Source organism: Danio rerio, chromosome 9, assembly GCF_049306965.1.
Source record: "Danio rerio strain Tuebingen ecotype United States chromosome 9, GRCz12tu, whole genome shotgun sequence".
NCBI lineage: Eukaryota > Metazoa > Chordata > Actinopteri > Cypriniformes > Danionidae > Danio > Danio rerio.
In genome coordinates this window covers 38620718-38692806 of record NC_133184.1, presented here as the reverse complement: position 1 = coordinate 38692806, position 72089 = coordinate 38620718, and the positions used below count along the sequence as shown (strand labels likewise).

The 72089-nt window shown below is 36.3% G+C and overlaps 4 protein-coding genes across 25 annotated transcripts in view; 2 read left to right on the top strand and 2 right to left on the bottom strand.

The window, feature by feature from the left end:
• Positions 1-8017: 8017 nt before the first annotated feature.
• inhbb (inhibin subunit beta B) lies at positions 8018-15602 on the bottom strand. The gene is made up of 2 exons (NM_131068.2): positions 14749-15602; positions 8018-10184 (listed from the first exon to the last, which is right to left on the bottom strand). Exons 1-2 carry the CDS (start codon positions 15146-15148, stop codon positions 9403-9405), a joined length of 1182 nt encoding a protein of 393 aa, NP_571143.2. The 5' UTR covers positions 15149-15602; the 3' UTR covers positions 8018-9402.
• A 5893-nt stretch (positions 15603-21495) lies between these two features.
• klhdc3l (kelch domain containing 3-like) lies at positions 21496-36565 on the bottom strand. 6 transcript variants are annotated; one of them, XR_012385551.1, is made up of 9 exons: positions 36463-36565; positions 34123-34317; positions 33928-34010; positions 32318-32396; positions 31434-31480; positions 31238-31358; positions 26091-26271; positions 23099-23858; positions 21496-22072 (listed from the first exon to the last, which is right to left on the bottom strand). XR_012385551.1 is itself a non-coding variant. In XM_073912908.1 (8 exons), the coding sequence occupies exons 2-8, from the start codon at positions 34155-34157 to the stop codon at positions 23264-23266; spliced, it is 1137 nt and encodes a 378-aa protein (XP_073769009.1). In that variant the 5' UTR covers positions 34158-34317; positions 36463-36565; the 3' UTR covers positions 22398-23263. The 6 variants fall into 6 exon arrangements, 2 of the variants coding, with proteins under 2 accessions (XP_073769009.1, XP_683707.1); XR_012385550.1 differs by having other exon boundaries at positions 23106-23858; XR_012385553.1 differs by having other exon boundaries at positions 34127-34317.
• On the top strand, positions 36331-49281 carry LOC101886505 (uncharacterized). Of its 14 annotated transcripts, XM_073912914.1 has the most exons (10): positions 41035-41085; positions 42187-42271; positions 42629-42692; positions 42769-42896; positions 44094-44175; positions 44257-44371; positions 44507-44563; positions 44676-44774; positions 45008-45106; positions 45471-47815. In XM_073912914.1, the coding sequence occupies exons 2-6, from the start codon at positions 42205-42207 to the stop codon at positions 44273-44275; spliced, it is 360 nt and encodes a 119-aa protein (XP_073769015.1). In that variant the 5' UTR covers positions 41035-41085; positions 42187-42204; the 3' UTR covers positions 44276-44371; positions 44507-44563; positions 44676-44774; positions 45008-45106; positions 45471-47815. The 14 variants fall into 14 exon arrangements, 13 of the variants coding, with proteins under 13 accessions (XP_073769013.1, XP_073769010.1, XP_073769018.1 ...); XM_073912912.1 differs by lacking the exon at positions 41035-41085 and adding an exon at positions 36331-36529 and having other exon boundaries at positions 44094-44371; XM_073912913.1 differs by having other exon boundaries at positions 41037-41085; positions 44094-44371.
• A 9292-nt stretch (positions 49282-58573) lies between these two features.
• ralba (v-ral simian leukemia viral oncogene homolog Ba (ras related)) overlaps positions 58574-72089 on the top strand; it is a 68179-nt gene continuing 54663 nt past the window's right edge. For 3 of the 4 annotated variants that reach the window (XM_073911824.1, XM_073911825.1, XM_021478640.3), the window contains exon 1: positions 58597-58704. The gene's annotated coding sequence lies outside the window, so the exon portion shown is untranslated. 4 annotated transcript variants of the gene reach the window in all.

Genomic DNA, 72089 nt, shown 5'->3' with positions numbered 1-72089 from the left:
ACCGATTGAATAAGTGCATCATCTGGGTATTTAAAGTGCACTTGCTATTTTTAGAGTTTTCAGTGTGAATGCACTACTTACACTATTTATACTACAAAATGGCGTAGAATAGTGCATAAGTATGCAATTCGGGATGCACCTAAAGAGAAACACCCACGGCAGTGATAAAGTAGCACACAGAGTATTTGAGAGCCCAATGCAGGAATGCAATTAAGTAATGCAGTTAGACACCAGCATATTACTTTACCCTCAACCCTAACCCCAAGTGATACCATCAACACACTTTTAGTATTAATCCACACAGTGGCAAAATTGAACTATTTTGAATATTGAATGTGCCACACGTGAAGGAGCAGCTGATGGTGGTGATAGCAGAGACAAACAGCAGAGGATCGCGAGTTCAGAAACGCATTTAAATTGGTAAAGGAAGAAGTATGCGCTGCGTTTTCAACGTGGTTTTGGACGCAATTTGTGAACAGGCCCATGCAGATTTAACCTGAGAGGTACAGTACAGGCACTGATCTATAATAGATAAGTGATTATAAGCTGCGTGGAGCGATTACAAGTTAAAACACACAATTAAAGACATATTTTACAAACTACAGAAAACTAGGCAACAATATTACCGACACGTACATGTTATGATCCGGAGGAAGAAGAAACTGGTCCTTATGAACTGTAACAGTTACTGAAAAAGTATCAATACATAATAGTCTCTGCTGCACCTTCCTTTAATAGCAAACAGACGACGAGTCCTGCACTGCAGCATAGGCTATTGTTTGAATCGTCAGAAAAATAACAGGAACAAACAAAGCACAAGGTTGGCTATACTGTGTTATTGTTGTGAAAATGAACTTTAACCCTTAATTCTCCACAGCTGATTTTCCATTTGTCAGTGATCTACATCTTCAAGTCATGATCAATCTCATGATCCCCTGTGCTCCGGAGGGAAAGGCGCGTTCACTTTTTACCGAATCCGGCACTTCATATTCAGTGATGTACTGTACCGTATCAACGTCCACACGTTCAGGCAAAAGATCTGAACCCAACACGATTCATTTATTCATCTATTTTATTATTAAATAGTTTATAAATCAATAGTTTTAAACACTGTGCACTTTCAGATTTAATCCTGGATGTTTTCATTCAATTACAGCTGCGTTACATCCTGTATGGAAGGTCATTTTTTAAAAACCCATAATAGTGGCTCTTTAACAAAAATATTTATATTTATTTTACGTGGACACAAGTATTGTCGTAGTTTAATAATTATTCTGATTGAACCGATGAAGGCATGTGGTCTGTTTTGCTGAATTTATATTTGCTACCTTTCTGGACCTTTAACAAGTCAGGAACATTGCTGTCAATGGAGGATTAGGGAGCTCTCAGATTTCACCTAAAACATCGCTATTTGTTTTTAAAGATGAACGAAAGTCTCAGAGGTCTGGAATGACAAAAGGCTGTGTAACATCATTTCATTTTTTTAGGTGAACTAACACTTTTAAAATAATCCATCCTTAAGAATACTGCCACAAAGCAATCCCATTTAGCTCAAGCCAAAACCAGCAATAACATAATGTATAGTAAAACACTTCTGGATGCCAGACAGAAGGTAAAGCATTGTGGATTGTGGGCTTTCAGTGTTGTTTAGTTGCCCTTTTCTTGCCATGCACTGTACTATTAGCTCTTTCACAGGGGCGACTCTCTCCTAGGCTCCCTATAGAGGTGACCCTCGTTGATCCCTGATCCCCCAGCCGGTACTAGGTAGAACCATGGCACAAATGGAAGCTTTGTGGGCTTGAATGTACTCTAGTGCTCAAGGAGTCAAGGGGTCAATGTGGAGATGAGGAGGAGGGAGGTGGAGAGTGACAAACCTTGGGTTGTTTCCCTGTGGAGTAAAAGGTGTTTCCTTGGAACATGACTTTTTAAATTACTGTTTTGGGTTTAGATTTGAGCTTTAAATCCAAGTTTTTTGTTTGTTTGTTTGTGTTCGGACATTGGATAATTGTTGGATTAGTGAACTTTCTGCTTATTGGTCCACTAAAGTATGCTTTTATGTTCTCAAGGCTTTTCTCTCGGGCCTGTAATCCCGCTCTGAGAGTTCAAAGGCCTTGTGCAGGTCAACTCTTGGGTCAAAACTTCGACCAGAGTTTAAATGTGACTTGAAAAAATGAGGGAGAGTAATCTGTTTTAGTCTTGTTTAAATTCTCTCAAGCCTGCATATTTGTGTCACGTGCACTTGAAAGTTTAAATGCTGTTCTTTTGGTAATTAGAACTCATAAAGCCGACTTTTTTGTGATAATACGATACGTTTTTTTGTGCTTATAAATTGCTTTTGTTTCTTACATAGTTGAATTAGATTTTTTTATATATATTTGATGGTAAGCATAAGACTTTTGAGTTGATTAATTTGATAAAAAAAACAAGTAAATGCAGTAATAAACAATGACTTTACATGGACATCAGTGGTCAAAGTATTTGCCTTAATCTGAATAAGACAATAGTATGATTAAGGTGTTTACATGTGTTGCTTTTAGAATGTTCCTGTCATGATGTCGTTTTACATGTTGTAGCACATAATTCGATTTTCATGTAATTTCCGGTGTTTCATTTTTAATAATTGCAGTTCGGCACTTTCACTTTCATTCAGAAACATTTCGTGCACGCTCCCTGTACTGCTGGAGGAGTGTTGTTTTAATGGAATTTGACACTGAACGCCGAATAGGAGAAAAAAAACTCTACATTTCATGGTGTATGCTGTTCTCTATCGCGGTGTTGTTCTGTTGTCTTCCACTGACTCGAAAGGTGCAGAGAATAGTGTCAAACAGCGGCAAAATGTGGCAAAAAGTCCTACACAACGTTAATAGTTTGATAAGATGTTTACATTTCTGCACTGCACTTCAATAATGCGACTGAAATTGGCATACTCCACATGTCTAAATCTGATTTCTGTTTAGTTTGATTATGATCTTTATCGGTCCTATTGTCTTAATCATATTAAAATCAGATTATTGGCGTCCATGTAAACGTAATCATTGAGAAAATGTATTTCTGTTCAGAATACTTCTTATATCTCTTTTTCCCCATTAATTTATTATGTATTTTTACACATTTTTATCTGTTTTATCTGTTTTTTTTAGCATTTTATTATTTATTTTATTTTCTTATACTTGTCTCTTTTATTCCTGTTTATGTAAAGCACTTTGAATTACCATATGAAATGTGCCATATAAATAAACTTGCCTTGCCTTGCCTTACTATCTTATAATTTATATAAATCTTCATTTTGAACAGCCATGACTCTTAAGGACTTTTTAATATTAATGGTTACTGTGTTAATATTTTTGTGCAAATCATCATTATTTTTGTTTGACATTCAAAAGATCTACATTAAATTTAATTTATGTAGCAATATAAAATGTTATATTAGGTATATAAATAGATATAATATAGGTCCATTTAATGCAACATTGCTTAATGAAAAAGGTTTAACTTTAAAAATATTCTTATTTAAGCATTTGATGTTTTATTAAATTTTATTTGTATTATCCAATGTAATGTATGTGTGTTTATAGCCCAAAGTAAAGCCTGCGGATCAAAGTTGGCCCATGGTAACCATTGATTTGGCCCACAATAACATCTGAGAATAGAGGGAGAATGATCAGGATGGTTAAGAGATTGTCATTTCAGATTTTATGTAAGTTTTATTTGTTTATTTTATTGTTAACCAATTTTTTCAATCAAAATGCTGTCATTTAGTTAAAATGTGCATACTGTTATCTGATAGATAGAGGACAGTGCAGAGACTTTGGTGAGCGAATCAAGGCAAAGGCAGATTCTGCATGACTAGTGGATTCAGCATTGAACTCCACTGTGTTATAAATGTGACTGTTGGTTTTTATTGCAATAAGTTATCATTTAAAAAGTTATACTGCAATCACTATCATTATTACATTTAGCTAATTTCTGCAGACAACAAAGACTTTAATGTCTGCAGAAATGAGCTCAATTTAATATTGACAGGACTCTGATAGTGCCATTTTAAAAGGCCTATATAGAATCCATTTGATCTTTTTCAATGATTTGTTGGTTTGCTACTTTAAAGCTAAATCAGAAGAACTTTTAAAGCTGAAGGTTTTAAAAACCTGCAGCAAAATATTAGGGCTAAAAGTGCCAGGGTGGCGAGGCAGTGGCGCAGTAGGTAGTGCTGTCACCTCACAGCAAGAAGGTCGCTGGTTCGAACCTCGGCTCAATTGGCGTTTCTGTGTGGAGTTTGCATGTTCTCCCTGCCTTCGCGTGGGTTTCCTCCGGGTGCTCCGGTTTCCCCCACAGTCCAAAGACATGCTGTACAGGTGAATTGGGTTGGCTAAATTGTCCGTAGTGTGTGTGTGTGAATGTGTGTGTGGATGTTTCCCAGAGATGGGTTGCAGCTGGAAGGGCATCCGCTGCGTAAAAACTTGCTAGATAAGTTGGCGGTTCATTCCGCTGTGGCGACCCCGGATTAATAAAGGGACTAAGCCGACAAGAAGTGCCAGGGTTATCCTATTTGTATGAAAGTTAGGTGGTAAAGAAAGACTATCAGATTCAGGCCCATAGCCAGCCTGGTGAACAGGGTGTTTTTTTTTCTAAAAAAGTGGACCTTTTTGCAGTTATACGCCTAATTTTCTATTTATTTCTCAAGTTTAAATACTGCATTTTAATGACATTTTAAGCACTTATTCTTGTTTAAATAGCTTGTTGGCTGGTCATCAGAGCCAACCTTTTTGATGTACCAAAACATTTCCTTAAAGATTTTGAAAAAACATACTTTAAAATACTAATTTATTACATTATCATTAAGAAACAAAATAGTATTAATTAATTTTTTTAATTAAAAACTTCAGCTTATTTTCTTTTATTAGACACAACATTTGAATAAAGAAATAAACAAACAAATAAATAATAATAATAATGTAGAGCTTCACATTTTTTTCTAGATTTTTCTCTTTGCTAAAAAAAGTTACATAAAAAATTAATGGATAACAATAGCCTGTACTATTAATAGTATTAAAATTAACTTTAATATGGGCCGCTTTGGTGCTTCACACCTTTTTATTGATCCTTTTTTGTTTCAGAAATAAGATCCAAGATTTAGAATAAAAGTTTTAAACAACAATTCAGTAGATCAGTAGTAAAAGACGACCTAACTTTCGTCCGATTGAATGTTTTCTTGCACAGATGTTGGAATTGTGTTATTTTCACAATTTATGATGGCATTGCAGTCAAAATAGGACAAATGAGCTCATGTATAGGACAAATTCTGGACCTTTGTCAGTGCAGGGTGGGTCTTTCTCAAGATAGGTGCTATTTTTTAGTGTAAGTAATGTTGTTTATTGTTTGTCTTATGTGTGTGGTGTGATATCTGTGTCGTAAATCTAGTATGCTGCTGAACAAAACTCCCCAAAGAGGGACTATAAAGTTTACAGTAGCTTACTGCATTAGTTAACATGACTTAAAGTGATGTTTTCTATGGATCTCTTAAATAAATTAGAAAAATTACCCATGGCAGCTTTATTGTAAAATAGTTTGGTATATTTATCTTCAGCCCACAGCTCTCAATGATTTTTGGCCCTTCATATAATAAAGTTTGGGCACCCCTGGTTTTTTATAGGTATAAAAAGTTGCGTTCTAAACAAACAGCATATATAATGTTTTGCGATTGAACTATGTAGTGTTATATCTGTGCTTATGAAATTAAAAGCCTTATTACCAATAATACAGTCCACTTTAATGACAAGTATGCGTCTATAGGTTGTTGTACATTCGATTTAGTCCCCATAAATCTTTTGACACCTGTTAACCTCAGTTGGTGTTTACAGATTGTATTGTATGTGTTTTGTCATGTGAGATGGTTTGAGGTGTTTTCTTTCTCATGTGTGTGTGTGTGTGTGGCTTCACGAGTTGCCTGCAGCGTAGCTATGGTGTCATTAACATTCCACGGCGGCACCGTTAACACTCCGCTACATGACGAGACAGCTCTGCCTGTACTTCTTTCTCTCTATATACCGGCTCCACTTTCTCTACAACCTCCCGAACACCCACCAACACAAACAAATACACACACACACACACACAACACAACTCTATTACTAAGAAACGTCTTTAGCTTCGTTCCATGTTGGGTGTCAATTCTGACTATCAATCTAGCCCTGTCACTTCTACAAACATGCCATTTTTCACGCCATGTTACCTGCCTCTTTTGACAGATGGAAGACAGGTACATTTGGGGTAATTATCTACTTGGGTTATGCGGTATGTTTTGGAAAGCGCTTGTTTTGCTGTGTTGTAGGATTTGGACCGTTGGTAGGTGTGCTGGTCTGGCTCTTGCTGTTTGCCTGGGGCGTTTTAGTGCAGTGTGTTTTGCTTCTGTGCCTCGAGGGCTCAGAAAAGGCAGTTTGTGTTGATTGTGCTTCCAGGGGACCCGCTCTGAGGTAATCAGTCTCTGTGCCTACATGTTGTGCAGTGTGAACCCTCTTGCCTCTGAGCCAAGAATGTACCAAGAATGACAAATATTGAAACCATGGAGCGCTGTCATTATGTTTAAATGTGAAGTGTTAACTGGTGTGTGTGTGTATATATATATAAATCTATATTCTGATTCAATCTCAATTTGTTGATCGATATCTCAGTTTGAGGTCACAAGCCGAGCCCTTGTGTTTCTCTTTTGCACTCTTGCAGACTTTGCAGAATCGCACTAGTTTCAAGTCAGCTTCCTCTGTATTGTGTTCTCATAGACCATTTTAATGTGGGCATGTCATTGGTCTATGAACATTTCCTGCTTATCAAACTATTTCATAATTGTAACATGAGGCAATTCAATCATAACAATGTTAAAACAATCACAATATTATCTTTGAATATGTGTTTTTTTTGGATTATCTAAAACAATAGAAGTTTAATATGTAAAGCAGGAAATACGTTGGGACCATTGTTTTTGTTTACATCGCTCAACATGGTCAATAGTGTATATGCACAGCTAGTGTTTCTTCTTATACCGATACACTTCCGGTGAACGGTTAATGCGTCTTTTATTTTCAATTTTATACACTGTAAAACCCAATAAGTTAAGGCAACTCAAACCATTTGAGAAAACCGATTGCAACAAACCACTTAAGTTCAAAGACTAATTCAAATGAGTACTGTGAACTTAATCCATTTAAGTGAACAAAGCAGTTTGAGCACAGTAAAGCTCAGTAAATGATGAGAGCTCAAACCAACCAAGTACTGTAAAACCCAAGTTAAGGCAACTCAAACTGTTTGAGGAAAATAATTGCAACAAACCATTTGAGTTAAACTTATTTATGAGTACTGTGAACTCACTTCATTTAAGTTAAAATTAATGAGGTCTTTAATTAACTCATTTTCTTCAACACTGAGTGTAAAACTCTTTTCAAATGAGTAGAGTTAACTTTCAGTCAATTTTGAGTTAACTACACTCGACACATTTGATAAAATTGACTGTTGGGTTTTACAGAGAATGGTTCCTTTTACAGCATCGATGTTGTAATATATTTAAAATACAATAAGTTGAATAGACTTGAGATTTCATTTAGTTGTTCAAGTGCAAACTGAGATGAAAACCCATTTACACGCACACACGCCTGTCAGGATCACCATTGAAACTCCATTGAAAATAATGGGGTGAAAGAAATATTCATATTTTAAAGACAGGTCGCGGGAAAGTTTAACTTAATGCAGCGTTTCTTGTACATTCTGAGACCCGCTTTATATCGTAAATCAATCAGGCAGCGAAGATCGTTGATTTTAAAGAAAACAGAACATATACGTGCCGTTTTTGTATTGCATACAGTTCAACAGAAAGTGCTTGACCCAGGTTACTGCAAAATTAAAAGTACATACTAATGCATATACCCAATACAGACTAGCTTTGAAAAGACACATTTTATGAAAGCAACTTGTTCACAAGGATGCAAAGTAAGAATTTATTTTAAAGTTACAAAATATTTAAGAAAGAATATTTTATTTTACATAATCTGTACAGAGATGACATCCGTTGAACTAAATGACAACAGCTAAGAAATAACTTTTATTAAATAGAAGACTGGAAAATTAAAGACAAGGAAAAGATTGTGTTTCATCGGTTTTCTGTACATGGCATACAAAAATTAGACAGAGCTATAAATGGAATCCATTATGTTGTACCCTGATTATTAGGCCTCTTGAGAAGGATCAACAATTATTTTACAAATATTGGAATGGCCTTGCCACCTTATTACAATAGCTAAAATATTGGCCTCTTTGGTACAATTAATTTTTTTTTTGTTGTTTACAAATATTCAGTTTTACTACAAAAATAACATTTTCAATGGCAGATTTATTTTTTTGTCTTTTAACTAATCCCGCAACTTTTCAGTGCAAACATCGTAACAATCATCCGCTTTGGAAAGCAAGCGAAAGATCACATTTCAAGTATTGATACAGAGTTAAAGACAAGCAGAAAGAAGATTTCAGTTTGTTTGACATTGTTCAGGATTACTATACATTGCATAGTTCGTGCGGCACTTTATATTAAAAGGACTATGGGCAAGGGTAGGTCCACCTCGTTGTACCCTTTTGAAGGCTTTGCAATATGCAAGTGCTTTAAATTGTGCATTTCGAGAGTTTTCGCAAGTGCTGTACTCCCTGTAAACCAGCTGGACAGAGTAAAAGAGGCTCTGTGGAACGCACATCGCTGCAAGCGTTTGTCAGCCACTGAAGTGTGCAGGTGAACTTTGCGCTGTACCGGTTAGACCTCAAGATCTTGTTATGCAGTCAGCCACAGTTAAGTTAAGTGGAACGATGGAAGTGGTTTTAGTTTCAAGATGATCTTGGCCAAAGGTGCTTGCAGTCTGGGTTGAAGCCTCACTATTTATTTGACAATAGCGCAGACAGCTGGAGTCATTGCTGTGGGAAAGCCTCTGAGAAGGACTGGGATGATGCGCACTGATTTAGAAATCTCTACATCAGCTGGAATGATTTGTCATATTGCCTTATATGAGCTGTTGGAAGTGCTGGTGTTCTGAAGTAGGAGGGACATTGAGATATGTCAGTGCTTGTACAACAGTCTCTAAGTACTCATGTCAAAGCATGACACCAGTTCGCTGTTAGAAAGTTTGAGCCATTTTTTTTAAGTCTAGAAATGGCAAACTAGAGTTCAACCATTTGGTGTTTCCTTTCCCTTATCATCCCTAGCCTTTATATCCACCTGTCTGATGATCTACTGCTTGATGCACACACACACACACACATACAGACGTGTGTGATTGTACTTTGTGAGTGCACAAATATTAACGCAATCTATATGCATGTGGTTCAGAAAGACCATAAATATGACTGTCACTGCTGTCCTAACATGGATTTTGTTCAGGCACAGCCGCACTCCTCCACGATCATGTTAGGCACGTCACGTTTGACGATGTTGTACTCGTCATCGAAGTAGAGCATTGACATGGTGCTGAGTTTAGTGGGTATGCAGCAGGAGTTAACAGATCCGGGACTCATGCCTCTCATGCGGTACTGGTTGACCACTGCTGTGTGAAATGACGAGGCAGAGCCTGGAACACCTGCCATATAAGCAGGGCAGCTGCCCTCACAGTAGTTCCCATAGTACCCTGCTGGCGCAATGATCCAGTCGTTCCACCCAATGAGCCGGAAGTCGATGTAAAACTGCTGTCGGCAGCACAAACCTCCGTTGTTGCCGTCACACTCCAAGCCTCGCTTTCGGATGCGGTGTTTTCCATCTGCCTGCTGTGCCCGGACTACCAGGAAGGGTCGGTGAGAGGGGTCACTTGGGTCCACCAAGATGGGCAGAACATTGGCGGCCTCGCAACCCTCGCAGTGGATGTCGAGGTCTTGTCGGCGACCTCCTTTAGCCAACATTTCCCGTATGGCCTCAGACACAGGGAAGGTGTGCCAGCCGCTACGTTTCAATTCAACACGTTTCTCCATCATGGGCCAGTGCACGTTCTGCCCACCAGGCTCATAGGAGTGCACCCTCACTGTCACCTTTCGCCGCAGGCCCTTCTCCAGAGTACCTGGCATCAGCTTAAAATACAGCCACAGATTTGCCTGCAACACGTAGAGGTTCTGATTCCCCTCGTTGGAGATCAGAAAGTAGAGGCTGGACTTGGATGGAGTTACATCATCTGTAAGAAACCAAAGATGTTTGTTAGTTCACAAATAATATTTCTTTCTTCCAAAATAGCCTTGTCTTTTCTCAGATTTAAAACAGCACAAACAATTCTGCTGACGACTACCTCTCCTCAGCCACATTCACTGACATAAACCACCCAACTTGTCTAGATAGACTTGTTGATGTCACAGTTCTGGGCCAAAGTCCAATTGGCCTCATGGTTTGGGCTGAAGATGTTGGGTCGGGTGCAAGAGTGGGGGGTGGTCTGTCAGACATGGGCCTTGCCCCAGGGGGTTCATTAAGTTCATAGGGAGCACTGTGAAAACCCAGAGCTACTGGAGCCTCTGAGACTGACAACACAATGCACTGTGAAAGGTATTAGACGACGCTGTGGCACAGCCTACCATTGAGCGTGTGCCCTTCAAACAAGATGCATGATGAGGTATTTACATTGCTTTGGCCACTAACTGTGTCTTGATTTGTGCCGTCCAAGTTTTTCCTTTTTAATTGTAAAGATTCTTTTGACCCGCTTAGATAATTAGAGAAATTCACTCTGTGCAGAAAGCTTCACATAAATCATGTTCTCTGTAATCCTGAATTGAATGCCAGAGCTGTTTAACATTGGCTCATTTTGAAATAGTAAAACGACCATGTTTGCCAACAGATTAGTTTGGTCTAATGTCAACAAGTTGCCACAATGGGTGGCTTCTTCATTTGACAGCCTGGCCTCACATACAGTAGCAGTGGCTTTCCTTGCTTTTCTGAATTGTTAAAAGCAATTATAGTCTTGAAAGCATGTATTCAGCCTTTAAGATGTAATAATAAACAAATTGTTGCAAATGTGCTTTGTAAAGAAGACATATTTTAATGAACAGAAATTAGTAGCCTAAAAATATATCGCCTTTTATTTACATGCATGCTAGCTGGTGAAGCTGATCCACCTGCGTAGCTTTTCGGGTTAAGCTGTTTGACCAAAAGAAATCTAGTTAAGCTAGTTGAGACACCTGGATGAGACCAGCATCTAAAAACACATGCTGATAACAAACAGTCATGTTTTTGTCAACAAGGCTGTCAAGACTAGTTTTGTAGGAACCCAACCCTTTATGTCCCACAGTGCAGAAACAGTCTGTGACACAGAATCAAGCCCTGAAGAAGTGTCGGGTGTGAACAAGTATGTCCTATGATGATAGGGAACATGTTCGCTGAACTGACTACTCCTTCGCTTCACCTTATTACCTTACTTTTTTATGCCCCCAGGATACAAATACACTTGTACGGCCATGTGCTCAAGTGGTTCAAAACCTGTCTCAACAGCTCCTGCTTAACGCGAATTGTCAACAGGTTAAGGCTTTGTCCAGTCTTCACTCTCCTGTGCAAATAGAGAGACAAGATGCTGTTGTGGCAGCATAACAAAACCCCATCTCTCTGCTCCATCAGAATTACTTCACAACCAACAAGTTTAAAATCGCTCTATATCCAAAACAAAACAACAACACAAATCCACACCACGTCCTAGGTATATTTTAACTGTCAAACAAGAGCAAGGGCAAGCAAACGTTTGAGTTCGTTTTGTTTCTGTTTCACTGAAGATTGCACTCATGCTTTAAATGCTTAATGCGAACTGCTTGTCGAAGATCAATAAGATCAAGACCATGGCATGCTGCCTGATTAGATTTTGACCGTCTGCCAATCAGATAGCGCTACAGCTCTAATTTCCTTGCTGGGATCAAATGTCAAAAAACAAAGATTTTCTAAAGAGATCAGTTTGGCTCTTTGACCTTATGGACACTGTGCCATGCTGAATAACGTCTAATAATGAAGTCTTAATACCCCACGTTGAACTGGACCTGAAGAGTTCAGCGAGTCCGAATGGTTACGGTGACAAATGAGAAGCGAGCATCTAGCGCTCCGCTCCTGTGGCTACGGGACACCAAATACTTCTGAAATGGCCCATAGGACAGTGTCAATAGAGCCCTGAAACTGGCAGCCATCCTCTCCTGTACCTTGGCAGCCCTCTTCTTATTGCTCTCCTAAAGCGTGGAGCGAGATCGGAGCCACCTTCTGGCTTGCAGTCATACCACATAACAGCAGGGTAGAGCATGCAACACGTGAGGCAACCCAATTGCCTGCAGCTGCAGTGATTTTACCATTGCATACCTCACACATTCCTCTTTTTGTACCTCTGAGCAGAATGGATCTAAGGTTGTCCTAATGCTATGCCCTGGCTGGCAGCCTTCACTTAAGGGGTTAGCGCCAGCTGGCCTTGAGGCAGATGGGGGTTCCGAGAGCCAGTTTCAAGATGCATTGCTGCTCGGTGGTTCAAAGGTGTCGTGAATAATAGGGGACACTGCAAAGAGGCCTGAGAGCTTTGATATTTGAAATGCATTTTCAGAGTAGGATATAAGAAGGCCATCCCCCCCACCCCTGCCTCTGTCACCCACAACGACTCAAATGTCTCATGCATTATTCTGAGTGATTTCTTTTGTTTTCTTTTGTTGTTTTTGTTCACAATGTTGACATATTGGGTTTAGCAAGAACGCACAGTACTCTCTCAATAATTGCCTTCTTTTGTTGCGCTGTCATGAGTGTGTTCAGATCCTTCTTATTGGAGCAAGAAGTTCGGATAATGTCCAAGCTAATTGTGCTGCACGGTGTGTGCGACAGGAAGATAAAGAAGCCAGTTTTACAAGCTTAAATGAGTGGTGTCAAACTGAGATATTGGAATGGTTATGATAAATGATTATAGTCTACATAAATTCTACTGTTATTCTTCTATTGATGTTAGTTTGCACATGCAAATTTTGTATTTGATCTAATAATGACATAAATTACATATATAATAAAGGTTAACTTTTTGACACTTAGCAGCAGAATGTAGCATACAAATTAGACCAAACCACAAATCTACAGCTGATAAACTGGCTCATAGAAAGAAATCCAATGCTTCATCACCTTGCCCTGGAACTAATGGGTAGTTGTGCTAGTTACAGGGTTTCCACCCTTGTTGACTAATGAATTTCCATGACTTGTTCAGGCATTCAGGGTTACTGCATAAGTATTTTTAAAATACTTACTACTTCAGTAAGAATGTATTGTAATAAATGTATGCTTCCTAAATAAAAGGTGTCTATTTTTATTACTTTTAACAAAAGTTTTTATGGCTATATTGTCTGTTAATAAGGCAAAAAGGCGTGAAACTGTTCTTGCCCTCTTATTAACAAATTATCTGTAATACTTTGATTGCCATGTTTTTGATGTTCTCTTGGCGTTCCCGTTCCTGGTCTAGTATTTTAATTGCCTCAACACCCACCTATCGCAGGTCATAATTTGACAGACTACTCATTATTTTCTGTCAGCATATCTATCTAATTGTATGTTTTGAGAGGGTCATGTATTCTAATTGCTCCGGTTACATCATAGAAGTTTTAGAAGATGAAGGATGCATGTCTCATTAACCCTCCAAAACTCACTGTAAAAAATCACAACACTTGTGTTGTAAAGCACTCCACTGTAATGTCATTTTAATTTGTTTACAGTAAGATTCTATACTGTAACGTCATGTAGCATAGCAACAACTTTTCCGTGGAAAAAGTGTACTTTTTTGGACTATTCCAAGCCAAGCTAAGTCAGCTGCCTTTGAGGTAGAATTGAAATGCATCATAATTAATATATCATAAAATATCATAGTTAATTGCTCTTTATGAGGGATAGATATACAGAGACCAACTGAATACTCTGTTTCTCTGGATTCACAAGATTTATTAGATCTGAGATCTGTATAAGATCTATGAACTTTTCCAAATTTCAAATAAAAATGTTGTCTTTTTAGAGCCTTATTTTCTGAAAATGATAATTGGTCAAAAAATTGTTTTGATTTAATAATATCTAATATCTAATAAAAATTAGCCCATTTGTGTGGTTTTGCTTTGAAGTGAATATACATGTCTGAATAATGCAATTGTGGCGTCCTTTTTGCTATTTTGAGCAACAAAAAAGTCTTTAAATGCTTATAATAGATTTGGAAGAAATTCTTCAGTCGTTTTCAGAATAAAACCAAAATGGCATTTTACTCAAACACAAAACAATATATTGTAAATACAGATAAATCAGTGAGTTATAATTACTTTTAGATGGTACCTCATACAAAGTCTATCACGTGTATATAGGTCCCATCTCTGTTAGGATGCTGTGTATGAAGGCATAGACGGGTTTTTGGAACAGACCCATGAGATGTCATGGCTTACTAAAGACCCACAACCAGGTCGCCATTTACTGACACCATTACTAATACTTTAAGGACAGATCATTTGACCTGTACTTTTAAATTGTATTATTTGCAAATGTGATAAATCCCGAAAACTTTAGTGGTTATTAGCCTCCACCCCTTAAAATATCCGCATGAATTCAAGATATTTAAATAATTAGATATGTTATAGATAAACGTTATATTATATAATTTGCAAGTGAATTAAACATTACAGATTGTCCCAAAATACGAGATGTGCTAAAATGTACGTTAATTATTATGTAACTAAAAAGGTATACACTCTGTCATGTAATAAGCTTTTCATACACACCTGATTCGGCAAAACTGATGATTTCCGACGTTTCTTCTTGCACCTCGTTGTGGGCAGCGTGTCCATCTAAGTTGGGGATCTCAACCCTGCCGTCCTCCCTAACTTTACCCGCGTGAAGTTTGCGCAGCGCCGTTACCATGGCGGCTTTGGGAATGGGATGAGTGATATTTGGTCTCTCTCTCATCTGCAGTCGGTTCAATATGTGCCTTTTAACCGCTTCCAGAAAGTCTGTGTCCATTCTCCCCGAATCTTCCTGATGCCCGAGTCCACAAGACACACACTGAGACTCCTGGGAGCCGGTCTCCGCTCCCAGACTACTACACTGAACCGAGAGCAGGCAAGCCATCAAACAGGTTACAGAGAGGATGGAAACGCTCATTTTCATAAATATCGTGTCCATACAACAAACAAATCAGTTCATGAACTCCTACAGTTAAAATAAACTATAAACAGGACTGAGTTGTACTTCCAGCAACCTCCTTTGACAGATGTCCGTTCATTATTAGGCTCGCGGTCATTTTTGTGAGACGTTCATAGAAAGAGTTCATAGTATCGTCCGGTAAACGCATTGATAATAGCGAAATCTTGTCGCGAAAATGTCAGTCCTCGAGTTAAAAAGCGCGAAAATGTCTCCTCATCATCAAGGTACAGGACTAACTGATGTGTGAAGAGTCAAAACAAACCGATTGCTATTCCTTTAAAATTCAGTGTGGTCAAAAACAAAATCTTGCTTGAAGAGAACGATTCACCGTTTGTCTGTCCACCGAATTCGAGTTGTTTCGTGCTCCTCTTCTTTTAGTAATGTAGTGTTGCGAGTTCTTGCGCGTTTCTTCAGCCTCAGGAGGGATGTTGTCCTTTGGTCTTTTCTCTCGTGTAATAATCACGACAATACAGCACCGCGCTGAAACTTTTTATACTTCAAACCACGTGGGACGCTCGACCAACTGGACGCCAGATATTATGAGCTCGAGCAGGTTAAAGAGCGCTCATGACCGCTGGATATCTCTGCGTGTGACACGTAACAGCATCGCACATCAACTTTTTTTTTCACTTGGAAAAGTAACGTTACAAGACTTTAGTGTTTGGCGTATAATGAGACAGAAATCCGCTTCTTTCGCACAACAGAACAATGCATTGAAGCACAATCTGTGTATCACTAGACTGACCTTTTAAGTCATTTTATGATGTGGTTATTACTATATGTTGTCATTATTTTAAGTTATAGTAATAAAAACGTATCGTTTGATGAAGATTATATTGTCACCCACATAGGAGTTACTGAAATATGTTTTCTAAATAATGCATAGCCTACGCGTTTTAAACTGCTGAAACATGTTTTAATACATTTTCTCAAGTGTGCATTTATTTTGTTTATCAATACAGCCGTTTATTTCTGTTTAATAGGGTTATGTATTGCTGATAGGAGAACTATAATGGTCATTTTTCTGTCGGTAATATAGCGCCATCTATTGTTTCATCGCTTTAACACAGTAAATAGAAAAGTTTTCTATACTGTACAAATAACTGCATATAAATATATTTACAGTTTGAATGCAAAAACCTTCTAAAATAAGCATTTTTCTCCGACTCCTGTGTGTAGGCTCAGTAATTGTACATAGTGCCAAATAAGTTTTCTTCATTACCTTAAAAGTGAAATAACTGACATAAAACATTAACTAAAATAAAAGAAAAAATTTTAGATGGCATTTAGAGGTTTTTACATTTGATTTCTTCATATACAGTTGAAGTCAGAATTATTAGCCCCCTGTATTATTAGCGCCCCTGTTTATTTTTTTCCTCAATTTCTGTTTAATGGAGGGAAGATTGTTTCAGCACATTCCTAAGCATAATAGTTTTAAAAACTTATTTCTAATAACAGATGTATTTTGTCTTTGTCATGATGACAGTAAATAATATTTTACTTGAAATTTTTCAAGACACTTCTATACAGCTTAAAGTGACATTTAAAAGCTTAACTAGGGTAATAAGGTGCACTAGGCAGGTTAGGGTAATTAGTCAAATTATTGTATGATGATGGTTTGTTCTGTAGACTATCCAAAAAAGAATTAGCTTAAAGGGGCTAATAATTTTGTCCCAAAAATGTTTTAAAAAAATTAATAACTACTTTTATTCTAGCCGAAATAAAACAAATAAGACTTTCTTCAGAAGAAAAAAATATTATCAGACATACTGTAAAAATGTCATTGCTCTGTTAAACATCATTTGGGAAATATTTAAAAAAGAAAATAAAAATCAAAAGGGGGCTAATAATTCTGACTTCAACTGTATATACAGTGTGTGTGTCTTTGTGTGTGTGTGTATATATAGACCATTTTGAGGGATGTAAAGAAAAACAATGGTCTCTATATATTTCCTGTTTTACATTTTTAATTTAATTGATATCCTCCACGAGAAAAAAAAGAGTCACATATCAATAAATAATGTTATGATAGCTGTTTTAACTTTAAATTATGGTTCCCTCTTGTTACAATTATATAGTTTAATAAAAAGCAGGAAATGCTTATGGGCCATCATTTTAAACTGTAGCCTATCAATTTTAATGTGATTTTGTATTCATTTTGAGTTTTTTTTTCTTATGTATTTTTATGGATTTTGAGTAGTTTATTTTTAAAATCTTTATACAAAATAATTATATATTTAAAAAAATATAAGTGGTATTTAAAAAAGTGTTATTTTATAATAACATAATTTATTTTTCATATAGAGCTTTTAAAAGTAGCATCTCAAGGAACTTTACAGACATAAAATGTGCAGCAGTAAAAGACACAAGGATGAATGCAAAAAAGTAATAATAAAAAATAAGTAAAAACACAAAAAAATAATAGTCATAGATTTTGTAATTATTAGAATGCTAAAATGTGTAAAATTGTGTTTAGGTATATTATCATGCTTACACTTTTTTATTTGAATCTTACCATATTATTTTATTAAATAATGTATTGTTTATAATAAATGCTTGAAATTTATTTGAAATGTGGGGCGTCATGGTAGAGCAGTGGATAGCACGATTTCCTCACAGCAAGAAGGTCTCTGGTCAGTTAGAGCCTCAGCTGGGTCAGTTGGCATTCCTGTGTAGAGTTTGCATGTTCTCCCTGTGTTCGTGTGGGTTTCCTCCGGGTGCTCCGGTTTCCCCCACAGTCCAAAGACATGCGCAAAGGTGAATTGAATAAGCTAAATTGGTCGTAGTGTATGAGTGTGAATGCAAGAGTGCATAGGTGTTTCCCAGTGTTGGGTTGCGGCTAGAAGGGCATCCGCTACGTAAAACATAAAACATGTGCTGGATAAGTTGGTGGTTCATTCCGCGGCACCAACCCCAGATTAATAAAGGGACTAAGTCGAAAAGGAAATGAATGAATAAATATTTGAAATGTGTGTGTGTGTGTGTGCCACATTTTCTATTAAATTATGAGGTTTAAATACTGCGTTTATCGTGACATTTTTAACACATTTTTTTTTTTGCTACATTAATTGTCATCATAACCACACTTTTTGATGTACCAAACACATTTCCTAAAGATTTAGAATAAAGAATTTTTATTCTATTTTTTAAAATACAAATCATTACATCATATATACATAATTATTACAATATATAGTTTTTTTTATAAGGAATCTGTTAAAGTTTAAAATTAAAAACTGTAGCCAGCTGTCATTTATTAGGCAAATAACAAACTGGCCAGCACCTCAGTCACTGTCCTCAGTCAGAATTTGGCCATTTTAATAATAAAAAAATTAAAACACAAATGTTGCATGTTTCCCCACACAGCTGGATATTGGACTGGTGAAAAATAATTGTTTGCATTGGTCAAAACTGATGAGCTGAAGCAATAGCCAACAGAGAAATCCCAAGCCTTCTTTAGTGGGTTATTTTCACATGTATGATGGCATAGTATGGCTCAATTGTATGTCTTTCGCGAAAACCCGAAGTCCCCCTGGCCACAGGCCCGAGGTTAGCCTACAGTTAGTCTCCCCTCAAATTAGTTGATATACTGATAGCAGTATTGATTAAAATACAGAGAAAATGTGTAGATTATCCAAAGTTTGTGAGATAGTTTGAAAAGCAACACAATACGATTTGGTGTAGTAGTTCCCTGCATTGTCAGAAGTCAACATAACTATATTGTTTTAAGTGACAATCTTTGTCGCCCTCAAGTGGTAATAAAAAACACTACATCCATATAGAAAAGTATGTCCAGGTTAAAAATTATCTATAAGAGCAGCTTACTTTTATTTTTATTAATTAAATTTGGAATTATTTTCACAGCCGAACCAATTGCAGTTATTTATTACAACATGTAATTTAATACAAACATGCTATCAATTTAGTACTCACGTTTTACATCCTGCTATTAGTTATATTTTAGAAATAATAAACATAACTATGCAATGTAGGTTTTTACCGATATGGGTTTTAAGTCAAATTAGCACTAGAACACATTTTTAATTGTTGCAAATGGATTACATATTTATTATGTAATTCATCACTTATTAAAGCATACTTTGAGTGCAGCCATCGTGAACTGATGTGAAGACAAGAAACATAATGTGCAAAGTGTGCATGGTGCTACTGTTCTGCCAGCATCAGTCATTCAATAAAAGCAGTGACAACACAGCAAATGACAAAATGGAACAATATTTAGATTGATGATTTCAGTCAGTGATAAAATGCAAATGATCAGTTTTGACTGATACATATAACTGAGACATATCAAAAAACAAATCACAAATAAAATGCAAATCTGTGTTTTTTTAGTAAGTGTGATTCACAGTTGAGTTATCTGATCCCAATATCTTATTTATAGCACCAGAGTATTTACTAGCCACATACATTTTTGTCTCTGTTGTTTAGGCATGGGCCGGTATACGTTTCTGACAATATGATAACCTTGCATGGAGTCATGGTATGACAGTATTGTAATTACCGCTCTAAAATAAGTTCTTTTTAAATGTCTGCATAAAACAAAAGCAACTTTTCCCCCTTTAAACACAGTATATTTTATTTCAGGAAACATTATAATATTTTGGAACAGTACACACGTCAGGCTAAATAGTTGAAATAAATAATTGACTTCTGCTGTCTATATAGTTTCAAAAACATAGATTTATTTACAAAACATAAAAATATATATTAAAAAAACCTTACATAAACCTTAGGAATAGTATAACAGAATATTTTAGGAGTTTTAAAACCTTGACTTTTTCAACTGCTGTAAATATCTGCAGGTTTTATGCCTTAAAAAGTCTTTAATTTGTCACTGAAATATTGTGTTGTAGGTCTCAAATCATTTTAAATTGGTTTTAATTTTACTTTGTCTTTGTGAAGCTACACAACCGGACAAACACCAAATCAAATATTCAACAATAAATCTCAGTAAAGCAATTAACAAAACTCTATTTATAACTCAATTGACCAAATATGGTTTAATTATCGTTTTTATAGTAACATTTGTTTTAAAGTGTGATTGTACATCATATATGTTGAGGACACTGACTTGGGCAGATGTTTAAGGGTTTAGTTTCTTATAGATTATAAAGCTTGTCAATTTTGAAAAAAAGGAACGTTATGTTGGGGGAAAAAAGTGTATGGATACATATAGAGTTTGCTTGTTTTGACATATTATTTAAAATAAGTGGCTAAGCAATAACTAAAATTTATTTATTTATTTATTTTGATGAGGCAGGTATTAATATTTCTATTGGCTATTAGAAAAAAAAAACATCATTTAGCTCTGTATAAGTCTGAAATTTTATTCATAATGGTCTTAAAGGGCACCTATTATGTCCCTTTTTACATTTTGTCTGCATTTAAAATAAGAGTGTGTATGTGAAGTTTCAGCTCAAAATACCTCACACATAATGTGACTCTTTGAACTCTTTGAAACTCCCTCTTTTAGGATTTGGTCTTAAATGTGCTGTTTTGATGCCTGTCGCTTTAAATTCAAATGAGATTGTGCTCTTTTCAAAAGACGGTGGAGCAACAAATGCCTGTAAATCACCCAAGCGTCATCCCGCTCTCCTTCGTGAAGCTAATACGAAAGTAACTGAAACTGCAATTCATCAAAATTCTGCTAGGCCTGGCTCCATAATAGAGCACATTTCTATTGACCCAAATGTTAACATGGCCAACATTACAGCAGAAAAAAGGGTGTTTACAGCCTGTTACACAGAAAGATTTTGGTTTACAGTATATAGCTAATATTACACTTCATGACAGCCTTTTGGGATTATTTCCTACAATTATCAGATCATTTGCATGCTGTGTGAAATTAATTGTCCTCAAAAACCATTCAAGTGGCCTCCATTTCCCAGGTGAGTGAAATTATTCTATACTTATATACCATCTCTATAAATGGGTTTGTTTTATTTAAGATCATTTATCATTTATAATTTCCTTTAGAGCTGTAATGCACTCCAGAATCTGACAGATAGATTAGCTGTAGGCTGCAGAGCAGTCATCTGTAATGTTGTCATACAGTGTTAATCCTGAATTTCATCAATAGCCTTGCATATACTAACACAGACTATATTTGAAGTGTGTTTGGAAGTAATTCGCATTTTCCTCCTGTTGAAAAACATCATAAGTACAATGTTTAGTGGCTAAAACAGTGTTTTTAAATGCCTAAACACTTTATTAATATGGTACACAACCAAGCACTTGTGGTCAGAACACAAACAAGTTGCAGGTAATGAAGCATTAAGCGTTTCTCCCAAAGAAAAGCCTGTCTAAGAAAAATGCTAGCAGGCGTCTGTAGCTCCGCCTCCGCTCCTTTTATTGGTTACGTGAACAAAATGGTTGTTGGCCACGCCCACTACTAGCTTCATTTACACTCTTCAGAAACCCACGGGTGATGTCACTGATACCATACTTTTTACAGTCTATGGCATCAACAAAGCAGCCGTTTCAAAACAAGACTAACATCCTATGCTAAATAGGGAGAGATCATCAGTAATGGGCGGGGCTTTCCTCCTCTGACGACATACAATGGAAGAATGTCAATCAAAGTGTTTCTGCAGCTTGTTTTTATGAAGTGTCATTATAAAAATATTAATATTATTAATACATTTTTACCATTAAAAGCTGGTTATATTCACAAACTGTTGCAACACAACTGTGTTTAAACCCCTTATAAAAGTCATTTTTGCATAATAGGTTTTAAGTGAAGTTTTTTTATAAACTAATTTCGAGAGGATCACATGCTTATGATTGCTTGCAGCTGGTCTCGCATGATTTAATTTCAAGAGTTCACACTTAGCTGATGATTGATAGTAAAGCTAGTTTGGCGTGCTGTCCCGGGAGAGAGCCCTGAGCTTATAAGATCCTCGAGCCCTGGGCTCCCTCCCGTTGCAAGGCGAGAGGGGAGTTTGAGCTCAGGCAGATCTCGATGACTCTCCCTCTTGCTTGTTGTAGCTAAGTGTCAGATATGTATACTGAAAGGTGTACTCAGAGTTTAGCTAATGTATTTTGATTAATTGTTTAGAGTGCTTGTTTTTGAACTGTGGGAGGAAACCGGAGGACCCGGGGAAAACCCACGCGACCATGGGGAGAACAAGCAAACTCCGCACAGAAATGCCGTCTGGTTTGGAAAGGAATTAAACCAGGGGCATTATTCCTGTGAGGCAGCAGCGCTAATCGCTGGCCACCGTGACGCCCGCTTGAAAGGAGGGCAAGTAGGGTTGGGTGGGGGGGTTTCTTCAAGACGAAGATATTGAGATGAGAAAAGTCTGGTTATTTATAGTGAGTTAAGGATCGTCTGATAGGATAATCAGTCATTGGCTAAAGTTGGAACAGCTGTGAACAATCATAAGCATGTGATACTCTCGAAATTTGTTTATGAATAAACTTCACCTATGATTCACCAATCAGACGATTCCTAAGTGACTATAAATACTCTAAGTTCCATATAACAGCCATCATTGTTTTGAAGAATCCCCCCTTCCAGCCCTTCTCCTTCTCCTTTCCTAGATGAGTGGCACGCTGGCCCAGTGGTTAGCACTGTTGCCTCACAGCAAGAACATCACTGGTTCTAGTCCTTACCAAGCCAGCCAACATTTCTGTGCAGAGTTTACACGTTCTCCCCGTGCTTATGTGGGTTTCCCCCAGGTTCTCCGGTTTCCTCCCACGTCCAAAAACATGCAACTTAAGTTAACTGACTAACCCAAATCAGCACCATAGAAATGCTCCTAGTAAGTAGTTATCTCTTAAGAGCAAACACAATCTGTTTATTAGCTACTACAGCAGGGGAGATCTACCTGAGCTCAAACTCCCCCCTCAAATGGGAGGGAGCCCCAGGTTCGAGGATCATATGAGCTCAGGGCTCTCTCCCGAGACAGAATGCCAAACAAACTTTATAATCAATCATTAGCTAAGGGCATGCAAAATAACAAATTTCACCTTCACAGTATGTAAACGATTTCTTGAAAGTCTAAATTTCCCCACAGGATTGACCTACTATTGCTTTTTTTTCTCACAGAGAAAGCAAAAGAACATGGTAATTTACGCCACGGTCATATGCCACACTGAAATCCCCTGCTGTCCCTGCAGAGGTTTGCCACCCAGAACCAACATCAAGTCCGGCATGTGGAGGAACATCTCATCCTCGCTTTCCTCCGCCAGCTCACAACTTTTCCTCTTCTCACCAACAGCCTCCTGATTCTCAAAGGTGAGACAGCTGCCTTTTAGTTTAGAGTCTTTCAGTGTGATGCTAAAATCTGCTAAATACTTCTTACTCTCCTTGTGGAACGTCTGGAGCTCAATGCATGGCTCCTGTAAAGTGGTCCGGGAAGGTTGGCACTTGTTCTTGAAGGGTCTTAGCTTGTTCTTGATGTTGTGAGAGTTGGGTATTTCCCTGTAATAGATGCTAGTCTGTGTTGTTGGCTGGAAACTCTGCCCTAAGCCAACACTGCAGTGATGGATCCGGTACACAGAGGCTGATCCAGGCAGCAATGGCAGCTTCTTCCAGGTTTGGGTTTCCAGGTTGAACTTCCACAAACTGTTCTGAGGGGAACTCTGGGTTTCACCTCCTCCAAATATCAGTATGCTGTCCTTAAACAGTACAGCTGAGTGACCAACCAGCCTGGACGGACCTGAACTGCAGGGTATGAAGGAATAATAGCTGTATTAGAGAGTGTTTTCAGATCTGTAGATTGTTTTAAAAAGAGACATAAAGGTATAGTTTACCTAACAATGAGAGTGTTGTCAACATTTACCACTTAACCAGATTTTTTTTTATTTTGTTGAACAAAAAAAGTTGATATATTGAAGAATGATAAAACCTGTATCTATTGACTTGCATAGTATTGTTTCCTACTATGGATGTCAATGGTTAGTGGTCTCAAACATTTTTCAAAATATCTTATTTTATAATAGACAGAATAATAAACCTAAACTGGTTTGGACCGAAAAAAAGGGTGGGTAAATGCTGACAGAATTGTCATTTTTTGGGGAACTATCCCAAACTGGATTCCTGGAGGGCCGCAGCTCTGTGCAGTTTTGCTCCATTTCTAATCAAACACAGCTGATTCCACTAATGAAGGTCTTCAAAACTGCTAGAGACTATTAAGCAGGTGTGAGTTGGAGGTGGTTGGAGCTAAACTATGCAGAGCTGCGGCCCTTCAGGAATTGAGTTTGAGATCATTGCTTTAAGGCAATGATATACTCACAATTACATTTTTTGAAGTTGTAAAAAATAAGTTTGCAATACTGCAGCATACAGTTAGTGAATATCCCAGGGCCGCATATGTTATTTATAGTATGTATGTTTTGCATGAAGTAAATCAAGGTTGAACATTGGTTAATATTGTTTGCTTTCACTATGCATCATTTCAAAGTGGTCTAAAATGTTTTTGCAGTTTACATATGAAGAGGCAGGGGTTTTTAAGTCTTTTAAATGGAATCAATCTCAAAATATGATCATCCTTATGCAAGGGGCGCCCATACTTTCCAAAAAGTAAAAGCAATCTATGAAGGCTTTTATATAAACACTCCATTTACACAGTATAAAAGTTCATATTTATTTTTATTATTTGAATAAATGATAAAAACACACTTTTATAATAATTAATCATATTACATGGGTCTAATACATATATTAATTTGAAAATGGTTATAATTTTATGTGACAGAGATTTATATGACTGTGATTTTAATAATAAAAAACTGAAACTGAGTAAATTTCCTTAATGTATACAGTGAATTACTATAATTTGACTTTCCAAGAATTCCATGCGTGTCACTTTAATGTTTTCTTTTTTTTTGTACAATACTACACAGTTTTAGTGTTTTTTTTCTTATCAGTGATTTACATTAGAGTTTTGTACCTGTAATCCACATCTAATGTTGATAAATACTGTTAATTAATTATTTTTTCTTTCTTTTTTCCTCAGATAATTCAGCCTGTTGTAAAGCCAACACACATGGACTTATATTTTCATTCTTTCTTGTCTTTAATAAAAACAAATGCATTAAAATATGTACTTACAAAATTAGTCCACAGAATTAGGCCATTAAGATTAAGAAGCAGTAAATCGTGGCATAGGCAGTATAGGCAAATGCGATGAAGGGCGCAGTACATCCAGGGGGGCGCCAGAAATGGGGGAAGAAAAAAGTGTAACTTCCACTATTCTAAAAACTAGTTGGTATTAAGACTTCAGAAAAGAATAAGCTCACATTCATTTAACTTTGACTAAGACTAATAATTAGACTCTACCTGCAACACAGAGTTAGTTTTTTTTGATGGGTCAACAAGCTTAACATGTTAAAACGTCCCAAACTGTCTGGTGCACAGGGGAGGAAAAAATTAAAGGAAGAGGAGGAAAAATGTGAGAAGAACAGAGGTAATGTTCCGATAAAGATGAATATTTTGATTATTTTGCTGAAGGATGATTGATAACACCATTAACAATTAGCATGACACATGCCTGTCAACCCGATTCTCCTGTATTCTACCATTCTATCCCGCTATTATCCCGTTTAAGAATTTAAATGGACTAATATTAAGCCAATATTGCTGCATGACTGACTTGAAGCTATTAACTTCTCAAACTTGGGCCAATCTCATGATTATTCCTTCCCCACACAGTAGCCCACAATTAAAACTGAAAATGGACTAAAATGTGGAAGTATTTTCAGTTTTTTGTAGTGGCGAGTGATCAACTTCCTATCACAGTCTAACTTCTTAAAGTCAGCCATTGTTATACCAAAATTTAGAGCTTTGTTCATTAATGGATGACCCTCCTGTTATTTCTACACCAATTTTTGCGATCAGCAGAAGATGATCTATGACTGATTGAAGGATAGATAGAATGTTGTTCAAGAAACTCACTGGAATTTGATGCAGCTCCAAGTTTGACTGGCAGAACTCCAGCTCCACAGGTCCTTCTGTTCTCTCAAGCCCTGCAAGCCACCGTAGAGGTACATCCATTCCCCGTGTGTCACAGCTGAGTGACTGTGTCTGGGACCAGGCCCAACTTGTGCACTGCTTCGTAGAGACCACAGCCTGGATTCTACAGTAAGATGTAGAAAATATTTTTTTTTAGAAGAGTCGCCCGACTGTGTGTAAATTATAGAAATTACAGTGGAGATCAAAATTAGAGAACGATCTACAGTTTCCAAAATGTTGAGGTCTAAATTTTAAATTATCCTAACAAGAGTAAAATAGCATATTCAAGTCATAATTCAAAGTTTCGATCAATTCAATTAGCAATTGGTTAAATCTTGCAACCGGAATTGCTCACCAGTTTAATAGCTGTTTCCATCCAAATATGTGAATTGGATTTATGCACAAAACTGGAATATTGCAAAAAATATATGCAAAGAAAGCACTGTTTTTATCAATGAGTCAAAGAGAATAGTTACTTCCTGATAAACAGTAGCCAAATATCAAAAAGAAAAATGCTTAGTAAGAGAAGGTAGGCCTTTTTCTTATATGATAAATTATTTGCACCTCATAAGATAAAATTCAATGATTGTGCGATGTCTTTTAGATCGGTTAGATCGCTCTTTGGGAGCACAACCGCTTAAGTCAGTTCTGAAAGGTAATATTACCAAACCACTGTGATGACAGACATTGGCTGAGGGATTTTAGAATGACCGAAACAACATTTCAGATGTTGTGCAATGCAGTGTTGTCACCAAATTGAAATTTTGCTACCATTCAGTATTGAAGTTTTTAAAACGTTCCCTTGTGTGCATTCTTAAACACTGCTGATAGGCCATTGTGATTACATGCTCAATAGAAATGACTGTGGTTGGCTGTGAAGGTCACCGTTTCACCATTATTCACCAAGCGCAAACACAGATACAGGGATACTGGAGGGTTTCAAATTCGTGTTGATCAGCTGGTCTGTTTATGAGCTGACATGCGAGCGATCCGCTGATGAAACGCCTCTTTTACACATGAAAAGCCTTTTTTACACATGCAGACCTTTCTGAAAATTACCGGCAATTTTCCGGAAAGGTCTGTATGTGTTAACGGGCCCGTTTTGAAAATACCGGTAAATTCGTTCTGGCATTTTTCCGGAAAGAGAGTTGAAACATTAACGGTAATGCTGTGCTGTGTAAATACAAAGGGAAGATTGCCGGAAAGAGCGTGTTCATGTCTAGAATGCGCTGACGTGAGACGTCTACTTCAGCCAACCAGAACACTCAGATGCATTTACATCCGCACAGTTTATGAAAATAAAAGCCTTTGAATATTTTTCCAGACACATTTAGCTGGTAATTAATTGGTAATTTAGTCAAGTGTGTAAACATTGAGCTGCTGCAGTTTGCATTTCCACCTTTAGATGTCTCACAAAACAGCTGCATGAAGCAAAGCCATTTAGAGCTCATTTCTGGTTAATGATGCCAGATTTTACTGGTATTTTGGAATGGATGTGTGAATGGTCTTTTCCGGAAAAATTATGTAACGTCCCTGCCTGTGTGAACACCACCTTTTTTATAAATTTACCGGTAAAGTCATGACATTTTCTGGATATTTACCAGTATCACTGTGTGAAAGGGGCTAATGACCAATCAGCGCTGTTTAAGAACATACTCAATAGTGCTCAAATGTTGGCGAGAAATTGATGTTTTGTTTTTTTATTTCAGTACCGAATAGTACCAAATTCCAGTATCGTGACACTGGTGCAGTGTGGTCAATCCGCTGGTTTGTCCATTAATGGCTTCTCATTTCGTATACTACATGATCTGTTAAACAAAATCACATAACTTTTTAGATGCACATGCTGGATTTTACTTGGTAATATGTGCCAATATTCCAAAACCTACTTAAAAATATGGTCGTGTAAACATAGTGTAAGGATCTAAGTTTAATAGAATTTGTACTGACACTCCACTGACAAACCTCTCATCAGCAGAAAAATCGAACGACTAGACTAAAGGCTGATTTATTCTTCTGCATCAAGCATACGTGTACGGTCCGGTGCAGCTTGCACGCGTTCACATGGCCCTCACCGTGGCTCTCTCAAAAAACACATCGCAACGACGTATAGTGCAATCTCTCTGATTGGTCAGCTTGGTAGTGGTGAAGAGCATGAGTGGTACTGAGACTCGCAAGCCTGATGGAGCAAGTGTTTACTAGTGTCGAGTCACAAGAAGTAGCTCCAGATGGAGACTTTAGTTCTGTGTTTACCTTATGATTAAAGTTGTTGCATATCCGCCGGTTCCTGCCACTGAATGAGCGAGTTTTAGCTACTTGTAGCGTTAAAAAAAAACTAAATACCAGCGAAAAAAGAGGAACATGAAAACCTACTGTCAGCTAGCGTTTTTTAAGTGTTATTGCAGAGCAACACAAACAGCAAACAGAAGAATAGATGCATGACTACGTGCCAGGTACGTGCCGTGGGTCAAGCCGATTACTCAACGCAGTAACTGTCAATGCAGAGAACTGACCAAAAGTTCATCTAACTGGGGAAATAGTGAGCCCAAAATGTGTGCAGAAGTCAGTAGAGGTGAAGGGGGAAGTGTGAAGGTCTGATATTGTCTGCAGCAGAAGTGGGGTTTTTACATGGCAGAGTGAATGCAAATGTTTATCATAAGCTCTTTCAACAACATGTGGTTCCTTCCCTGAATTCACCACCCATTCATGCAGTACAATGAGCCCTGTCACACATCACACAGTAATGAGTAAAGGAGTTCCTTTAAACTGAAAACACTGCAATAATGAAATAAAGAAAATGAAAGCCCAGAAAATATTTGGCAATTCTTTTTGCGACAATGTTACGGCTGAGAGAGAAATGAGAGTCACTGAACTGTGAAGAGACAGAAGAAGAGCTAATCAAGATCACAGCAGAGCAGTGTGAGAGACTAGCGATGCCTGTGAGAGACTAGCGATGTCCTGCGACCTATAAGAGACTAGGGATGCCTGTGAGAGACTAGCAATGTCTGTAAGAGACTAGCAATGTTTGTGTGAGAGACTAGCAATGTCTGTGAGAAACTAGTTATGTCCTGTGAGAGACTAGCAATATCCTGTAAGAGACTAACAATGTCTGTGAGAGACTAGCGATGTCTGTGAGAAACTAGTGATGTCCTGTGAGAGACTAACAATGTCTGTGAGAGACTAGCAATTTCCTGTGATAGACTAACATTGTCTGTGAGAGACTAGCGATGTCTTTGAGAGAATAGCAATGTCTGTGAGAGACTAGCAATGTCTGTGAGAGACTAGCAATTTCCTGTGATAGACTAACATTGTCTGTGAGAGACTAGCGATGTCTTTGAGAGAATAGCAATGTCTGTGAGAGACTAGCAATTTCCTGTGATAGACTAACAATGTCTGTGAGAGACTAGCGATGTCCTGTGATAGACTAACAATGTCTGTGAGAGACTAGCGATGTCTGTGAGAAACTAGTGATGTCCTGTGAGAGACTAACAATGTCTGTGAGAGACTAGCAATTTCCTGTGATAGACTAACATTGTCTGTGAGAGACTAGCGATGTCTTTGAGAGAATAGCAATGTCTGTGAGAGACTAGCAATGTCTGTGAGAGACTAGCAATTTCCTGTGATAGACTAACATTGTCTGTGAGAGACTAGCGATGTCTTTGAGAGAATAGCAATGTCTGTGAGAGACTAGCAATTTCCTGTGATAGACTAACAATGTCTGTGAGAGACTAGCGATGTCCTGTGATAGACTAACAATGTCTGTGAGAGACTAGCGATGTCCTGTGATAGACTAACAATGTCTGTGAGAGACTAGCGATGTCTGTGAGAAACTAGTGATGTCCTGTGAGAGACTAACAATGTCTGTGAGAGACTAGCAATTTCCTGTGATAGACTAACATTGTCTGTGAGAGACTAGCGATGTCTTTGAGAGAATAGCAATGTCTGTGAGAGACTAGCAATGTCTGTGAGAGACTAGCAATTTCCTGTGATAGACTAACATTGTCTGTGAGAGACTAGCGATGTCTTTGAGAGAATAGCAATGTCTGTGAGAGACTAGCAATTTCCTGTGATAGACTAACAATGTCTGTGAGAGACTAGCGATGTCCTGTGATAGACTAACAATGTCTGTGAGAGACTAGCGATGTCCTGTGATAGACTAACAATGTCTGTGAGAGACTAGCGATGTCTGTGAGAAACTAGTGATGTCCTGTGAGAGACTAACAATGTCTGTGAGAGACTAGCGATGTCCTGTGATAGACTAACAATGTCTGTAAGAGACTAGCGATGTCTTTGAGAGACTAGCGATGTCCTGTGATAGAATTACAATGTCTGTGAGAGACTAGCGATGTCTTTGAGAGACTAGCGATGTCCTGTGATAGACTTACAATGTCTGTGAGAGACTAGCGATGTCTTTGAGAGACTAGCGATGTCCTGTGATAGACTTACAATGTCTGTGAGAGACTAGCGATGTCTTTAAGAGACTAGCGATGTCCTGTGAAAGACTAACAATGCATGTGAGAGACTAGCCATGTCCTGTGAAATACTAGCAATGTCTGTGAGAGACTAGCAATTTCCTGTGAGAGACTAACAATGCATGTGAGAGACTAGCCATGTCCTGTGAAATACTAGCAATGTCTGTGAGAGACTAGCGGTGTCCTGTGAGAGACTAGTGATGTCCTGTGAGAGACTAGTGATGTCCTGTGAGAGACTAGCAATGTCTGTGTGAGACTAGCCATGTCTTTGAGAGACTAGCCATGTCTGTGAGAGACTAGCCATGTCTTTGAGAGACTAGCCATGTCTGTAAGAGACTAGCCATGTATTTGAGAGACTAGCCATGTCTGTGAGAGACTAGCCATGTATTTAAAAGACTAGCCATGTCTGTGAGAGACTAGCAATGTTTGCGCAACTAAAATTTCGAACTAAAATTCCTAATCCTGAACTATGAAGATTTTATTAAACCAGGTATTTACAAACTCTTCTCTACTTTTGAATGTTATACAGTGTGCATGTAAGTAAATGTTGAATATTTGGATTTGTTTGCTTACAAAACAGCATAATAATGATAGTGAGATAAATAAGATAATACTTACCAAAATCAAATTTCCAAAATTCCTTTGTCGATCCTTTTATATCAATGTATCCACCATAGATGTACATCGATGACCCCAAGATGACTGCACTGTGACCTTTTCTGTTCCCCGGTGTCACTCCCTACAAAAACAGTTTGCTGTATCACACAAGATCATTGATGTTACAGCTGTAACTCTTTGTAAAAAATCTGTTTACCTGTAGGGCCACACTGGCAGCTTTCCAGTTAATCCAGCACTCTTTACCTGCAAAGAAAATAAAACTGAAGAGGTAAAAACAGCAATAATCATACATACATACAGCTAAAGTATTACTATTACTAAAGCATAAGGGGACAAAAATACATACAAATTCAGATTTTTTTTAAATACAAGCTCATTTCTTTTTTCTGAAGACGTTTTAAAGAATGTTGGCACCCGGTAGACACTGACATTCATAACCATAGTTTGTAAAAATAATATGGAAGTCAATGGGTATCGGTTTCCAAATTCTTCAAAGTATCTGTAACCATCACCACCAATCTAGGGATCTAGGGACTGTAGTTCGCTGGTGAACTACACACACACACACCAAAATAACTATTACTACCAGAATGCTTTGCACCTATCTCCCCTGCTTCAGCTAATGGTCATTTGGACACACACACACAGCTGTGAGTCATTCCCACTCATTACCAGGACTATATATTTCAGTTTGTGTTTCCTTCTCATCTCATCTCTCGTTTTTTTTTTTTCGTTTTTATTTGCTGTATATATGGTCCATGTAGTCCATGTAATCAGTATTTGAGCAGCTCCCAGCTGTGTGTGTGTAATCAAAGAACTGGAACAGTTGAGTATTTGGTGCATTGCAGGATTTGTAGTGCCTTTGGTGGCAGATTTGTAGTTCTCCAGCGATCTGTATGCACTAGATCAGATAGACTAGTGATTGTGACAGTATCTTCTTTTGTGTTCAATGAAAAATAACGGGTGTGGATGAAGTTGGTAAATAATGACATAATATACATTTTTAGGTGAACTTTGTGATATGAAATGAAGTAAAAAAGACTTTTATGTTTAAATATGGATTTAATAAAAAACAAATACCTGTATCAAACACCCAAAGAGGTGTTTTTGAGTTAGAATATGATGAATCTCTCAATCCTCCAAAGACATATAAAAATCCCTAAGAAAAAAATAAGAAATTCGGTTACGGCACTTATTTACAATATGGTTATATAACACTGATAAATATCTATTCTGTGATTAGGTAGATACTACAGAACATCAGTGTACTTTCAACAATAATTAACTTATTTCAGGCAAGAACAAAGACAATCAAATGTAAATACTACATTATTGCTCAATTCAAGCTTGGATAAATAAAACCTTGAAAAAGTTCATTAGTTATTGTTTGTTTACAACAGTTCTCTGAGGAAACATCAACTAAAGAAAATATTTGATATTCCTGTTCCCATCATGCACTGGGAAACACTGGGCAAGCAATTTTTCCAGTTTAACAGTTACACTGACCGGTCACTTTATTAGGTACACCTGTCCAACGGCTTTTTAACGCAAACTTCTAATCAGCCAATCACATGGCAGCAACTCAATGCATTTAGGCATATAGACATGGTCATGTGGATCTGCTGCTGTTCAAACCGAGCATCAAATAAAGAGAAAATATTCTGTGAGCGGTAGTTCTGTGGGCGCTAATGCTTTGTTGTTGCCAGTGGTCAGAGAAGAATGGCCGATAAGTTTGAGCTGATAGAAAGAAACAGTAATTGAAATAACCACTCGTTACAACTGAGGTATGCAGAAGAGCATCTCTGAACGCACAACACGTTGAATCTTGAGGCGTAAACCTTAAAGACCACACCGGGTGCCACCCCTGTCAGCTAAAAAAAAGAAACTGAGGCTACAATTCGCACAGGCTCACTGAAATTCCAATTTAGAGCACCTTTGGGTGATTTGGTGGGTGAAACTGGAGATTTGCAGCCAACAAATCTGCAGCAACTGTATGATACTATCATGTCAATATGGACCAAAATCTCAGAGGAATATTTCCAGTACCTTGTTAAATCTATGCCACAAAAGATTAAGGCATTTCTGAAGGCAAAAGGGGGTCCAACCCGGTTTTAGAAAGGTGTACCTAATAAAGTGGCCAGTAAGTGTTTATTTACACTGTTGTATAGTTTATTTTGCTGTTGATGTAGTAACTTCTATTTTATGACATCTAAGCTTTTTATACTCAAAATGGCAAATTCAAATAGAATACTAATTGAACTGTTACAGTCGTGTATTGTGCATCAAGTATTGAATTCACTGTTCGGTTAGGTGTACCCCATTATCTCAATTTTTGTCCGTATGTTGTCATATTCCAACAAGACATGCTGTGTTATTTACTTAAATGTTTTAGATAAAGAATACATTTCAATAGAAAATTATTATTTATGTAAAATTTACAAACAAAGGGAGTAAAATGTACTTGAAAGTATTACAAAGAAAACGTCAAATGATTAAGTAATAATTACTTGACAAACAATGTTAATGTACTTAGTTAAGCAAACTTGGTTAAGCAAATTACACAAAGTAAATTTTATTTTTTTTTTCCATGTAGAGGATATGATAAGGATATATGAATATAGAAATCTATGTAATTGTGATAAATTGTTAGTCTGAAATGTCATATTGTTCATGCTGTGACTTTCAATTACCTGGTGTGCTACCATGGTGTGCTCTTCCACTTCTTCAGGTGCTTCTTCGCTATCACAGGGAAGCTCAACCCAGTCGTTACAGACTAAAAATACGGAAATCCTCTTAAATTCAAATTATCTAATTCTTTAGAATCCATATACTGTGTAATAACAAGCACAGGCGTCAAATGCCTGAGATAACTAGCAATGACTTACCCACATTGTATTTCCAGAAATCTCTCAGTGAGCATTTTTCTCTGCCACCTAGCAAGTAAACATGTCCTCTGTGGGCACAAGAAGCATGCTTGTAACGATCACATGGTGCAGGGCATTGCTGAGGCACTGGAGTCCACAAGCAAGCACCGCTCCCCTGGTTCATGCTTGGGCTCCGAGAGTCTCATGGGTTAATCTCTGCGAAGAAAAGCACAAAATGCACAGGGAATACTCATGAAGTCAGGTTAAGTACTTCCGTGAATGGTCGGACAACAATATTGCAAAGAAAGGAATTTTTATTACGGTGTCAGGTGAGGCATTAGGTAAGTGTTGAGCAAATATTTGACAAGAAAACACTTATGCAGTATTTATAGTAAGCAATGCTGCGTGTTTTACATCACGTACTGTAGTTAAAATGGACAAAGATCAATATAAAATAAGAATACTGAGGAAAAATGTAGAGAAAATATTTCTATTTAGATGATTTTTATCCTTATACAAAGTAGTTGTTTTAAATATTTTCTGAACAGTTAAATTCACAGAAGAGGAGCAGTGCTAGATGTCCAACATCTAAACACACAGTTTACTTTGTGCATAGACCCAAAACACTAATGAAGCAAGAGGAATTTAAGTCTGCACACGGTTATATGCACCTCCTTTAAAAATTATTTTATTTTATGCATTACCTGAGACCATAAAAACAAATGAAGCATGCAAAAGATATATATATATATATATATATATATATATAAAAAGGTGTTTATGTTTCATTTTTTCAAATCTCTTCGTAAGGTTACTTGGTGCTAGGGCTGGGCAATTAGGGAAAAATACCTAATTGGGGTTTTTTTCAGACGGACATTGCGATTTGCTTTAAAGCTGATTATTGTAATTTAAGCTTCATCTCAATAATCTGTAAGCCGTGACAACAGTTCTAGCTCTTAAAATTTTCCTAGATGTATGGTGTTGTTGGGAGTAGTAAGCAACAAATGGGTGTTGTAACACAAGATTCAATCGTTTCTTCTCGTGTAATAGCATAGATCACAACACCAATATCATGTCTGCGATGCCTCACAACACCATCTCAAAAAGTCTAGCATGTTTCATTTTCTGATAGCGGAATGGTTTTGAAGCACTTCACCTCAGATGTTATTCATTATTTTTGTTAATATATATATATATATATATATATATATATATATATATATATATATATATATATATATATATATATATATATATATATATAAATATATATATATATATATATTGCAGCCTCTTGCGATTAACTAATTGTAAAATTTCAAATAGCGATTTGATATCGATTCATCGCACAGCACTACTTGGTGCACTCCAGCACCTCTTAAAACATCAAAAGTAACCATGGATATCACATCATGATATGTAAGTACATACCAATCTCGCCTTTAGAAATTTTAATAAACATTGATGGTAAAAATCCTGTTTCTGTCCTCACTTTGGTGTCTCTCTTTTCAAATTTAGACAGACAAATAAACTCCAGCTTGTGGGAGAATGTTGCTTATTTCACACCCCGATGAGTTTGTTGAAACAGCTACAGAAAGCATATGTAGGCTACATACAATGAGCTATAGTCATCTCTATGTGCAATGATATCAAGGTTTTTATGGCAACTATAATTTAAAAGAAGCTACACGACTAGGCCATAAATTATGATTCCCATATATTACATAGGTCTATTATATGATTATTGCACTTTCTATACAAAAACGATTGATGTACGATTCAAAAACCACCCACTTACATTTTATACTGTTCTTTCATAATAATGTCTATACATCATATTAATGTTTCATATAGCTTGCATATACATTAATAAAATTAAAAAACACAATTTCTCATTCAAGGGGATACACATCTGAAATTACGTTTACTAAGGGATTCTTCGTACTTTTCTCAACGTAAACATAATTTATTTGCACACTAATACAAGAAAGCATTCTGTTTGTCGACTTGAAGTGTATTTGTTGCTGACCACGGCATGGTAATAACAGACTTCACGCCCAGCCCGTTATGTATAGCTTACTATCAAGTTACGTAATTGACATTGGTGCGAATATAACTAGAACATTGAAAACGAATCGATTTACAATGGGTAACGTGTTTACTTTCAAAAGATAACGTAAGTTAGCTCGTTACGTTACCCAAATAAAGTAGTGAATGTGTCACATGACTGCGAGGAACTGTTTCAAAGCTTGATAGCAACGAGTGGTGGAAAAGATACTTCGAAAACGCGCGATTTTTATGTTATTGCTAAATGTGAAGTTAATCAGAGTTTGTTATGAAAAGTAGTTTTAAATCCCTTACCGCTTCAAATCGTCTGTCAATGTTTGTTCTCCCGTTATCTTCATTGAAAAGGATGAGCGAAACAGAGGTATGTATAAAGTATCGCTGAATACAAGAGGGAGGGACGAGGGAGGATCTTCTGAAGCGTTTCTTCTCTCTCTCAGGGGTCTGAACTAAACACACTCCCATTTATAACCAAAACACCCCCACCAACTTACAAAAATAGCCAGAACACCAACATATATATCGCACATATGATGCTTGCTGTGCGAGAACTTGTACATTTACAGAAATCCAAGATAGATCGTTATCAACTTCAAGGCATCTTACGAGGCAGACACAAAACTTTGACTTTTAAAGGACATATGCTTATGGACTTTTTTAAAGACATCTCGAAAGTACTAAATACAAAATATGCCTGTCAAAAAGCTGTTACTGTAGCGCCCTCACCGAAAATATGTTATTTAACTTAAGCACACGAAGCATGGAGCTGCTGCTGCTTCACGTCGGTCTCTGTATTGTTTTTTTAATGTATGCACTTAACTGTATACTTTCACAACATTGCAAATCATAACATGATGACACGAAAACATCATATAATATATATATATATATATATATATATATATATATATATATATATATATATATATATATATATATATATATATATATATATATAGTCCCCCTCAATTATTAGAGCCCCTGTTTATTTTTTCCCCAATTTCTGTTTAATGGAGAGAAGATTTATTTAACACATTTCTAAACATACTAGTTGTAATAACTCGTTTATAATAACTGGTTTATTTTATCTTTGCCATGATGACAGTAAATTATATTTTACCAGATATTTTTGAAGACACTTCTGTACAGCTTAAAGTGACATTTAAATGCTTAATTAGGTTAACTATGCAGGTTAGGGTAATTAGGCAAGTTATTGTATAACCATAGTTTGTTCTGTAGACTATCGAAAAAATTTAGCTTAAAGGGGCTAATAATTTTTTCCTTAAAATGGTGTTTTAAAAAATCATAACTGCTTTTATTCTAGTCGAAATAAAACAAATAAGACTTATATTGCAGAATCAATTTATGAGTGATATACAAATACATCCTGCCAAACCTTATTTATCTAAATTGAAAAAAATATATAGATAAGGTCTAGCTTTTGGAAGCAGAGGCCAGAGAGCACTGTTCATTTAATTATGAAAGTATTAGTTAAGATTGGAAAGAGATTCTTTTAGGAAGTTTTGAAAACTTAAGGGACAAAAAGACCCATTGATTATTTTTTGTTAATTTTTTTTATTTTAACGGCCAAATTTCATATAAATTAATGTAAATTGTCAGATATAAATGCTAATTTTATTGCAATTAAAAAAAGTTAATCATTATATTGAGTCCATATTACTCTCAAAAAATCAAAAGGCTATGTGAATTGTACAAGTCTGTATAATGTTCATATTGTTGATATTGTTGATATATGTTGATATTGTTCATATCTCCCCCTTTAAAAATTGTATTAAATTAATACATTGAAATAAATGGAAATTTTAAAAAGTATTTTCTTTTACAAAAAAAAGGAATGTACACATTTAGAAAAACAACTTAGTTTTGACTTTCAATTTCTAATAATTTGTAACCACTTCATCACAAGTATAACTAAAACAAACAATTGAATAGAAAATAATATTGCAAAAGGTCATCATGCTACAGGGATAGTTCACCCAAAAATGACCCCCCCCCACCTTTCTTTTTTGTTGAAAAAAAATATTTTTGAGGAATGGAATGGAAACTTGTAGGCTTAAATAGGTAAGGTAAATTATTTCCATATTTTATATATTATATTTTATTACAATATAATTTAATGCGCAGTCTGAGACCCACTTTATATCATATATCAATCAAGCAGCGAAAATCATTGATTTTAAAGAAACACATCAGTTTTTACCGGAAGCGACTGAGCTGGCCTAATGAAAATGAAAAAGTCCTGTGCGTATCCCATTGATAAAGAACTGATACTAAGGTTGTAGATACGAAAGGTTCACATTATTAAAAGACTACAGACTGACTACAAAATAGAAAACCAACAGGAAGTAATATACAGTAAATGTAATTCCCTACCGTGGCAAAAAATGCAAAGTCTCAATTAAATAACAAACAACTATTACTCATCATGTTTATGAAATTGTTTTCCTCACTTTTCCAGTATTGTGCTGAGCGGTTTTAAAAACAATAAGTTACAGTTTCAGTTGTGTTTCCACATGAGCCTGGAGTGGGGCAGCACAATTACAAACCATTTCGACCCAGAATGGGGTATATGCTTGTGTTTTTCAGCCAATGATAAACTTCCAGTGAAAGCTTAATGTGACTATTTTCTATTTAGTAAGGTTCCTTTTACAGCAGTGATGTTGTAATGTAATTACAACACATTCAGTTAAATAGGCTACTTGTCTGGCCTGAGACACATTTTAAATCTATGCAGTGAATATCACTGATTTTTAAAGAAATCAGACTGTAAACATTTTAATTTTATAATGAAAAAACTGAAAGCACTGAGGTTGGCTGGCTGCTATTAAAGGTCTGTGTGTATATACCCCATTAAATCATGCTGGCAGAGCTCTTGGTGCAGAAGCGTGCTATATTTATTTATTTGATGTTTTTTAAAAATGTAAATTTCAGAAAAAATGTGTCCCTAAAACAGAAATATGTTATCCTCAGACATATCATTGTTTACATTAAACTTGTGTTACCAAAGCACTGGCTCGCGTATTTGTACATACCAGAGAGCACTACAGTGGAAAATGAAACCATATCTGTGCTGACAGGCCTGGATCGACACGGAATGGAACGGTTATGCAAAGAGAACAGACACCCGCTTAGTGGGAAAGTGGCTTAGATTCAGTCCATATGAAAATACAGCTCAGTGGATTATTTTTATTAAAGTATTTAGTGTGACATTCTGTCAGTGAACTAATGTCCATTTTCCAAACAGCCTGAGGGATGTTTCACAATAGCAGGCAAATTCAACCACCAGCCTGAAGCAGCAAAAACCACAGAATGAATCTTCCTACGTATAGTTTTGACTAATACTTTGTTTCCTGCATACCTGCCACTTCAGAAAATTAAACAAAGATGTACACATACATGTTGGAGCTTGCCATGAAGGGGAGTGTATGCTAATATCAACCACACATTTCAGTAAGAAGACAGGGTAGCTTCACTATTCCCTAAAAAACAATAAGCATTGGTTTATAATGCATACACTTCCTACTATAGCACTAAAATACCTCAGTGATTAAAGACTTTAATGCTATATGCTGTTTACGGACTTACAGCTAGTTCTTGATTCAACAACATCATACTCAAGACAGCAGCAAATGCTCTAACACTGAACATCATGCTCTACAAAATGATCCTGAACTAACAGATTGCTAATAATTATTTCCCCTGAGCAAGCGAATATACTCTCACAACACTAGAGGTCGTCAGAACTGTTCTTAGACCTAATATATATACAGTTGAAGTCAGAATTATTAGCCCCACCCCCCACCCCCCTTTGATTTTTTTCTTTTTTAAACTATTCCCAAATTATGTTTAACAGGGCAAGGAAATTTTTACAGTATGTCTGATAATGTTTTTTTCTTCAGGACAAAGTCTTATTTGTTTTATTTCGGCTAGAATAAAAGCAGTTTTTAAAATTTTAAACACCATTTTAAGGTAAAAAAAAAGAAAAAGTATTAGCCTCTTTAAGCAATAAATATTTTTCGAGTCTACAGAACAAACCATTGTTATACAATAACTTGCCTAATTACCCTAACCTGCCTAGTTAACCTAATTAACCTAGTTAAGCCTTTAAATGTCACTTTAAGCTGTATAGAAGTGTCTTGAAAAATATCTAGTCAAATATTTTTCTGTCATCATGATAAAGATAAAATAAATCAGCTATTAGAAATGAGTTATTAAAACTATTATGTTTAGAAATGTGTTGAAAAAAATCTTCTCTCTGTTAAACAGAAATTGGCGAAAAAAATAAACAGGGAGGCTAATAATTCAGGGGGCTAATATACAGTTAAAGTCAGTATTATTAGCCCCCTGAAATACACACACACACACACACACACACACACACACACACACACACACACACACACACACACACACATTATACAGTTGAAGTCAGAATCATTTGCCCCCCTGAATTATTAGCGCCCCTGTTCCCCCCCCACCCCAATTTCTGTTTTGTTTAATAATTTGTACTCATTACTTTTAACTGTTTTTCCTAAAACTGCAAGATAAAAGAAGATTCCAGCACTATTTTTGATAAAGGAGATACTTTTATTGATAATACATCTCTCTTTATACTATAACACGTTTGAGCTTTCTTACTTCCAGGTAAATGGAGTTTTTTTCACACCATAAAATATAATCAGTCAATAAATATAAGTATTTTATATCCGAGAAAACAGCAGCTCTTCTGTTCACTTGCGTCTGTTTGTAGCGCACTGATGACCGGATTAAGATGGCGGCCGCGTTGACGTTTCCATAGTGAGTGGCGTTCTAAAAAAAGAATGTGTTCGAAAAACCGTCGATGACGTTGAGAAACCAGTGTGACCCGCATTAGGTGTCTGACCGTCGCTGACATTAGCGGTATGTAAAGATCTTTCTAAAAGTATAATTTTAGGTTATTATATTTGATTGTTTCAACATACTTTTGGTGAAGGACACAAAGTATTTATTATTTGTCTCCGTCATATCGTTTCAGATCGTCTTATATTACTTTTTTCGCTTAGACTGCATATAGCAGTGCATGTTGTAATTAGAGATGGCTAGATTGTTGACTTGTAAATTTTAGGATTTTAAATATATATATATATATATATATATATATATATATATATATATATATATATATATATATATATATATATATATATATATTTTTTTTTTTTTTTTCTAGATTTATATTCTGTTATCTTCTTTAGTAGCCTATTTATAAATGTAGAATGCCATTTGTCATGTTGTCAGGTTGGTAGACCAATACAATATTTTGTTTGTTTTTATGCTTCATTTGTATATTGCTAATTATCTTGTTTAACATTTGCAGATTGATATTTGTTATGGATCATCAGATAAATTGATCTGTTATAATTTACTTGTAGGCTATGCTGTCAGCTTTAACACACATTGAATATTACTGTACATGTATTGCCAGATAGATTGTCTGGCTGTTGTATTTCTTATTTGTAATTTATGCCGTGTGGCTTTCGATTAAGTTTGTTACCTCAGATTTAAATGAATCTGAATGTGTATTATTGATTTGTAATTTTTGCCGCGTGGCTTTCAATTAAGTTTGTTCCCTCAGATTCAAATGGCTTGGGGCACAGAACATAGATTCATAGACAAACTCTCAAGCAAATTTGCCATGCTTGGAGAAACAAAGAAATTAAAGTTAGTCTCTGTGTGTGCACAGACGGAGCATCTGCGAACCTTACCCAAGTCTGCCTCAAAGTCGTGGTCAGGTGTACAGTTTACGCAAACTCCACAGTTTAAATAAAGGGTGTATATATATATATATATATATATATATATATATATATATATATATATATATATATATATATATATATATATATATATATATATTTTACAATTATTTAGTGGTTCCTCCACATACCACTAGAAGGGAGCTCGAGTAACATTACCACACTTTGAGAACCACTGGTATTAGTTAGGCCTTGTCTGTGTTAGGTTTTTCTTTTTCAGCTAATGGAGAGCAGGCAGAAGAGGGAGACTCACAAGAGCATCGGTGGACAAAAATGCTGGAGAACAGCAGGTTTTGTTCCGTTGGTGTTGTTTTTGTCTTTTGCAGGTTGGAGTGGAGCAGAAGAAGGGGACTTACAGGGGGAACAGTAGAGATATACTATAAGACCTTGAGCTCAGGAAGCAGGTAGAACTGCTTGAACAGACTGAACAATGGAGTTAGTTTCCAAAAAAAAAAAAATGTATCAAGATTAAAGACTTGATATCTTTCTCTTTGGCAGACTGGCATTGAGCATGTGGAGAAACAGGGAAACACACCTCAGTAATGACAAGTTCATCATAATAATTTAGGTATAGCCTTACAGTTTTAAGTTGAATCAAATGAACTTTATAAAACATTTAAAAATGACATATTTAAATTCTTTTACAGAGTGTGACAGAAGGGACGGCATTCAGGTGAACAATATAAACAATGTTTATGTACAGGATGGCAGGTGAGTATGAGCAGGTGAGTATATTGATGCAGATGATAATAGTCCATGAAAATAAACTGGATATTTGACTGTGTAGGCTTGGAGACTGGAGACGATACCACAGATACCAAAGGCCAGATGAGCAACCAAGAGACACCACACTAGGAGAGACAATGGAGATCACAGGAGACGCAAATAACCGATATCTACGAATCAACACTGATGGTAAGTGAGTTCAGTTCTTTCTGTACAAGCGACGAGGCCGAACAGTGAGTGAATGTGAGTGAGTCTTTATAGTGCTGTGATAATGATGATGATGATGGTTGTCAGGTGTGTGTCTAATTAGACTCAGGTGAGGGTGCTTGTGGTGCTTTATTGGGTGAAGAAACTGGTCTAAAGCTGCGGTCACACTAGAGCAGGGATGCTCAATCCTGTTCCTGGAGATCTACCTTCCTGCAGATTTCAGTTGCAACCCTTATCAAACACACCTGCCTGTAATTATCAAGTGCTGTTCAGGTCCTAATTAATTGGTTCAGGTGTGTTTGCTCAGGGTTGGAGCTGAACTTTGTAGAAAGGTAGATCTCCAGGAACAGGGTTGAGCACCCCTGCACTAGAGTTTGTGTGTGCGAAATTCTGGGCGCTGCAAAAAGGGGCGGGTTTAAACAAGATTATTAGACATTACAAAAAGGCGAACGATTGCTCCATGTTTAAATTTCTGTCCAGAGAGGTCATGTTTTGTTCCTCGATTGGTCTCACGCAGTCAAGTGACGCGATTTCGCCGGTCGGAGTTCACCAAGTTTGAACTTTGCACTGCAGCAAACTGCGAAAACTAATGCATGACCCTGCGTTTCCGGTCTGACGCATTCGCGTGCGTATGTATGGAAGTCTATAGAGAGAAAAGTCAAGTGTGAACACAGCTTTACAGTGACAGTAAGTGATGGTTACTGTAGTATTTACTTCAGATAGACAGAGATAGATGAAATATTTTTTGTATGCTTCGTTTGTATATCGCTATCTAATTTAACATTTGCAGATTGTTATTTGTTATATTGTCAGATAAATTGATCTGTTATAATGTATTTGTATGCTATCAGCTTTAACACATTGAATATTACTGCACGTCTATTGAAGGATAGATTGTCTGGCTGTTGTATTATTTATTTGTAATTTGTGCTGTCGACCTGTTTAACATTTGTAGCTTTTGATTGTTATTTGTTTTACTGACAGTTTTACTAATTATTGTAACACATTCAACCATTCTAAGTTTATAAATTGTCATCTTGTAGAGTATTTATGTATAGCTGCGAAACATTATTTGTTAATGTAACTACAGAACCAGACTGGAGACAAGGGTTGATTAAACTTCCAAAGAATGCTATTATGATTAATAATGACTTGAAATCTTTCTATTGTATTTTGAAGATCGGCTGGACCACATGGAGAAAAAAAGGAATCACACACCTCAGCAACCACTGAGAAAAACCACCAAAAATCAGATGGACGGGTGGATAAATGGATGGATGTGCTTCCAAGATGAAGGAGTAGTGGTTGATATAGATAGCTAATTAGGCCTTGTCTGTATCAGGTTTTCCTTTTTCATGTAATGGGAGAAAGTGCAGGCAGAAGAGGAAGACTCACAAGGACCATCTGTGGACAACTATTAAAGTTTTTTTTAGTGCTGTCACACTATCACAGGAGACGTAAGTAAATGATATCTAAGAATCAACTCTGATAGTGTATAGGGAGTTTGGGAGTATAGGGAGATAGAAGAATGGTATCAAAGAATGGTATTAAGATTAATTAATGACTTGAAATCTTTCTATTGTATTTTGCAGATTGGCTTAACCACATGGAGAAAAAAAGCAATCACACACCTCAGCAATGACTGCATTGTAGGAATTTATTTTTTTTTAAATTAGTGGGACGGGTGCATCAATGGACGTCCTTCCAAGATGAAGGAGTGGTGGTTGGTATAGATAGTTAATTAGGCCTTGTCTGTGTCAGTTTTTTTCTTTTTCAGGTAATGGAGAGAGAGCAGGCAGAAGATGGAGACTCACAAGAGCATCAGTGGACATTGATTTAAAAAATGCTGGAGGACAGCAGGTAGGGCTCTGTCAGTGCTGTCTATACAGGAGGTGTGTCCCAAATTGCATTCTTATGCACTATTTTACACCATTTTGTAGTATAATAGTGTAAGCAGTGCATTCATACTGAAATATTATTGTATTCTATAAATTTTATTTTAAAAAAATCAGATGGAGGGGTGGATGAATGGAAGTCCTTTCAAGATGGAGTGGTGGTTGGTATAGATAGTAATTAGGCTTTGTCTGTGTCAGGTTTTTCTTTTTCAGGTAATGAGAGAGAGCAGGCAAAGGAAGGAGACTCATAAGGGAAACGGTGGAGATGTACTTGAAGACCTGAAGCTCAGGAAGCAGGTAGAACTGCTAAAACAGATCGAACAATGGAGTTAGCTTTCAGAAAAATGTATTAAGATTAGTTAAAGATTGGATATACTTGTCTTCGGCAGACTAGTATGGAGCATGTGGAGAAACAGGGAAACACACCTCAGTAATGACAAGTACATCATAACAATTTAGGTACAGCCTTCAATTTTTAAGTTAAACCAAATTAATTTTATAAAACATTTAAAATCTTTAATTTAAATTTTTATGAAGTAAGTGATGGTCAGGTTTTCCTTGAGATAGATGGATGGATGGATGGACGGACAGACAGATAGATGGATAGTTAGTATTAAACAAGCAGGTAAAGCTCTATTGATGTTGTTTTTGTCTTTTACAGAGTGGAGTGGAGAAACTAGGGAATCACCTCAACAATGATAAGACTTTGATGGTCAGGTATCACCTATCGATGATAGATGTCCTTTCAAGAGGAAGGGGGTGGTGGTGGGCTTGAGCCAGGCTCAGACTACAGGAGTTTTAAAGTCCTAACCAATAATGAAATCTGGTTGCAACACACATATGAGGAGAATCTTAGGTGAATTAGCCTACCTAAAATCTTAAACGTGCGCACACTACAAGATATTTAAACTGTAATACTGAAAGTATTACATCGCTTTGTAAACATTTATTATTACCATTTGATGAGTCTCCCCATACAGTTTGATATAGCGCTTGGACCCGGAAGCGGCTTTGCTTGACGTCATACTTAACAAGCGGATTAAGATTATAGTGACCGATAAAACACATCACTCTCTTCACGAAAAAATATCATTTATTATTATACTAATATTAGACCAACTGCCACTACCGACTATTATGCACTCAAAATATATTAGGTTTCTATTTGTGTAGCTGTTATTGGTGGTTTTAAATTAAACAAATGGTGACCAATAAGAAATATGTCCAAGCGAATATCTAATAATAATAATAATAATAATTGGCTTATAATCTGTCCATCATGCCGTGATGTGCTGTGCTTTCTAGTTCAAAAGCAAAAATGTTACTTGTTGCACTGTCTATATAGTGTAAAACATATAATAATTCACTGAAAGAAATGTAAAATATGGTCTGCAGTTATCTCTCTCTGAAAAAAAAAACTGTCATAGCATATAGGTTTACAGGACTAGATGCAGGCCTAATGGTTTTTTATACAGTGCATACTATTCTATCCCCTATCCTATACAAAGCCCTCAGAGAAAATATGTATTTTTAATTTCCTAAAGCACATTATAATGTTTAATCATTATGTTTTTTAGAGATAACTGCAAAGTAGTAGACCTAGCTACACATCACAATCATAAATATTCGCACATACAGAATAAGGTTAGTGGCTAATGAAAAACGATAATTTAAGCTTATTATAAATTATACATTCATTCATTCATTTTCTTTTCTTGTCGGCTTAGTACCTTTATTAATCTGGGGTTGCCACAGCGGAATGAACCGCCAACTTATCCGGCACATGTTTTTTTTACGCAGTAGATTCCCTTCCAGCTGCAACCCATCACTGGGAAACACTCATACAGTCTCATTCACACACATACAGACAATTGTAGCTTATCCAATTCACCTGAACCGCATGTCTTTAGACTGTGGGGGAAACTGGAGCACTCGGAGGAAACTCACGCAAACATGGGGCGAACATGCAAACTCCACACAGAAATGCCAACTGACCCAACCGAGGCTCAAACCAGCAACCTTCTTGCTGTGAGGCGACAGCACTACCTACTGCACCACCGCGTAACCTATTATAAATTATTTATTCATTCATTCATTTTCTTGTGGGCTTAGTCCCTTTATTAATCCAGGGTCGCCACAGCGGAATGAACCGCCAACTTATCCAGCAAGTTTTTACACAGGATGCCCTTCCAGCTGCAACCCATCTCTGGAAAATATTATAAATTAACCTATATTTATTTATTTATTAAAACTGATGTGATTCTCCCCAGCTCTTTCTTTAGGGATGCTTGGAGGCCATTGTCACAGCCACAAACGTGAATAACTCACTTTTTTATTACTTATTATTTTTATTTTTGTAATATTTGACCAATTGCTACTTTAGGAAAACAATAACCTGCGCTCAAAATAGGCTACATTACGTCTCAGTTTGCATAGCTGTTCATGCAGTTAGCCTATAAAAATAAATAAATACACACAAGGTGAGCTGCAAGTATCTGCTAAATTCTCTCTCACTCTCACACACACAAACATTCGTTTCATAAATGTGTTTAATATACAGCTAATAATAATAGACATTTTGGATGTTTCTCAGGGTATGACATGCAGGCAGTGGACTGTAGAATGAAAATATGTTGCTTGTTCATTTGCACAATATGTCTAAACAAATGTCCTATAATATTAATATTTATAACAATAATTTTAATCTCTCCGTCTTGCTGCGATGTCTGTGCTGTGACTGGCAATAACCTAGCCTATTAGATTGCTATAGTCTATTTAAAAGCGAAATTGTACCTGTTGCACATTTAATAAGCTCAGTAGTGTAGAAAAATTTTATAATTAATAATCCCTGATTTTCAGTTATCGGTCTCTGTCTAAATATTCTCATAACTTGAAAAATTATCTTATAGATTTAGCCTACTCTTTCTTAGTTTATGGGACTAGGCTATATAGTCGTAGTCCTAATAATTTTTTTAGGCTATTAAACTAATTCTATCCTCATCACAGAAAAAAAAAAAAAATTCTAAAAACAATTTAATATGTTTAATCATTTTGGATATGGAGATAACTGGCAGCGTTTTAGTACCCGGCTACACGTGTCATAAATATCTGCACACCAGTATAATAATAATGTTAAATCTGGCTAATAACAAAGGATAATTCAAGCATATTCAATAAATTTTATTTTATTTTTATTTATTTATTTATTTATTGAAAACAACACAATTCTCCCTAGCTCATGACTTTGTCAATACGGAATAGATTGGAACAGCTGTTATAAGCCCGCAAGCCTTAAAATCCTGCATGTCAAACATGTTTGCTTTGATCAGGGAGGCTCTGATTTGTGTTCAAGATCAAAAGATTTTATTTAACGATAATAACAGATAATCTGCGCTGAGAATCGAAACCAATCAAAGTCCTCAACATGATTTTATCTCTAATTTACGGAAGGTGAAAATAAATTGGGCTAAAACTTCTGTAGTCTGAGCCTGGCTTTAGATAGTCAGGTAGGTGTCTTGTCTGCGGCAGATGTTTCTTTTTCAGATAATGCACACACAACATGCAGAAGAAGGAGACTCATAAAAGCATCGGTGGACATTTATCTGAAGAACACTGGAGAGCACTGTGTTTATTGCTGGAGATCAGTCAGCATGTAGAGCTCTGTCAGTCCTGTCTTTGTCTTTTGCAGATTAGTCTGGGATATGTGGAGAAATGGGAATCACACCTCAGCAGTGACTGCAAACTGATGGTCTGGTACGGTATTTCCTGAATGGATAGATGGATGGATGAATGAATGATAAATAGATGTCCTTCCAAGAGGAAGGGGGTGGAGGTGGGCTTAGATAGTCAGATAAATGTCTTGTTTGTGGCAGGTATTTCTTGTTCAAGTAATGGACACACTGTTGGCAGAACAAGGACAATCACAAGAGCATCTGTGGGGATTCATTGAGGAACACTGGAGAACATCTTGTGCATTGCTGGAGCTCAGCAAGTATGTAGAGCTCTGTTAGTCCTGTCTTTGTCTTTTACAGACTGGAGTGCAGCATGTGGAGACAAATAGGAATTTTAGACCTCAACAATGACTGGATACTGATGATCAGGAATATCCTTCAAAAAGAGATGGATGGGTGCATGGATGGATGCCCTTTCAAGAGGAAGGGGTGGTGGTGGGCATAGATTGTTAGATAAATGCCTTGTCTGTGGCTGTAATTTACATTGTAGGTAATGGAACCACAACAGGCAGAAGAAGGAGACTCACAAGAGCATCAGTGGAGAATATCTGAAGAACACTGGAGAACACTGTTTATTGCTGGAGATCAGTCAGCATATAGAGGCTCTGTTAGTCTTGTTTTTGTCTTTTGCAGATTAGTCTGGGACATGAGAAGAAATGGGAATCACACCTCAGCAGTGACTGCAAACTGATGGTCTGGTTAGGTATTTCCAAAATGGATGAGTGAATGAATGAATAGATGTCCTTCCGAGAGGAAGAGGGTGGTGGTGGACTTAGATAGTTAGCTAGATGTCTTGTTTGTGGCAGATGTTTCTTTTTCAGATAATTCACACACAACATGCAGAAGAAGGAGACTCACAAGAGCATCGGTGGAGATTTATCTGAAGAAGACTGGAGAACACTTTGTTTATTGCTGGAGATCAGTCAGCATGTAGAGCTCTGTCACTCCTGTCTTTGTCTTTTGCAGATTAGTCTGGGACTAATGGAGAAATGGGAATCACACCTCAGCAGTGACCGCAAACTGATGGTATGGTTGGGTATTTCCTGAATGGATGGGTGGATGAATGAATAGATGTTATTCCAAGAGGAAAGGGGTGGCGGTGGGCTAAAATAGTTAGGTAGATGTCTTGTTTGTTGCAGGTGTTTCTTTTTCAAGTAATGCACACACAGCTGGCAGAAAAAGGAAACTCACAAGAGCATTGCTGGAACATAATCTTAAGAACACTGGAGAACATATTGTGCATTGCTGGAGCTTATCAAGCATGTAGAGCTCTGTTAGTCCTGTCTTTGTCTTTTACAGACTGGAGTGCAGCACATGGAGACAAATATGAATTACAGACCTCAGCAATGACTGGACAATGATGATCAGAAATATCCTTTAAAAAGAGATGGATGGCGTAGATGGATGTTCTTCCAAGAGGAAGGGGTGGTGGTGGGCATAGATTGTTAGATAGATGCCTTGTCTGTGGCTGTAATTTACATTGTAGGTAATGGAACTACAACAGGCAGAAGAAGGAGACTCACAAGAGCACCAGTGGAGAATTTCTGAAGAACACTGTTTATTGGTGGAGATCAGTCAGCATATAGAGCTTTGTTAGTATTGTTTTTGTCTTTTGCAGATTAGTCTGGGACATGAGGAGAAATGGGAATCACACCTTAGCAGTGACTGCAAACTGATGGTCTGGTTAGGTATTTCCAGAATGGATGGGTGGATGAATGAATAGATGTCCTTCCGAGAGGAAGGGGGATGAGTGGGCTTAAATAGTTAGCTAGATGTCTTGTTTGTGGCAGGTGTTTCTTGTTCAAGTTATGGACACACAGCTGGCAGAAGAAGGAAACTCACAAGAGCATCTGTGGAGATTAATTGAAGAACACTGGAGAACATATTGTGCAATGCTCAGCAAAGCTCAGCAAGCATGTAGAGCTCTGTTAGTCCTGCCTTTGTCTTTTGCAGATTAGTCTGGGGCATGTGAAGAAATAGGAATCACACCTCAGCAGTGACTGCAAACTGATGGTCTGGTTAGGTATTACCTGAATGGATGGAAGGATGGATGAATAGATGTCCTTCCAAAAGGAAGGGGAAGGTGGTGGGCTTAGATAGTTACATAGATGCTTTATTTGTGGCAGGTGTTTTTTTTTTTTCAAGTAGTGGACACATGAAGTAGAAGGAAACTCACACAAGCATTGGTGGAGATTAATCTGAAGAACACTAGAGAACATCTTGTGCATTGCTGGAGTTCATCAAGCATGTAGAGCTCTGTTAGTCCTGTCTTTGTCTTTTACAGACTGGAGTGCAGCATATGGAGAAAAATATGAATTACAGACCTCAACAATGACTGGACACTGATGATCAGGAATATCCTTCAAAGGAAGAAGGATGGGTGCATGGATGAATGTCCTTTCAAGAGAAAGGGGGTCGTGGTGGGCATAGATTGTCAGATAGATGCCTTATCTGTGGCTGTTATTTACATTGTAGGTAATGGACACAGAGCAGGTAGAAGAAGGAGACTCACAGGAGCATCGGTGAGGAATATCTAAAGAACACTGGAGAACACTTTGATTATAGCTAGAGATCATCAGCATGTAGAGCTATGTCATTCCTGGCTTTGTCTTTTGCAGATTATTCTGGGGCATGTGGAGAAATAGGAATCACACTTCAGCAGTGACTACAAACTGATGGTTTGGTTAGGTATTACCTGAATGGATGGGTGGATGAATGAATAGATGTGCTTCCAAGAGGAAGGGGAAGGTGGTGAGCTTAGATAGTTAGCTAAATGTCTTGTTTGTGGCAGGTGTTTCTTGTTCAAGTAATGGACACAGCTGACAGAAGAAGGAAACTCACAAGAGCATCTTATTATTTGTATTTGAGGAACACTGGAGAACATCCTGTGCATTGCTGTAGCTCATCAAGTATGTAGAGCTCTGTTAGTCCTGTCTTTGTCTTTTACAGACTGGAGTGCAGCATATGGAGACAAATAGGAATTTTAGACCTCAACAATGACTGGACACTGATGATCAGGAATATCCTTCAAAAAGAGATGGATGGGCGCATGGATGCATGTCCTTTCAAGAGGAAGGGGTGGTGGTGGGCATAGATTGTTAGATAGATGCCTTGTCTGTGACTGTAATTTACAATGTAGGTATTGGTAGTGGAACCACAACAGGCAGAAGAAGGAGACTCACAAGAGCATCAGTGGAGAATTTCTGGAGAACACTGGAGAACACTTTGTTTATTGCTGAAGATCAGTCAGCATATAGAGGTCTGTTATTCTTGTTTTTATCTTTTGCAGATTAGTCTAGGACATGTGAAGAAATGGGAATCACACCTCAGCAGTGACTGCAAACTGATGATCTGGTTAGGTATTTCCAGAATGGATGGGTGGATGGATGAATAAATGATAAATAGATGTCCTTCCATGAGGAAGGGGGTGGTGGTGGGCTTAGTCAGATAAATGTATTGTTTGTGGTAGGTGTTTCTTGTTCAAGTAATAGACACACTGTTGGCAGAACAAGGATACTTGCAAGAGCATCTGTTGAGATTTATCTGAAGAACATTGGAGAACATCTTGTGCATTGCTGGAGCTTATCAAGCATGTAGAGCTCTGTTAGTCCTGTCTTTGTCTTTTACAGACTGGAGTGCAGCACATGGAGACAAATATGAATTACAGACCTCAGCAATGACTGGACAATGATGATCAGAAATATCCTTTAAAAAGAGATGGATGGCGTAGATGGATGTTCTTCCAAGAGGAAGGGGTGGTGGTGGGCATAGATTGTTAGATAGATGCCTTGTCTGTGGCTGTAATTTACATTGTAGGTAATGGAACTACAACAGGCAGAAGAAGAAGACTCACAAGAGCATCAGTGGAGAATTTCTGAAGAACACTGGAGAACACTGTTTATTGGTGGAGATCAGTCAGCATGTAGAGCTTTGTTAGTATTGTTTTTGTCTTTTGCAGATTAGTCTGGGACATTAGGAGAAATGGGAATCGCACCTTAGCAGTGACTGCAAACTGATGGTCTGGTTAGGTATTTCCAGAATGGATGGGTGGATGAATGAATAGATGTCCTTCCGAGAGGAAGGGGGATGAGTGGGCTTAAATAGTTAGCTAGATGTCTCGTTTGTGGCAGGTGTTTCTTGTTCAAGTTATGGACACACAGCTGGCAGAAGAAGGAAACTCACAAGAGCATCTGTGGAGATTAATTGAAGAACACTGGAGAACATATTGTGCAATGCTCAGCAAAGCTCAGCAAGCATGTAGAGCTCTGTTAGTCCTGCCTTTGTCTTTTGCAGATTAGTCTGGGGCATGTGAAGAAATAGGAATCACACCTCAGCAGTGACTGCAAACTGATGGTCTGGTTAGGTATTACCTGAATGGATGGAAGGATGGATGAATAGATGTCCTTCCAAAAGGAAGGGGAAGGTGGTGGGCTTAGATAGTTACATAGATGCTTTGTTTGTGGCAGGTGTTTTTTTTTTCAAGTAGTGGACACATGAAGTAGAAGGAAACTCACACAAGCATTGGTGGAGATTAATCTGATGAACACTAGAGAACATCTTGTGCATTGCTGGAGTTAATCAAGCATGTAGAGCTCTGTTAGTCCTATCTTTGTCTTTTACAGACTGGAGTGCAGCATATGGAGAAAAATATGAATTACAGACCTCAACAATGACTGGACACTGATGATCAGGAATATCCTTCAAAGGAAGAAGGATGGGTGCATGGATGAATGTCCTTTCAAGAGAAAGGGGGTCGTGGTGGGCATAGATTGTCAGATAGATGCCTTATCTGTGGCTGTTATTTACATTGTAGGTAATGGACACAGAGCAGGTAGAAGAAGGAGAATCACAGGAGCATCGGTGAGGAATATCTAAAGAACACTGGAGAACACTTTGATTATAGCTAGAGATCATCAGCATGTAGAGCTATGTCATTCCTGGCTTTGTCTTTTGCAGATTATTCTGGGGCATGTGGAGAAATAGGAATCACACTTCAGCAGTGACTACAAACTGATGGTTTGGTTAGGTATTACCTGAATGGATGGGTGGATGAATGAATAGATGTGCTTCCAAGAGGAAGGGGAAGGTGGTGAGCTTAGATAGTTAGCTAAATGTCTTGTTTGTGGCAGGTGTTTCTTGTTCAAGTAATGGACACAGCTGACAAAAGAAGGAAACTCACAAGAGCATCTTATTATTTGTATTTGAGGAACACTGGAGAACATCCTGTGCATTGCTGTAGCTCATCAAGTATGTAGAGCTCTGTTAGTCCTGTCTTTGTCTTTTACAGACTGGAGTGCAGCATATGGAGACAAATAGGAATTTTAGACCTCAACAATGACTGGACACTGATGATCAGGAATATCCTTCAAAAAGAGATGGATGGGTGCATGGATGCATGTCCTTTCAAGAGGAAGGGGTGGTGGTGGGCATAGATTGTTAGATAGATGCCTTGTCTGTGACTGTAATTTACAATGTAGGTATTGGTAGTGGAACCACAACAGGCAGAAGAAGGAGACTCACAAGAGCATCAGTGGAGAATTTCTGGAGAACACTGGAGAACACTTTGTTTATTGCTGAAGATCAGTCAGCATATAGAGGTCTGTTATTCTTGTTTTTATCTTTTGCAGATTAGTCTAAGACATGTGAAGAAATGGGAATCACACCTCAGCAGTGACTGCAAACTGATGATCTGGTTAGGTATTTTCAGAATGGATGGGTGGATGAATGAATAGATGTCCATCCAAGAGGAAGGGGGTGGTGGTGGACTTAAATAGTTAGGTAGATGTCTTGTTTGTGGCAGGTGTTTCTTGTTCAAGTAATGGACACACAACTGGCAGAAGAAGGAAACTCACAAGAGCATTTGTGGGGATTAATTGAAGAACACTGGAGAACATCTTGTGCATTGCTGGAGCTCATCAAGCATGTAGAGCTCTGTTAGTCCTGTCTTTGTCTTTTACAGACTGGAGTGCAGCACGTGGAGACAAATAGGAATTACAGACCTCAACAATGACTGGATACTGATGATCAGAAATATCCTTTAAAAAGAGATGGATGGCGTAGATGGATTTTCTTCCAAGAGGAAAAGGGTGGTGGTGGGCATAGATTGTCAGATAGATGCCTTGTCTGTGGCTGTAATTTACACGGTAGGTACTGTAATGGAACCACATCAGGCAGAAGAAGGAGACTCACAAGAGCATTAGTGGAGAATATCAGAAGAACACTGGAGAACACTTTGTTTATTGCTGGAGATCAGTCAGCATATAGAGCTCTGTTAGTCTTGTTTTTGTCTTTTGCAGATTAGTCTGGGACATGTGGAGAAATGGCAATCACACCTCAGCAGTGACTGCAAACTGATGGTCTGGTTAGGTATTTCCTGAATGGATGGATGAATGAATGAATCATGAATAGATGTCCTTCCAAAAGGAAGGGGGTGGAGGTGGGCTTAGATAGTTAGCTAGATGTCTTGTTTGTAGCAGGTGTTTGTCACAGACTGGAGTGCAGCATATGGAGACAAATAGGAATTACAGACCTCAGCAATGACTGGACAATGATGGTTATAGTTTAGGTATTTCCTAAATGATTGAATGAATGAATGAATGAAAAATAGATGTCCTTCCAAAAGGAAGGGGGTGGAGGTGGGCTTAGATTGTTAGATGTCTTTTTTGTGGATGTTATTTAAATTGTACACTTTTAACTTTTGCTGTAGATTATGCTGTAAATAACCCTAAAATATGTATATATATGCAGTGTTTTGCTGTAATAAATGAAAAAAGCATTTTACTGTAAAACAAGTAGGATTTGTATGAAATTGTGAAGTGCAAAGAATAAATGACAGTAATTGACTTTAGCCATTATAGGTAATAAATGGTAAATTACTGTTCAATAACTATTGTCCTCTCTTCTCTGTTGCTTTATGTGGCTATTTATAGAGAGCTGCATTAATCTTAAGGCATAAAACAATGTTTAGACATTAACATACACATACACAGGCTGTCTGTCTTATTCTAAACACTAAGGTGTTGCCCCTTTAAGGGAGCCAGGTGTTTGATTTGTTTACCTCTGAGTGTGCTCCATTCTCTATCAGTTCAGATGCAGAGTTTCATATATTTTAAGCCTCAATTAAGAATCTACAATGAGTAAATTTGTAAATGGTTAAATATGTTGAAATGTTTTTGAGGGTTTCTAAAATAATGTCTGTGTATTCAATCATATTGTATTTATCTTGAACTGTGTACTTGAAGGCTACATTGTTAGCCAGTTAGCATCTCCTCACAGCTTACATTACTTTAATTTAAGTATATGTATTAATTGGACGATTCCTCTTGATTGGTTTTGCCAAAATGTACAGATGCAGACAGTGTAATGTGCCTTTCTGGCAACTAAATCGTTTTTATATACATTAAAATAACTAAATTCCAATCTCCCCAGTTAACTTTGCACAGAAATCCTCACAGGGTATCACAAAAGATGATACTGTATAATGTTAGCCATCCACACGCAAACCTCAGGTCACAGGTTGTGAATTTATTTCAGGGACAATAGAAAAGTTTGCTGTCTTGAGCTTTTTTAAGTAAATAAATTAAAATTATATTTGGATCCTTGGTGTTGCTGACTTTATTTTTGTTTTTGCTTTAATATTAAGATTGATGTGTGCCCATTCATGTGATGCAGTGTTTATTAAGCTGTGAGTGTGAGTATAGAACTACAGTGCAGTAACCAGTTTTCAGTTAGTTACTGCTACAGCTTTATTACAGTGTTGCCAGTATTTAACTGTAAAGAAAATCTGGTGAGTTTTAATATTTATTACAGTATCTATTTGTTTATGTTATAGTTAGTTAATGGAAATAAAGTGTCATTGTTCATGTGAACTCACAGGGCATTAACTCTCATGTTAACAATTTTATTTTAATAGTGCATTAATTTAAAAAAAAAAAAAAACGCCAGATCATTTTAAAACCTACCAATTTTCATTTTCATGCTAGCAAACTTGCTTTACTCACACTGAAGCATATACATTGGTGAGTATAAATACCCTCACAGATCTTTCTTTTAAATCAATATTTTCTACAGTATGCTTTATTTTAATATATTTGTACATATACATTAGATTAGTCAGTATCAACGCCAAAACTGTAACTATTCAGAACAAAAACAAAAAAAAAGTTAAATCACAGTTCACTAAATTAGTACAATTAAATAGTACACGCCACTGGTACTTCACAGCTACCGGTAGGGTCACTCATAGTGGACAGGTCTCAGCTGAGATGCCCAACCAAGACAAACCACCTGATTCTGGACAGCAGAGGATTGACCCGATGCCCAGATAGAAGATGTCACCTGAATGACCGGAAGAAACTTCAAAATTACTGCTTATGTGGAGTTGCAGATGGACTAGCTACTGTTAGCTCTTCTCTGAACACACACACACACACACACACACACACATTCAAAACAATATTTTACAGACATTAAGATTTAAATATTTATTGGTCAAATATTTATTAATTACCTTAATTTATAGAATATTTTAAATAAAATGAAAACACTTCTCAATGTCCTGAAGGTGAGTCTAAAACACGTGATTGAACATAATGGATAATTTCATCAAATGTAATACTCATGGCCCTGGGGAAACAAAAATAAGTGACCACTTAAAAGTTATTATTGGTTATCTTGAATTGAATTTTTGTAAATTATTGATAAAACTCCATTTTTAATGTTAAATTGACTCAGAAGTTGCCACTGAAAGATTTTTAATAATAATGTGTTAATGTGAAAAGAAGCAAATAAAGAAATTAATGCAGATTTAAAGTGTCTAAATGAAGACAAATTGTGTGTGCGTGATCTATCAACTTATTTTATAGAATAAAGTTTATTGTACATTACATTTTAAAATGAAAAAATGTTATTTTTTAAAAATTAAAATAAACCTCAAAATAAGAATCTGAAACTTCCAGTAGGTGGTAGTAAAGTCTCAGTTGTGAGATTCGTTCAAACAACTGAATCATTCAACAAAGTAAAGCGCTGTCACACAGCAGATCTTTTGTGGCAATAAAGGTAACGCTTAATGCGTTTCCAAATACTTTTCTTTTCTCTGCATTCTCAAATCTCTAAGTGATAAAATCTGAGTTCCGAGTTTTGATTTAAGAATTGTTATGGACCTATATAAACATTACTATTACTACATTACCACTACTATTTTTTCGTAAATGTTTTATAATTGTTGCAAAACATTTTTATTTAAATCCAGTTTTCAGTGTCAAGCAGTCAGATGAACTGTTAAAAACAATTGGAAATAGATTTGAATGGATTTAAGACACAGATTCCTCTCTAATAAAACAAAACATGTACACTCACTGGCCACTTTATTAGGTATTTATTACTAGTACCAGGTTGGACCACCCTATTTCCATCAGAACTGCCTTAATGATGGACATGGTTATTGTTTTTTCACACCTATGCACACTAACCTGCATAACACCGCCAATGGAATAAATGACCTTTTATACGTTTCTTTCAGCCAATGGTGGTAAACACATTCATACACACGTGCTATTTCATATTCTATTTACTATTATTAATTGATCTTTTTAGATGTATTATTTTAATCTGCATTATTGTATAGAATGTATACTATTATAATAATGTGTGATTCATTACTTTTTATTAATTAGTTTTGTTAACTGTTATTAAACTGTAAGATAAAAGATGATTCATTCCAGCACTATTTTTGATGGATATAGGCTACATTTAGTTATTATGCATCTCTCTTTCTACTATAAAATATACATTACAAGTTTGAGCGTTCTCACGTCTAGGTAATTAAATTTATTTTCACAGCATAAATGTATAATCAGTCAATAAAAATAAGCGTATTGTATTTTATATCCGAGAAAACAGCAGCTCCTCCGTTCGGTTGCGTCTGTTTATAGTGCAATGATGACCGGATTAAGATGGCGGCCGCATTGACGTATCGGAGCAACGGACCGAAGCGGAACCAACAGTTAATACGTCACATCCTGTTCATTTACATGTCCTGAGGGTGGGGTTTATGGCAGCAGCGACAGCTTCACAGAAACTACAGGGTCTATGAGACGCGGAACAGGCGATTAATGCTCTCCTCAAGATAACACAAGAGACCGAGGAGGACAAAGTCACAGAGAGGTAATGTGCCCTCATTCATGTCCTCGTTTATTCGTTGTTTAGCTCGTTTATAAATTCCAGAAATGAGCTTCTCAGGGGAGAGCTTTTGTTAGTAACGTTACTTGCTGGCCAGTTACTTCCCTCAGGGCTTGTATCAGCCTGAGAAATGTCAGTTGATTATTTATCATGACTTGCAACCGTTATGATTATTCCGCTATTCGAGTTAGCTTGACCGGCTGGTGAGTGCTCACGCTAGCGGATGTTTGGTTTGGTTGATTAATGTGCTGCTTTATTTTTACAGTGTGTGTGAATAATACATATTTTATACTTTCATCAAACTGACTTACTCCATAATACCTTAATACTTGCATATTTTCAGCTGGCGAAGTGAAGTAAGTGATAAACATTATGTTTATGTAGATCATTAACCTCTTTAAATCAAATTAAATACTACATTTGACCTATTATATGACCTATTTTTTTCTATATAGTTTCTCTGGGAACTTGTTACAATTTACTGAAGATGGACCATGGGTTTGTTACAGATAAAACAAAACATTACATAAAATTGTAGTTAAAGTTTGATGACAACAAATGAACCTTGATTTTGTTTCACTAACTAATGGTATTTGTAAATCTGTAGGTATACGAATGACAATCATCTTGTACAAACAGAAACACTTTTACTATAATAAACCATGGTTATTTTTTTTTTTATTGTGGTAAAGTTGGATTTATATATATGCACATTCAGACTAAAGCAGAATTAAAATAGGCTAATAAAGGTTATTATGATGAACTGTTATGTGCAAAACTCATGTTTGTAACTGTAACTAAAAAGCTGATAAACACACTTCTCACTATGGAAGGTCTCTATATTGTTTATCATGCTAGATTGAATATTTTGTCTGAAATCGCTTGTATGACTTCAAAAGTATGACTTCAAATCAACATTAGCACTATTTAATTACCTGTGAACAATTTTGTACTTGGATAGTCATTGACTAATAATGTTTTTTTTTCTTATTTTGAATTTGCTAAAAATACTTTTATTAAATTATATTAAGAAGGTTAAATTCTGAATGTGTGAATTTAAACCCAACTTTACCTCAATGTTTTTGAAGGGTTTGGGGCTTTGGGCATGTCTAAATGCAGTTTAAGCTCACAATAGATACATGTAGGTCTCTACAATAAACATATTGCATTTATAACATTTTAACTTGTATCTACAGATTTTTGTTTTTTGTTTTTTATTAGAATTTTTTTTTCTACCCAAGTTACTGCATTTTTTCTTTCTTTTGTGTGTAAATTAAAGTAATTAAAGTTATTTCCATGTGACATTTTATTGGTTTTTCTGAGGTGTACTTCCTAAAAAACGCCTTTAATAAGTGACTTGCTGATAATATTGGAGCAGATGAGGAACTTTGTATTTTTTGGTTCTCCTTCTATTGTTCAGTTGTTTTGTTTGTAGACCTCTCCATGATTCTTTGTGTTTATTCTGAACTATCCAACTGTTTTAACTTCCACAACCCAATTTAGATTGTATGCCTTAAATTATCTTTTTTTAGATTCACTCTTTTCTCTCAGTAGGTTGATCAATAAAAAATAAGATTTGATTATTCCTTATCCTAATCTTGAATTCAGGTGTACATGTACTGTAGGCTATTTTGACTTGAATTTGTTACACCAGCTACTTTGTTTGCTCTGTTTTTCCTCATAGTAAGAATAGTCACTTTTTTGTTTTTTCTTTTTTTCAGTTGTGTGATTGGGTGTAACCTCACCACCATTAGTGACATTGCCCTTATCACTCCTTAGATGGGAGTCGTAACGTTATGGCCCAGTTTCCACAATTTTATATTAAAGGTGCTGTATGTATGTTTTTGACTCTTCTAAAGCAGAAAAAAACATAATATGTTTGCACTCAGATATTTAAGAAACCTGCTAAGTGAACATTCTTGTTTATCTGAAAAACAATGCTAAAGTCAGTTATTCTGCTTTGAAAATGTCTGTTACGTGATGAAACGCTGTCTTTGTTTTGGTTCTTTTAACCCACCCAATTTCACTTTAGCCAATTATATCAGCAGCACCCCAGGGGGGTATTCCAGAAAGCTGGGTTAACTTACCATCTACTAAAACCTAAACTCTCGGTTGATTTACCCAAAACCTGCTTACCGCGAGTATGTTGGTTCCAAAACAGGTGACAAGAGTTAGTTAAATCAACCTCCTGAAGATAACCGCGGGTTAATGCGCGTGCACGGCACACACCTGAAGGCATTTTCAGTAGATCGCCGAATTCACGAGTCACCATAGAAAGTCACGGTGAGAAAAAAAGGGCAACGCACTTTACAGAGGCGAAGCTGGAGGTTTTAAACACAGAGATTACACATCTGCTTCAACGAAGGAAAGAAATATAGAATAAGAAATAGATAAGAAAATAAAAAATAAATAATAAGAAAATTTATTAGTTCATTAATAATTAGTTCAGCTAATAGAAAGAAGCCTGTCTAACTGCTGTGTCCTATAATAAAGGCTTTTCAGTGGTTGAGTTTTTGACTTAAACCACACACTCTGTCACTGTTGTAAGTGATTGTTGTCAGATAGCTTTAGGTTCTTTTTATTTTGCATGCAGACGAAGTTCCTTCTGCCTCAACTAACAAGCAGTGTAAGAATTTTCTGCACTTTTCCATATTTAAATATTACTCTTGGATCACAAAATCTTTTATCTGCATATTTAAATTCTAAAGTAGCTGTATAAGGTCCATCTTCAAAGATAAAGATGAGAAATGTATATGAAAAATATGTTACACGTTGAAAGGTGTGTGTATAAAGCAGTGTACAAAATCATTCATTTTATTTCAGGAAATTAAGAAATCAACAGATCAAACTATTTGATTAAACATAGTTTTTTGACTAATTATATATATTTTAGCACTCTTCCATCTGTTTTGTCTGCTTGGGTCACTGAGATTTCCTCTGGGTCAGGCTGCAGGTGTCATCGTATAAGGCAGAGAAGGGTATCTTTTGTCCTACAGCAAGTAACAATGTAGTGCCCAGAAATGATTCTATTTTAAAATACAAATATAATAAAAATAAACATTGTGTTAAGCAACATTTGCTTTATAGTTTTTTTTAACTATATTTGTGTTATACACTTGAATCATTACTTCCTGAAAATCAGCCATTTAGCCTCAATATAGTGATGAGGTGGAGTGTGTGATGAGCTGGTAAGTGGAAGCAGTAATGAGTTTAATAGTTGAAACACCAAAAGATTAAGGATAGAAAATTAAGTTGTACCTGCACACTTATACTTTGGACAAATTTTATATTATCAGTGTCCTTTAGTGACTGATGGAGCTTTAAAATCGGCTGCAATTAATGCACACAATAGCATTTAGAAACCCTGAAAAAAATATTATATTAAAAAATGTAGGTGTGTGTGCGTGAATGTATATATAAGAACGACGTCCTACATCTTTAATTAAAGATATATTTTCCTACAAAAGACAAAGCTGCCACTTATAATATTATACAGAAAAATGTGAGGGTGCAGAAGGAGAGAAAAAACACAAGGTCTGTAAGTGAGATTCGAACTCGCTCCGTTGTGCGCTCCATTGTTCTTTATCAACGCATTGTCCACTACGCTATTCCCGTGCTCTGAATCATCTGTGTAATGATACGCAGTGATTTATGTCCAAGGAACTGTACAAAAGTGTAAAAAACAGTTCAGTGCCAGGCGTACTGTACAGGTGGTCATACTGCCACATTGTACAGTTGCCTAAAATGCCCTGAAGCGAATACAAAGAGCTGCACTGAATGTTTTTTATGGTATGCGCAGACCCGCAGTTTGTCACATTTGATTTCAAAAAGGTTTGTTAAATACATTAACATTATGAATTTGGTTATGAAAAAAACTATGCACTTATAACCCTCTCACAACGAAAAAACTTGTATCTGTGTGTCCACATCCATAAATATTCTCATCAAAAGGGCACGCAATGCTCAGTAAACTCTGAAACAGACAAACTCTGAAACATAGCAACTTACTCTCTGAACATAACCTGCTCCGGAGCAGGTTATCTTCAGAGAGTAAGTTGCTATGGCTACTTAACATACCCAGAAGTTACCTCCGATTTTGGAACCAAAGTTGAGGTTATCCACCTACTTACTCTCAAACTTACCTGGGTATGTCACATAACCTGCTTTCTGGAACAGCCCCCAGGTTGCCTTGCAGTTTTCATTCATTCATTCATTCATTCATTCATTCATTCATTCATTCAGAAAGGCTCTCAAAGCATATTAAATGTAGATGCTGAGTCACTGATAGGTGTTGGTTTTGAGTCACAGTTTTAAAGTTCAATTTCAAATGGCTTGTTTTATTTTCAAGATCTGAGGTGATCTATATCTGCTGCTCCTTACAGTAGTATGGCAATAAATGTCATGTGAAATTTCATTAAAACTCACATTGTTAGCATTTAATACTGAATAAAGTACATGAGATGTACCTGAAGTGATTATTGTCAGTTTTCTGTTCACCTGTTAGAAATAGAAGCCGTTTGTAAAATATCAATTTGAAGTGTTTGTTGGAAGAAAAACTCCTTTTAACATGGATAATATTCCTTCTATTCCTTCTATCGCGTGCTGTTGCTTTTATATATAACATGTTTTAAGTCTGCCTTTAGGCTTGATCATCAGACTCGCTACTGGTTGATCCTTAATCTGGCAAACTGCACTTGTGTTTGTTTTGATCCAGGAATGCAATACCTAGTTCAACCAATGGGTGTCAAACTTTCATACTGCACCTTTAATTGGTTAAGGCCCAATCCCAATTCTATTTTTGTACCCCTGCCCCTTCCTCTTGGCCCTTGAAACAGAGTGTTCAAAATTTACCCCTAAGAAATGGGACAGCACTACATATCTTATGATATATCATCGTGAGCTCTTACTTCATCTAAGATCAATATAGACTGCTTAATATATTAATATACAGGGTGATTCTAAAAGAATACCACAGCTTTGAAAACATGATGGAACCTTGGGTAATTAATCAATGTGAAGAGTACTTAACAGTTTTTTTATTGAGTAGAAAACAAGTTCATAAATGTTCAATTTGACCCCCTTCAGACACTTGAGTGACATCAACGAAACATTGGCTGTGACATCATATTTCACATTAGGTTGATAAGTCTTGTATAACAGGTTTTTATTTATTTCTTTTGGGAGGCTTGCACTCATACAGGCTAATTTATCTCAAAACAAGTCAAGCATCTGGGTTCAACACATTAATTTGAGGTTTAGTAAAGTTTTTGTTCTCCATGTAGTCCTATCTTATCATTCACATCTCTATAAAACACTGCATGTTTGCTTGTAGGTGATTAGTCAAGCTTCCTGAGTTCTCTGCTGTTTAGATAGATTGTACAATACAGAGAGTGCACATACCACAATCTTTTATATCTGGATTTAATGTATGAATAAATATACCACTATGGCTTTCTCCATTACCATCTGAACTGCAAAAATCGTGGCCTTACAAACAAGCTGAAATGTCTGTTAATAAAGAGGGCGGGTCACTGCAAAAATGTTTATTTTATTAATATTGGTAAGGATTTCTGTTTAAGACTGAGGCTTACTAATGTAAAATAGAATATTTTGGGTAAGACTAGATTAGATTTTGAGAATGGCCGTATAGAAGAGCAGGGAGAATTGTATTTCTCTTGTCAATAATCACCTGGTTAGATGCTTTTTCAGCATTCTTGAATAAAACTTTAACAGAGACGTACGTTTTTCTGCCCGGTGTATATACGATAATGGTAACCTAATAGGATTAAACCTAATTCTAGATGATTGTGCAAACATTCTTGATATCTCAGTCAATAAATACTCCAGATGTCATATTGATGAGATACTGTTGACCCTGTTGGAGAATTTCATTAGATTACTGGGACAATATGCACCAAAAATTTGAATAATTTGTTTTGTATGCAGCTCTGTCTTCATTTTATGTGGGATTGATTGTCTTATTGTTATATGAAGATTTGATTTCTTATTTATATCAATACTGAAAACAGTTGTACTGCTTGTATATTTGTTTAAACTTTTTAATGACTGAAATATTGAAAGCTATTTTTAACATGTTTGTAATATGATCAACCCCACACACTTAGTTTTTCAGTAGAATGTCTGTGTATTTAATGCATATTTGTCAAAAATGCCCTATTTTTTGCTAAACTGGCATCATGGTTTTAGAACTCTGCTGTTTTTGTCCTTCTGAAAAAAATCCCCAGTTCATTGCAACCTTAGGTGATTATTTAAGAAGTCAAAATACTACCTAGCCTTCAGTTTTTCCAATGCTATTATGCATCAATATCTGTTTGATTTAATGGCTAGTTCATATGTGTTTGTATAATGTCATTTATATAAGTACTATTTGCTTATGGCCCAATGACTGTTGGGTTTAGGAGGTGGTGTTTGATGCCACACCTACTTTTAAAAAGTACATTTTCACATGACTAATCTGAATTTCATACGAATTCGCCATTAAATTGACAAAACATAAAGTTGCAATTCCTTGTGAGGTCAGAAAGGTTTCTTACATTTGCCAGATAATCGGCTGAAACAACTCCTGGATAAAGGGCAGGTTCTGCTTTTTACTATATGCTACATTTTACACTTCCTCATAAGCAAGATGTGCTGATTTATTTTTCTAACATGCCTCAACAGGTAGCAGATTCTGGTTGGCAGTTAATAGTTTATTGCAGATTGTCTGTTGAGCAGCTGTTCACTGAAAAATTGTTAATAAATAAATTATATTATTATTTATTTCACCTTGTGTTCCAAACGTATTTGACTTATTTTGTTTTCGAAAAAACACTGAAAGGAAACATTTGAAGAATTATAAGTAGTGGCCTGGAAATGCTTCTGAATTTTCTTCTGTACCACAGATTAAACAACTCGAAGAAGAGTATGAGTTAATGAATTCTTGATTAATAACCTGGCTTTAAAAATGTAAAGATTTTTTAAAATATATTTTTACATAACTTTGGAATTTAAAAACACTAAACTTTTTCTTGTAGCACTTTTCAAAATAGATGACAATGTTGTCAAGACATTCCCATTCAAAAAATTGAAAAAATAACTAAAACATATGTATATTTGTTGACTTCAAATGTACAACACTTTTCCATGTTTGTCTTAGATTCACTTTTGTTGTTTATACGCAGACATTTCCATTATCATTTAAAACGTTGCTGGTTGAAACCTGTTTTCAAAAGCTAGCACTTTTAAGGCCTTTTTAATGGTGTTGACTTGTAAACGAATAGCCAAAATGCATACAAACTTTAATTTATTTACAAAATAGTGTTCTGTAAAGGTATCTTAAAGGGATAGTTCACCCAAAAATCACAATTTTGCCATCATTTACTCACTTGTTCAAGACATATTCCAGTTTCTTTCTTCTGTTTAACCTTAAGGAAGATATTTTGACTAATGCCTGTACCCATTGACTTCCATTTGTATTTTTATAGAACTCAATAGGTGCTAGCAACTGGCATTGATTAGATCATTTTCACAACTATCCCTAAATGTTTTTTATTGTGGCATAATGCTCTAATGTCCTTAATGCCAGTGTCATCACAATTGCCTTTTATATGTAGTTTTTTGGATTGGATTGCAGTGCCATGAATGTGAATCTGAGGCCAGCAGTTCAGTAATTTGTCTCTTGGTTTTGACTTTGTGCTCTTAAATACTCCCATATGGGATGTTTCTCTTTGCCCTTCATACCCCTTGAGAGGCCAGGGCAATCTCTGTCTATGGGTATGTGTCTGTGATTAAAAGAGTCTGAGATAAACGGAGAGAGTCTGCTATATTCTTTAGTGCATCTTTTTGAGATGTGTGATAGAGGATAAAATATTTTATTTAATGGTTGAAAACAAGGAGATTTTTGCAGAGGTTTCCAATTAAAAACCTTTTGTAAAATTAGAGATAAATAAGTTGAGCATTTTGCCAATAATTTAATGACAGATCCCTTTTACCATTTGACCTTGAAAACATGAATCATGAATTGTTTCTAGATGGGTTGCATATGCTTTTATCTGATCTGTTTGAATGGAAAGTACCTAATGTCTGCCCTAACAACTGATTATTATTCCCTCCCTGTAAATGAAATACTGAGATACTTGAGATGGTTTATTTCACTTGCTCTGGAGAATGTTCTCACATGGCAGTTTTAATCTGCTTTTTTAACAGTGAAGGGAGTAGTGGTGAGTTGGAAAATGTTAGATTCTTGGAGGATATAGGACAATATTTAAACTATAGTTAAGCGGTATGTTCAATGTGAAATTGTACTAAATGAGTAATGCTTAAAAACAAATATCTCTCAGTAAGGCACTGACATTGCTTAATATCAGTTGAATTAAATGTCTTTTTTCCAAGCCCAAAGGCACATCATTTATATAGTTTTCATTAAACATGCTGAATTTTGATTAAACTTTTTTTTCTTGCGTCATGCCAAATTGTTATCAATTAATTAACTATGGCTTTAATATATCGTTTCAGCATCAGTATCGGCAATGGTTACATTGCCTAGATATGCAATGTAGAGTTGGGATTATATTTAAAAAATATAGAAAGAGTCACACTTCAGAACACTAGATTTGTGGAGTTTTTGAAGAGTTTAACCATATGGAGTGTTTTTTTTAAGGGCTGAAAGAAATTAAAGTATTCAGGCTCAGTACATTTTACCAATAGGAATTTTAATAAAGAATAATTTTATTTTTTATTTATACATCGTAAAACCCAATAAGTTAAAGTAACACAAACCATTTGAGGAAACTGATTGCAACAAAACAAGTTAAAAAACGAATCCTAATGAGTACTGTGAACTAAATACATTTGAGTAAACGAAGTGATTTGAGCACAGTAAAACCCCGATAAATGAAGAGAACTCAAACCAACTGAGTACTATAAAACCCAATAAGTTAAGGCAACTCAAACTGTTTGAGGAAACTAATTGCTACAAACCATTTGAGTTAAACTCTATATGAGTACTGTGAACTGACTCCATTTAAGCTGAAGTAATGAGGTGTTTAATTAACTCATTACCTACAACACGGAGTTCAAAACTCTTTTTAAATGAGTAAAATTAACTTCTAATAAATTGAGTTAACTACAGTCATTTCTTTCGATAAAGTTGACTGTTTACAGGGTACAATAAGAGTCTGCAGTGTCATTTTTTACATTTACAAAACATGCACTGCTCATTTCACTTATCTTTGCTTTATTGTATTTATCTATGCTTGTAGCTTGTTTATTGCATTTTATGCATAATTCACTTCCCTACAGAATCATCCCAATCAATCAAAATTAATGCATATGGTAACACTTAGGGACCCATATAAGTTGCTGCTTAGCATGTGTGTTAAGATATATTGGTTGCTTATTAGTACTTATAATATTCATATTCTAATGAACCCAAACTACCTTATTGTATATTAATAAGGAGCAAATTAGAAGTTTATTGAAGCAAAAGTCATAGTTAATGGTTTGCTATAGCGAGAAGTGAATAAAGTGTGACTGAATTCTTTCCATGATAGCATATATTTTTATATATTTATTTTCAGTATTTTTTTCCCCTCTATCAATGCTGAATTAATGATGATCCATGCCCAATCTGGATTACCAGCATGGCTGTTGGGTCTCAGTTCATCACCATGGCCTTTATATATGTGAATGAAGCCTCTGTGTCCCAGCTCTAGATGGTTAGTATTCAGCAGAGATGCTCACCTTGAGTGTGAGTAAGAAATGGGCTCCTCAGCCGACAGATCCTGTCCTTTACTGCACAGACTAAGCATTTTTGTTGTTTTTTCATGAATGATCAAATATGGCATTTAATGTCTGCCAGCATATTTCTGTACATGAAAAATAAGTCTTTTAATGAATGCTTGGAAGAGAATATAACTGTTTACCCATGCTTTTAGAACCAACTTGGCTTCTGAAATATTATTCATTCTATTCTTGCAGTGGAGTATGGCCTAGTTTTTTCTATGACTTTGTTTAAAGAATCGTAGTAAGGGCAATAAAGAAATACCCTGAGTTTCAGGAGTTACTGATGAGGAAGAAGCTTGTTAAAAAATCTTTGTCTGCTTGCTTTGCTTTTTTGCTTGTTTGCAGATAGGATGATATAGATTTGACCGAAAAGCTGGGATAGGGGGAGAGGATTGGGATCAGCAAAGGACTGCGATGTGGGAATTGAACTTTCTTTGTATTGAGTACAGTAGTTTTTAATATTGTGGCCAGTGTTGATCATTTGGGAGATTAGGTTTGATTCTGCAACAAAATAAGAGAGAGGCAAGAGTGATATATGGACATAAGTGTAAATAATAAAGTTCACCTATAAATGAACACTTACTCTTCATTTACTCACGTTCGCGTCATTATGTGTCTCTTTATTCTGTTAAGCACTAAAGAAATTGTGAAGAAAATGTGTTTTTTGATGGTTAGTTAATAATGAAGTTTAAGAACCCGCCGCTTTTCTGATGCAAGTTACTATGAAGTTCAGCTGTATGGTGTGCTTCAGTGGCCAAAAAGGATTTACAAAACTATTTTAATTTGATTGGATCTCCATTAAACTCAATTAAGGATTATGATGCAATTAAATCATTTTTTAGCATTTATCTGTTTTTGGGGCCAAAATTTTAGATAGGACATAGATTTTTTTTAAGAGCCTTTGTTGCTATATACAAACAAACTAGCTACAGTAGACAATGTTTTCAAGGTCTAGCAACAACCAATTTGTCTGCCTATGCCAGATGTGGTACCTGACAAACTTAATCTGAAAACCAAAACCATTTGGGCAAAATCTCTCTTTGTACATTACAAACAGAATAAAGTAAGTGACAGATGCATCTTTATCATCATCATGCAATACACTTGTTTGTTAACAAAGTTGACTCACTATAAAAAAAAAAAAATGCTGGGTTCCACGTAATTCCTTCATGCTGTCTCAATATAGATTTTTGTCAATTTGTACAAATTAAAGGGGATTGAACAACCAATTAAGTTGTCCCCATAAAAACCTTAAGAATTGTTTTATTCAACTTGTTTAAAATACAGTAGTTTACAGGCAAAAGTAATTTTGAGTGCTGGTTTATCAATCATGTTTTTGTTATTTTTGATTTCAGAGGTAAACTGTCCATTGGTCAATCAAAATAATCAATCTCATGATGATAGACGTTAAATTAAACACCCATTATTCAGTAGCTGAGATTATTATTGTCATTGTTTGTAATCTGTTGTTTTCAGCACTCCAGATATCCAGTGGCAGAAGTATGAACCATTTTTAAAACACACTAATAATAGTATCCTGTAGAAATGACAGTAGCTTACTGGCCGCAGTTTGCCAGCAATTTACTATAGATCAAACTTGTAGCTAAAATAATGTATTAAGGTTTACAGTGTCATTTATCTAGCTGTGTGTGTTTTTATAGTATTGTATATCTTTACTGTAAAATATACAGTAGTTTTAGTCTTGTCACTATAATATGTTTTTATCCAATAAACAATCAACATGTAATTTTTCCATTTATCTGTTTACATTTCCTGTAAAACAGTCCATATGGTAAATTAGTGTATTTCCTGTCTGATCTCATGGTGAAACATTACAATTTTACGTTTTGTCAGTTAAGTGGCTAATTCATACGAATTTGTACAAGTTCAGATTAACAAAAATATACTGTTTTAAAAAAGAGGCATGGCACCCAACCCCACCACTATACCCAGTCGTCAATGGGGGATTCAAATCAATGGTCAATAAATTCAATGTCTCAAATCAATGGGGGATAAGTAAATCGTATTCATACATTCATGATTGTATGAATGATTATGAGTATGAATGAGATTGTACAAATTGCTGTGAGATTGTGTTGATATTACCTATGATGTGCCAGGTTTCATTGTTTTTTTTTTTTTTCTTCTATTTGCACTCTTTTTTGTTGTTTTGACTGTTTTTTGATTCACATCAAATTAAAAATATTGTTTTAAGGCACCAAGAGGATATTTCCTAAAATGCAACTTTAAAATACAATAACACTGAATAACGGTGTCATGCTGTAAAATACAATTCATATTACAGTGAAATACTCTGTAATTTACAATTTTTAACTGCGTCTCAAATGCCACACTATATACTATGCACTTATGCACTATGTACTTCTGCACTTACACACTCAACAGCATTGTATATTTATGAAGTGTCATCCCAAATGGAACGCTAACGCTTTTTTACTAAGTGGAAATTCAAACCTGTTTCCCAGATGATGTTTGACGGTTGCCAAATTAGTGAAATAAAGGATCAGGATGTGGTATAATCACACGTTAGAGAATTTTGCTTTCACAATCTAAAATAAAGTAATCTAACATCATCGACCGAAAGCTCTGCACCCTCCGCTATGTGAGCAAAGCAGCGGCTGTTTAGTGTGTGGTTTCCAACGTTCCTCACTTCTTTTTAACTGTTTAATAATGTCTCGTTTCCACTGGGTGGTACAGTATGGTACGGTTCGGGTTGGTACGGGTCACCTTTATTAGGCTTGCGTTTCCACTACCAAGGGTACCCTTTCGGTGGGCGTGGTGTATGACAAAGTTTCAGTCGCATCATTCTCGCTCGAGGAAATGTCTACAATAAACCTGCTCAGGTTGTTCACATATCATATGAAAAGCACTTCTCACAAAACAGACACTTTACACACATAAATACTTGTGTATAAATGTTTATTACTAACTTTTCTATGAACATGAGTTTATTATAACTTCAGATCAATGACAACGTGAAATGACAGAGAGCCTACTGTAACGTCTGTAATTATATTAAATAAATAAATGCAACATATATGAACACATACAGACCCTTAAAGTCTCCGATATGTTACCAACTACAAAAGTACTACACACATCATACATTTCATCCTTAATTAGGTTCTAAACAACACAAACTAAAGCCTACAGTAAGTGAAAACCTCTCATCTGTGTCTGTAATCTTCAGCAGCACATGTAGCCTCTGTTAGAGAGTCATTCCATCATTCCCAGTTCATATTAGTCTAAAAAGTGATGATTAAAATTAAAACAAGGTAGTTTGTTCACTTTTGCTGAAGAAATAACGTGCTCCTTTTTTCCCGGCTTCCCCTATTTTTTCACGCTTCACTCTTGCATTTGTCCTTTTCTTTCTGAATGTGTCATTCTCTCGTTGTCAGCTTCTCAAAGGAACGGGTTTCCAAAGCTTGTCAATAATCAAGCGCACGTTAATATCATCAGCTCAAGAAGTTTGTTATTTTAGATATAGACGTGCGGCGAGTGCAAGCAAGAAAGTTAAACTGTGTGGCTGTTCATCAAGACGACGACAAGGTTTGTTTGAGCCCGGA

Bases quoted from the DNA above. Each gene is read 5' to 3' on its own strand.
- klhdc3l (XM_678615.8), bottom strand. From the start codon at position 34,285: ATGAACCAGGGGAGCGGTGCTTGCTTGTGGACTCCAGTGCCTCAGCAA. The intron at 32,397-33,927 runs GTAATTGAAAGT...TTTTTTTCTTAG, and splicing joins ACACCATGGTAGCACACCAG to GGATTTTTATATGTCTTTGG. The intron at 31,481-32,317 runs GTATTTGTTTTT...TTTTCTTTGCAG, and splicing joins TCTTTGGGTGTTTGATACAG to GTAAAGAGTGCTGGATTAAC.
- inhbb (NM_131068.2), bottom strand. From the start codon at position 15,148: ATGGACACGATATTTATGAAAATGAGCGTTTCCATCCTCTCTGTAACC. The intron at 10,185-14,748 runs GTGTGTATGAAA...GGTTTCTTACAG, and splicing joins CATCAGTTTTGCCGAATCAG to ATGATGTAACTCCATCCAAG.
- LOC101886505 (XM_073912909.1), top strand. From the start codon at position 36,437: ATGAAAAGTAGTTTTAAATCCCTTACCGCTTCAAATCGTCTGTCAATG. The intron at 42,693-42,768 runs GTGAGTATGAGC...TTGACTGTGTAG, and splicing joins GTTTATGTACAGGATGGCAG to GCTTGGAGACTGGAGACGAT. The intron at 42,897-44,691 runs GTAAGTGAGTTC...TTTCTTTTTCAG, and splicing joins TCTACGAATCAACACTGATG to GTAATGGAGAGAGAGCAGGC.